Below are 72,089 nucleotides of genomic sequence, written 5' to 3' on the forward strand. Positions count from 1 at the left end.
CTTATAATAAAAAGTTAAACAAAACTTTCAGTCGCGAACGAAAGCACGAGGATTGCGTAAAAATGGCGGATAATAAAAAAGTAAATTCGCTTCCTTAATATCCTGAATAACCGAAAATCCCTTATTGTAATCCTTTCTTATTCTTGTACTTTCAATAAGGCCTGATGTACGTATACATATTTATGTAGATTGGAAGATACAAGCTCTCCTTTACCGGTTTACCTATTCTATCTTTGACTATATCTATAGTCGTATTTGTATCTGCATAAAAAAATTATGTTTTACGAGTGTTTGTGTCGGTTGTCAAAACTTTTACACTTGAACTGATTTATAACTTGGAGAGAGTGGAAAACTTTCACTTCACGAAAGGAAGTGACTATAACGAGAATAGTTTCGGGGGTTGGGTGCCAATCCTCTTACTCTTTGAAGTAATGCTCCCGGGGTTGCATTTTGAGGTTTATTGGAAGTTTGTCTGGTCGAATGCAAATTGAAAGTTGGATTCTATTTGGGGTTTGTCCAGATATCGAGGATTTGATTATTTTTTGCATGTGGATATGTTGATGAGGGGAAGTGTGCGGCGTGGAGGCGTAGGGGCTATAAACGCAAACTGTTTTCAATATAGTTAAATCTCCGCATCGGAGGCATTATTACATGTTCGTAGTATGATAGTATTCGCGGCAAGCTCTTTGTTTAGATTAAAAAGGTTTGTTGAGATCTTCTTTGTAGAATACTTTACATTGAAAATGGGAGCCTATCGTAAAACTGTTTATAATTTTGATTAGGAACCTGATATTCCGGGTTACATTGGAACCTTTATCAAGGGATATAGCCCAAAAAGTTTAAAAGCTTCTTGTTTATGGGGCAAAAATAATCTGCTATTAAAACTAGGCGATAGGGAAAAGTAATTACTAATTATGCATATTTTGATGATTATAACTTTTTCTAGGAAGTACATTTTGAAGTGATCATTGGGCGGAATTTGTGTGCAAAGTGCTGGACAAAACTACCTTTGACAAAGAAGCATTTCAACAGCCAAGTCGTGGTAATAGAAAAATCAAGGATAGCGCTCTGCTGGGCATATATACAAAACATCTTTATACTGTTATCTCGGATTGTATGAAGCTGTGACATACATAAATACGTTGCAGTCGATGGGTATTACTATGTTATAATATGGACTATCAACTTTGATGAATTATCTTGCATTTCAAATTTTCTGAATAAACTCCGGGAATTTTTTTATTAAGGCAGTATATGTTTATTACACCAGCACCAAATAATTCGTGAATGTTTTTTATCTATATTAAGTGATTAAAAAATCAATATTATTCAAGCATTTATATTATTACAATCTTTCTCAATGAATTTTCATAAAAAATTATGACTCCTACAGCCCCTGAGCCTTACGAAGCAGAAGAAGCGCGGATCCGAGTAGTTGTTAATGATTTGCCGGGAGCCAGGTAACTCCTAAAAATTTAGAAGTGAAGAATCCTAGTTGGCAAAAAAGTCATGTGTCTTCATTTCAGTTCAAGGAGGGCGATCTTCAGAATGTCCGGGAATATCAGTGAGACGTAGAGTCATCTAAATCGAAGGAAGATTGACATTCTTTCTAGGTGGCGTATTCATTTCATTGCGACAAGAATTATGAAATAAGTTGGAGTAACAAGAGCATGATAGTGACCTAAGGTTCAAACTAACAACTGATAATCTGGTACACTGATACATTCCTGACAGCACCTGGGGAAGCTACGGATATCTGCGGTCACTATCCGGAGAGATTGCGGAAAATGACGAGCCCCCCATGAATGTACAGGCACAGTGTCCGGCACTTGCGCAAAGGAAGTTGAGGCCCGCACTTTACACCAGGTTCTATATTCAAAAAGTTGTAAGTAGGGAATCGACTAAAATTCCTGTTGGTTATAGGCATGATAAAAGGGCACAACAGTTCTTCTGGTATGCAGTGCAACTTCTTTCAACAGTATTATCATTTCAAGTTATCACAATCTCGGCAGATGCAGGATTTTACCTAATATTATCACTAAATACCAAACATTTAGGCTCGGATTATTCTACCTACTTGAAGGATAGAAGGGCTGTCGCGGTGGTGGTCAGTCTTAGGTTAATGGGAGAATCCGAATCCGAAACATCGAACGCGTATGCAGAATGGTGTTTCTTCATGGTTTATACCAGACTATGTGAGAGTCTCAGAACATTAATGGAAGTCGTGAATCATTTCGGTACAATACCTGTAGCTAACAATATTCTGGGAAGCACAACCATTTTCTCGAGATGTTGAACTTCTTTGATTTCTCGAACCAGTGGTCCATAATTCACCTTCTTCTCCCCGTATTTCTGCTCGATGTTACTATTATGGGGGACATCAATAATTTACACGGAGTGACTCGTCTTGTCAATTACCAGTACGTCAGGCTCGTTGTATGATGTATGGCGATCATTCAGAACTTACCGGTCCCAATATATGCTGTATGTAGAAGAAACCGGACATATTCCCGTGATCAGGCCATGCTTGTATGCAAGATTTTGATGAATCAACTTACAGCATTATGCCCGTTTAATACAGTATTAAGCCCGTCTGTGTACTGCACAGGTGCCATAACAGTGCAGCCAGAAATGTGATGATGCAATATCTTCAACGCCAAGACATTCATTCTGCCCTGGTCGTTGTCCACTCGTTGTTCCATTATGAGTTTTTTATAATGTGCAAAGGCAATTCACGTGTTAACCGTGCATTTTCTTCGGCTTCTCGACTTGATCCCACTCAGAGGATTGAAAAATCGAATATTCAAATTAAGTGGAGTCAGCCCACAATCTGCCTTACAAACGGCTGTATCTAAGGGATTCGTCAGCTCTTTGCTGTAAAATTAAGCGTGTAGTGAGGCGAATTGGCGATGATGTTGTGTCGCCACGTCATGAGGTAGGTTCATCCACTCTATGGCAGAGTTGAGATCGTGCATCGGAATTTGGACATAATATTCTGTATTCGCCGTTCGACGTTTTTCAGATTGGTTTTCGTCCACGTCAATATCTCGAATGTATAAGCCAGAGAAGGGATAGCGAATGCGTTGAGTGCGCTTATTTTATTCTCCTCGAAAATTGCGTTTTACGTCGCAGGAATTCGAACAGTATAGCATCCCTCACATCACTAACTCGAACATGCTCAGAACAACGCTCAGAAGAAATGATAAAAGAAAAAGGAAATTTTTCAATTTTTGAAAAAACGTTTTTGAAGCATTTGTCCGATTATTTGTTTGACTTAAATTTTGTCATAAGTTTTGTTGTTGGTACATTTTATATGGAGACGTTTAATAAAAATATTTTATGTTGTATACTTCCCTTGAAAGGTCTGTTCATTACCTAAAGGATACATACATATAAATTTTGAAAAAAAAACGTGATAAATTAGTACAGAAAAACATGTTCAAAGCATGGATCACATTTTGTCCGATTGTGCGTTTGAATCACTGTATAGCACTGCTGAAGGAATTTGTTCCCGAAATATCATCAAAATCCATGCGAACAAGAATAAAAATCACCAGCACATGAAAAAAAGTCGCCTCATTGTTCAAATTTAATTTATCATTATCATTACAACTAAAGTGTGGGACAACGAATCAATGCCTGACGACTGGCAAAGAGGCATTATCTGTCTGATACATAAAAAGAGGGATATCACGCAGTGCAGCAATTATAGAGGCATCACGTTGCTGAGTACTACCTATAAGTTATTCTCCGCTATCTTGCTAGGCCGGATAGCCCTATACGCCCAGAACATCATTGGCCCAGACTAAAGAGGCTTCATTTTAGGCAAATCAGCAACAGGTCAGATTTTCTTCCTCCACCAACAATGGAAAAACTGTTGGAATATGGACACCAGTTGCACCATCCGTTCATCGACTTTAAAGCCACCTATGATAGCATAGCCAGGGTAAAACTGTACACGGCCATGAGAGAATTCGGTATCCCGACGAAATTGGTAAGACCGGCTAGGTAGATAAAAGGAGCAAGAGTACTCTCGAGACCATTCAACATCAACAACGGTCTAAGACAAGGGGATGCTCTATTATGCATCTTCTTTAACCTGGCCCTGGAGCAAGTGATTTGTGATGCCGATGTTAATACGAGAGCCACCATCCTCTTCGAATCCACTCAACTAGTGACCTACGCTGACGATATTGACAGTATAGGAAGAACAACCCGAGATGTACAGTTTACCTTCATCAATATCGAGCGAGAGTCGATCTTGGACTGCACATTAATGAAGACAAGACGAAGTACATGGTGGCAACGTCAGCGCCAAAAATGAAAGAACGAATACCGTCGAATCACACTGGTCGAACGAAAAAAATGAAGACTACAACTTTAGGGCCACTGAAAATTTCTCCTATCTAAGGTCAAAAATCAAAACCGATAACACCTATGACGGTGAAATCCGCGCACGATTGTTGGCTGCCAACAGAGCATATCTCAGCTTACAAAAACTGTTTCGCTCGAAACGTCTCATCATAGGGTCGAAGCTCTTACTGTACAAGACAATGATCTTGCCAGTCATTATGTATTCCACGGAGATTTGGATTCTTTGCAAAAAAAATGCGAACTCTTGGTCGCGTTCGAGAGAAGAATCCTCCGAACAATTTCTGGTGCCCCACATGAGGATGGACGATGGTGGGCGGGTCACTTAATCCGCAGGGATGAGGGTGATCCAGCCCGGAAAGTTTATAACGTCAATATCTATGGTAGAAAAAGTAGAAGGAGGCAAACTCGGGCTGAGATGAAGCGATGGCGTTGGTCAGAACGCTAGACAGCTTTTAGAAATATCGAATTGGTGGACCTCGGTACAAAACCGGGGTGCCTGGAGTTCTTTATTAAGGCAGGCCTAGACCGGATACCGGTTGTTGCACCTTTGATGATGATGACACATTACAGGCGTACATTTAATTGGACATTTGCTTATGTTTCCGAAGTCGATGAGATTAGCTTTCATTTCCTGGCTGCCTAAGAAACCTACTTCGAGCACTTGATTTATTGGATGGCTACCATAATATATGGTATAGTCATTTTTCTCCATGAAACCGGTAGCTTTCCAGCGTATTATTTGTAACCTAATGACTTCCGGTTAATATTGGAACAGAATATCGACTAACCGCTTTACTCCTATTCTTCCTCTCTGCTCCTCCGCAGCGGTTGGACAAATTAGATATGATCCTGCATACTATTGTCAAGTAACTTATGCTCACATCCGCATTCTTTCTTCCATTTGTTTCTTTAGAGGTTTTGGAGAAGATTCCAACAGTTAGGATGTAGCCGGTACTTCATCCTCCGGTGACCCCACAAAGTGTCCCGCAAATGTATTCTTTATCTTCCACGGATGGAGGCGGGTTGGTGTTGCTTCCAAAGAGCTGTAAAATATCTCTTGCATGGAGTCACCCTTTTCACTGTTGGATTATATTCATAAATCCGCTATCCCAGAGTGGCCGCCGAGTAGGTCGTTGAAAAAAACACATGACGCAGGCTTCTCGGGAAGAAATTGGAGCATATTTCGGCACAAAAAAATATTGTTTTGTGGACAGCTTCGCATCTTGTTACCATACTACCACTTTACTCGATTGGTATGATCTTAATTTCGTTTTTATTGACCTGTTCAGGGAGTGCCAACTTGCCTGGCCCCTAAATGAGAATACCGAAGACGTCGCTGTACTTCATTTCAATTCGAGGTCCATCATTGCGAACAAAGTTCTTTTTCCATTGACTTCAGGCTAGATTTGTACCTATCGAGAAAAAACCTTAAAAGTATTTACGAAAAATTTGATAAATCAAGTAATTGTTATTTACTGTTATAGCATAACAATTTATCATTTATAAAACACCACCATATTTAAAAATTTACCAAAAAATGCTCTGAAAATAATTTTCGTTGTTGTCTAGTTAGAATGCAGCATTGTTAATTCGTTCGAATACATTTATGTGCTTTTCATTAGTTTTTGATTTCAGCTATAATTGGCTACCAATCGGGGTCCCTGCACCTGACCCATGTGTGCGCAATGCCTGCTGCCAAATACAAATACCATTTAATGAAGCACAAATGTCGAACTCATCGATTCAAATGAGCATTTAAGCTTAACTCCCAACAATTTGGTTTCGTAAACGTTCTCCAAAGTACTGCCTCCATATTAATACCCTATTTGGCGAACTACCAGGTCCCGACAACCTCTCCATCCGCAATGGCTTCGAGGTAAGCACTAAATAGTATGGCATCAATGATTTCGTAACGGTTTAGTTTGCAACGGTTTCCGTTCAAATTAAGGAGCAAAGTTTTTGAATAGGCTGCGGTTTTCCGTGAAAATGGCGTCCAATTAGTCGACGAGTGTCAGAGCGATTTAGCTACGCCACGACGACGTGGTCATATTGCGCAGAGCTTTGCATTGTGTTTGTGAAATTTAAATGACTGAAAACCATTAAACCATTTGTTTCGAATGCGTTATTTATATTGTTGATGGGCTTTTCGTAATTAGGGAAATTTGGAAGTTAAATTGCAAGTAAATGTTCGGCGGATTTGAATGGATAGTTGGTTTGTAATGAAAGCAGGGGATTTCGGGTGATTTACGCAAAGGGTTGAAGTTAATGAGCGACTTTCAGATAGTGACGGAGAACTATCTGTTGTTTTCACAACTATCTTGGGGAACGGGAAACAGCTTACTCTGAACAGTTTCTTTGAGTAGACTTGATAACTCGAAGACACCAGTCGTAAATTCTGACTTTTTTCCACAGAATTGAATCGTTTTCCATCAATCAATTCCACACAATTTTCTTTCCTCTTGTACAAACCACCAAACATCATTATCAGCTCTTTAAGTGCAACAAACAATTTCGCATTTTTTCAAGGATCTTAAGTAGGCTCTTGAGTAGCTTTGCTTGGCAAATACCATTCACAAGTGATTTTCCAGTCAAAATGCTGTCAAACTTCCCCCTGCCTCGCAAGTTCTTATCCGCAAGCAACCTGCCCTCCGATCTCGCCTACGCCTTCACATCCTGTCTTGTTTAGCCACTGTTAGGTAAAGGAAACTTACTCACAGCACTCGACCTGAAGTAGTGAGAGCTATTGTTGTCGTTGTCGTCGACATCTTCACGTTGAACCCCATCGTCTCTTCGCTACCGTCACTCTGTCATCGTTTTTCACCTTCAAATCAGTCCACATCCTTGCCGTTTCCTGCTCTTTTCGACTTTCACCTTTGCTCCTGCCTCTGATTTTGTTTGCCTCGCCATTGAGTTATTCAGAACCACATGACTTTCTTCTGCTTCACTCGATGATGTACGATTATTGAGATTTATATCCACAGATTCACCGGGCGTGACACATTTCCTCCAAGTACGTTTATGGCTCGTAATAGATAAAAAAAATATCCTGAAAATAAAAAAGTAAGAAAAGAATCAAATTGAGGGATGCCGAGAAAGTTCATAAGAACAAAGAAAAAAGTAGACAATGAGAGGTAAAAAAGGTAAGGAAAAAGAATGGGACGAAAATTTAAACGGAAAACTTGCAAAAAAAGATAATTTTCTTCTCGGAGGGTGAGTGATACAAAAAGGAGGCGCTGGAATAGAAAATCTGTTTTCTTGTCGTTGTCTGAACCAGCTTAGTTTGGGACTGTTTGGAAAGCAGGTGAAGTGCAGCAGTGTACCTAGGAAAGGAAATACATCATCTACTTAAGAGACTTGCTTCCCTGCTGTCTCCTTGCTGTATTCCAAATTATTAAGCTGGAAGAGTTGCCGTTGAGGGTTTTTATTTAAAAGACTAAAAGGATATATTCACGGGCGAATATTGTGCGACATGAATTCGTCACTAGGAAGAGATAACCTACGACGGTATCGAGGCTTCCCAGAATGCTTACTTCCTCCCACTTCAGCTAGCATTCCAGCGACACACGCTGGACATTCAGGGGCTAAGCAATGTAAGATGGTGGGACTCCTTCGAGCACTCCTCACGCTTTTGGAGTACTGAATTGTTGCATTAAAGTAAGTCTGCCGGAAGTACACGTGAACCCATTGCCGAATGAATTTTTATTGCATCAACTAGGCGCGTCCTTTTGTCTTGGCGATTGGTACCATACAGAATACTAACGGCGAGATTCCGCCCCAGAATGAGGGTCATCTCAATAGTGTAGTGCTGCGCACCAAAGAAGACTTCCGGTGCCGAGGAGAATTACGTTTTCGATGAGCAAACAATGCAGTCCAGTAGAGACTTCCTAAAGATCATATCGTAATAGTTATGGGTGTCGGATTGTCGAAGTAGGTTCTTACAATACCTTGTTCCGACATGTGATGAGAAAACACGGTCTTGGGGACAGTAACGATAATGGTCAAAGGTTTGCAGCTTTTTTGCAGCTTGCGCTGCCTCATCCCCCGGTAATGTACAACTAATTAGATTGACCACGCCGCGATTAGCAGTAGATCCAGGAGTTGTCTTCTGGACGTGCGAAATGAGAGAGTTGTTGATATCAGCCTAGAGTAAAATCATTATTTCTTGGTCGCCTGTCATCGTTTGCATATTGTTATCGTATCGTTATGCAGGGGTGGGGATGTTGGACTCCCGAAGTGCGGCACAGTTCGCTTATGGGGTGCGATAGTAGGGCGACTATCTTGCTGATCGGACGGTGGACATTTTGAAAAGCCGGGCGGCTAATATAAATGAACACTGGGCCCCCATGAGGAGCGTTCTTCACTCCAGTGCAAACAAGGTTACTAACCACGTCTTGAAAAGGCCTCATAAGGTGTAGCTGACTCCCGCGGCATGGATGCAGATTGAGGAACGTACGGAACTGAAAGCCCTTATTGTCGAAGCAAGCCGGGGGGAACATAATGCTCTTGAGCTTTGGTAACGCGGAAAATCTCAGGAAGTGAATCATAGCATGTGCCGTGACAGAAGGCAATTCATCATTGTGTTAATTATTGATGCATAAACTACCGTAAGTATTTAAGATTTCGTAACTATATACTGAACCACGAAAGAGTTTGCTGCGTCCCGTGAAGGACGGCAGATTCCTCATCCACGACGATGAGCAGCTTAAGTGATGGGGGGCACATTTCACCACGGTTCTCAACAGTGTAATATCAAGCGAAGAGGTATAACTCTTATGAATGAAATAGCTAGTCACCGTACCATACGGAAATGGACCGTGAGGCAGTCCCCCCGCGGAACTGTTCATTGCAAAATGAAAGATTGCCTTGGAAGATATTTTCCCTTTTTATTGGCTACCTATCTGAAGAAGGGGACAGTTTGTATATATTACTAAATAGTTTTAGCAAATAAAAAGGAAAAATATCTTCCAAGACAATTTTTCATTTTAAGATTTCGGCTAACAAACTACCTCCTAATTCAAACCATGTTCATTGTAGCTGCGCTATCTCTGCAAAGTTTCTCCTTTCACTAATTCGTAAATCTTGGGGATATTAAATTTTTCTCAGTGAGTGGAGGAAGGCGGGAACGTCAAAATTACGATGTAGAGAATTGGCTTTGGATGTGACAATTGGAGAGATATTTGCGTGCCGAAGGTTTGATCGACGAAGAGCTGGCTAATTTCTGCTGCGGATCCTCCTGCATTGACAATATCAACAACCTGCGGATCATTTTAAAACAGTGTTCCGAGTTCCGTTTCACCCGTTTTTAACGATTTTGAGAAGACTTTCGACAGCGTCAGCAGGAAGTGTCTCTGGGATGCTCTATGCAGGAGACGCATTCCGGAGAAACTAGTAGCTATGTCACATACTGCACCTAGATAAAATCTCGGGGGAATTCGATATCTACAACCGAGTCTGACAATATATTATATTATTTCTTCTTGTTATAAGTGATAGTCTTGACTCTGCCTTGTCCGAAAGCCGCGGATGACTTCAATGAACCATGAAGTCTGTTTTCAAACACTTCGACTACGCTGATGACATTTGTTTTCTCTCACTAAGTCATGAACCTTGGTCAAATGACTGGATTTGGGAAGAGAGAGGTAAGTAGAGTCGAATTGACGACAAACACCACCAGCCAAAGTTCTCAGTTTGACCGGTCAACACACTATCCTTATCTACATTAACGGCCACCGCATCGATGGTGTTGATCAATTTGTCTAACGTGGTGGCGTCGTTTTTGCTGATGGTGACACCTAGCTTGACTTCACCTAACATGTTAACAATGCTTTCATTGTTTTGTCTAAAATTTGGAAATGCGGATACCTCAACACCAACATCAAGCTGAGAATGCCGCCCCCAAAGTTCTATTCGTGCTGTTACATGGGAGTAGGGGAGGTGACCACAACTTTTACTCAAAAGCTCCAAACCTTCGTTAACAACTGTTTCCACCATGTCATCGGTATAGGCTGGCTTGACAAATTCTCCAATAATGACGGAGTTGGCGTACAGACTTGTTACCGACGGATGGGTTTATTAGAAGGCAGAAGTGGCAGTGAATAGGTCATATTTTTAAAAAAGGATAACGGATGCATTGCTGGCTATGCCATGCGGAATGACCGAAGGGTGTGTCGTCTAGAATCATAGGCGGTTGGTATCTATTGGTGTTTTGTTTAGTAAGGTAATCTTCTATATCTAAAGCGCTAAATTTCCGAATATTCACTTCATTGTTTTGGGTTCCGCCCGATTTGCATCGAAATAATGATGGAATCTGGTATGAAAAAGTTCAAATTTGGCCGTTCCTATAAATGCATGGATAATGAAGATTTAAATATTAAGAGACATCGAGTAAGATTATATTAACAATGTAAGATCATACAATATCGAAACAGGTACGTGGCATTTGCGCCATCGTATGTCGCTCTAACAATACCTGTTAGTTTTCCCCTTCTACGTGGATCACTCCGGAGACATTCCCTACTTACTCTGTCGAAAACGTTCTCGAAATCAATGAAGAGTAGATAAAGCGAACATCTAAACTCCGGACAGTGTTTCAAAATGATGCCAAGGGTGTAGATGTGGTCAGCCCTGGTAATTTATTTGTGAAACATAGGGCATCCATAAAGTCTATGATTCTTATTGCAATTTTTCCTGTTTTATTTTAAAGGTAAGACAGCCGGTGGGGTGATCGTTATGGTGGAGCGGCATCCTCTCGATTTCGTAACCCAGGTTTTGAATCCCGGTCGCCTTGGATGTAGGCTTATGATTTACACAGCATCAAGTGTGATGATAATTGGAACCTGAGATTGCATGGATGCTCTATACTACACACAGCAGTGAACAGGAGATATACATTTTAAAGGAAGCGGAGAAGCATAAAGGCAAATGCATATATGCATGACCGACAGAGTGATTCAAATCCATTCGACCAGCTTGACCATTGCATTGTCACAGGGAAGAGGAGCCGGAGCGGTGCTAGAATTCATATAGAACTTAGGTTTTTGGCCTAACTCGACTGTCTTTTTGATGAATTGAAGGTCGTACTCCACTTCTATAGTTAAACTTGAACCCTAAACCATTGACGAAATGGGAATAATAAGACGAATTTAATTTGTTCAGATTTTAAAAGCAAATCTCAATTATTGGAGATTTTTGAAGGTCCTTTATTTAATGAAACCGGGGGTGCTCTTGGAGCAAGACAAATTCCAGGGATTTGAAAAACCAGAGAATAATGCCTCAAACTGACAACAAAACTGCATTTATTATTGATCCAAAAAAATTGTACACCATTGCGAAAATTTCGTATGGCTTGAAATCCGAGTGAGAGGGCGGTTAGTGATCCTATCAGCCACTAGCTATTGGCGTTGACATATATTTGGGAAAGGCTGTTTACGGTTTTCACAATAATGGCGCTCACTAGAATTTTCGTAACTTTACCCAGAGAATAATTTTCAAATCTGCGTTTACTAGTTGACAAAAAGTATTGACCAACGTTAGAAAACCTTCGGCCTAATGAAAGTATGCTTTCTACGTTAAGCTGAATACTCTTTATGATTGCAGGTTTGAGTGCCAAGGTGAATTCTGAAAAATTGCATGATGCCATAATGACAACTATGAGGGGCTTCCGCAACAGTCACTACTCCTCAGTGATATAGATTGAGCTCATAGCCCACAATAAATTCTATTGAGAGTGGATTTATGAAATAACATTGGCCACATTTATATTAACAGTAAATTTTAGACCAGCCCTTTGGATATGGTAACATAAACGACACCAATGTCCCTGGTTACATAATGGATATACAACTTCTCTTCCATATTAAATCGTCTTCGATCCCGGAATCCAGCCCCCCTCTGGATGTGATTCAGTAATGCGAAAAGTACTCATTAGAGAATACAGATGAATATTAGATTTCTACGGAAGGTGATGGCAGCCTCGTTCCAAAAGATAAGTGCCAGAAGACCTGTCAGAGGGCTAAAAGTTCTAACGACTGTGATAAGTAGGGTCGAGGGTGGAAGGCTAAAGTCCCCGTAGCATGGCAAAGCCCGAATGTAGGATCGCAACAGATATAGCAAAACGAAATTTACCAATACAGTGAACAGGGCAGCAAAAGATATTTCAGTGCCTTATACTGCATTGCGAATAGCTTATTAATGGTTGATGTCTCATTGACATTGATACGAATATAGACCCGGAAATGATTCTGGTCATCAATATCTGCTGCTTCCACTTGTTAAAAAATCTGAAGTAAATAACATCTTTCTCACGAAGTTGAAAAGTGGAATAATAGTTAAAATCTCGATGAAGGGCCATAGCACGACTCTGCCGCAAAGGTGAATGAAGTTAATGGCAAAAAGTAAAAGAAAGAAGAAGTAAGATAAAAAATCCAAAATGGTTGGCTCCTGGTCTAAACGGCCTGGATCCTCACGTGTTGTCCATATCTAGGCCCTCCGATTTATGGCTAAGGAATGCGTAGGGCTGAGATACTCAGTTCTGAAAAGTTTGTTCTTGGCGACAATAAATGCCGATAGATCACGTAATTTTATTGTAAAAGTAGAAGTTTTGCAGTATTCCGCTTTATGTCGGCTTTTATGTACATAGAATCTACAATACCCGAAAATTCACTTAGAGCTATTTATGGAAGACATAAATTCCAATATGGCACTGATCCAATATGGATTGTTGCGCCAACGATTATTATTATATATAAATTTTTAATTCTCTAACGAATCTGATAAAACTATCATGGTCAAACTAGAAAATTGCCAAATTGCATGTAAATAGAAAATAAAATTAAACGCCGATAGACTCCCAGCTATATTTTCTCCTTGGAGAAGGAGCCCCAATTTTTTTTCGGTTAAGTTGAAGTATTAAAGCATGACTTTGTATAACAAAGTCTTATTCCATAAATACATTACAGACTGCTTTAGGAAAAACAGGGTTTTAATAAAGTCTACAGATCTTTCAATGATATCCTTCTCAGTTTTGAAAAAAGTTGCAAATCTTCCACTAGTATTTCTTCCAAATATTTTTAAGTAAATATCACACATATTTTTAAGTAAATGTCAAATTAGAAATAACTAGATTTAGAAAAACGATCTCTGTATATATTCATAAGAAGCTGGACTCGATTTAGTCTCCATACTATGCTCATAAGAATAAGGAGCATGAAATATAATAAGGGCTAACAAGCTGATAGCTATATTTATGAAGAGTGGTGCAGTTCTAACTAACTTCCCCTAGCTATATATCATCAATCTGCCTGCGTTATATACTTTATACTTGTCACAAATACCATCTATTTCCAGAAAAGCAGATTCGGTAACACCATCCTTTCAGAATATCAGATCTGCGGAAAGAAAATATTTTGCAAACGAACCGACGACATCACTGACAAAATAGAAAAACAAAACGGAAGTAGACAAGGGGCTGCAAGTTGAGGAAATTAAGATGGTGAAATAAGCGCTACAAGAGAGCAAATTATACTTAGCTGCATCCCTCATCCCCCATCAAGCAAGTGAATCCGCAAAAAAACTACATGGTGCCACATCTGCAGCAGTTCATCTGCTACTTTTCCGTCAAGTAGCAAGCAAACAGTGGAAAAGATGCAATAAAGTAGAGAATATGGCCAAGGATCGAAAAGCCAAGAAAAAAGCAGAAAATTGTTTGACGGCAACAGGTGAAGGATGTGACGTGAAGCATCGTCGATTGTTATCCTTTGAACAGCAGGAGTTCTCCAGGAAATTGTTGTGTGGGTTTGTGGATCTATCGGGGATGAGTTTTTCCTTTGTTTTTCTTTGCATTTCGAGATTGAAAATAAGGATGTCGATAAATTAGGATTAAATCGGGTGATAGTTTTTCAAAGTTGTGCTGTTCAATCTTCTAATTCTCATGTACTTCGGTGTTCCGTGTCAGTCATGGACAAATGACTATCTGTCAAAAAGTTAGGGGAGGACTGAGCTTATTAAGAAGTTATGGAATTCGGGGTAGTACATTAGCCAGGATATGGGGAAACCTTTTTCTTTGTCGGACCTTTGCTTATTTCATTGAGCACAATATATATTATGTAATAGCTACCTATTAGATATACATATGTAGACGGGAATCTACAGAAATGTGATAACAGCGTTCATAGAAGATTATTGATAGTAATTTCATGTTCTTGTTGCAATATGAAACTGGTGTAGAGAAACAAGAATCCGAAACCCAGTAATTTGTATTTAACAGTAATTTGTAATTACCATAGTAGGTGGTTTTATCCATCACTGTAAATGCACGCTGCCAAATGTAGGGCTTTGTGACGGTTTGTCCGTGAATATCGTGGCGGATAAAATCGTTTCGTGTGAGAACGCTCTCATGAAGTAGGGTCGAATTTTCAGAAATTCAGTACCTCATATGTTATGTCATTTAAAAGGCTTTGTATATTTCTTATATAAAAACATTAGAGAGACATTTGTCCCGTTAGTACCTAGTACGTAAGTTTTAGGAATTGAACTGAAACGTCAGTTTTGACCTACTATAACTTTGCCAGTGATAGTGATAGCACTATTTAAGACCCCATTTTGCATATATGGAGACCCCTTACGTTCCACATAGAATGATGTAACCCACCGCATGCTTGGGCGTTTACAGTTCTCACCTTCCCACCAAATTTGTTTTTGAAAAAAGTGCACGTGACAGGCAGATAGACAGATGGAGTAACTCTCTCTCTCAATAATGCCAAGAAGATAGCAAAAGGGTCTTAGAATGATCAACTTGAATCAGAGTACCGCGAATTCAATAGAGAGACCACTGAAGAAACATCGAAGAAAAAGAAGAGCAAAGTGCCTCAAAAATTCTCAAGGAAGCTACCTCAAGAAAGGCCGGTCATCCCAGAGAAAGCTGACAAGAAATTGGAGGAACCAACGTGGACGATAGTTGAAAATAAGGAAAGGCTTGAAAAGAGACCCGACGACCTTATTATTACTAGCAAAAGTGAACTTAGCTATTCGGAAATTTTATGCACAGTAGCAAAGGGATCTTATCTGAAAGATCTAGGGCAGAGTTTAACGGGTATCAGACGAACGAAGAAAGGCGAATGGATGTTTTCCATAAAAAAAAATCCAGGTAACAATGGGCGAAAAGTAGAAGCAAAAGTAAGTAGAAACTCTAGAGGAAATCACCACCAAGGCTACATTATGCGATGCTGTATGGCTGGAATTGGATGTATCTGTTAGCGAAGCAAGTATTATAAGGATGAGAAAAGCTTATGGAGATACTCAAATTGCGACGTTGAACTTGCCGTCCAGAACAGCGAAAAAACTATCTCGGTAAGTAAAAACGAGTCGGCTGAGTTATCACACAGTATTTACTCAGAAATATTTTAAATGACTAGAGTTCGGACACGTACCGTACCAGTTTACATGACAGATCTGACCTTTGTTAAAAGTGCGGAAGGGTAGAACATTTCAATGCCTGAACTGAAAAGTGGGGCAGCCGCGGAACAAACACAAGCGGGCACAAATTTCTTGAGGAGATAAGAGACGAAGAGCTATTGGAAGCGGCCAAGAAAATCAAAACTGGCATACCCGACATAGCTATCAAATTGCCAGGGTATGGGTAGTACCAACAACTTTCGCACAAGTATTTATTTGTAAATTGATACTCATTCCGAAGCCAAATAAGCCACTAAGCGATCCTTCGTCATATATGGCAATTTGCCTCTTAAATACCATCGGCAAACTTTGCAAGCAAGTAATCTGAAATAGATTACTCTTAATTGCGGAAAAGGAAGTCGGGCTATCAGGAGGTAATTCGGACTCCAGAAAGGGAAATCAATGATTGATGTCAAGCCATGTTCACGCGTCGAAAATATGCCAAGGAAGCAATATGGCAGATAAAGTCGTGGTTGGAGAATGGTGGACTATCATTTGCAGAATTACTACCGACCACTAAGCCCAGAAAAGTATATCTTTGTTGATTAAAGTCGGAGACCAAATTATACATTGCAGCCTGCTCTCAAATATCTCGGGGTAATTTTCGATCACAAGCAATAACTGCAACAGCAGCTATAGGGGACTTAAGACATTTCAAGAGTAGTTTCTTCGGTTTTAATCCACGTGCAACCGTGCTAGGTAATATCAACAGTAGAAGAAATAAGAGCGGCTTATCGACTTATTGTGCTTATTGTGAACTTGCTGCGCTTACCGAACGACATCTGACGACGCAGCATGGGACTGGGATGATGCCTATCGATATCTTGACTTCAAGACTTACGAATTCATGAAACTGGTGAACCTAACACGGCTCGATGACAGCCAGCAAGGGATCTGTCACTGGTAGAACGGCATAAACGATGGAGCTAGAGCAAAAAAGGACGCAGGACCAATAGGCTAATACAGAACGGCGAAAGCGGAATATAAATCTCAATGAAAAAGGGATAATAGGGGGCAGGGATTAATTCTGCCCTAAAACCGTATAATTTGCACCCTAGGCCCTGTATTCCTGCATACTTTTATATTATATATTGCATTATATCGTATATCAGTATAACCTGGATCAAGGCCAGTCGACAAGTTGGGATAAGAACAAGTCGACAAGTTGGGATAAGAACAAGCCAATAGAGTTCATCATAGTATCCACTGTTCGCTACTACCTGGTATTTATTGTCCTCGAGCAGTACTCACTCTCCTCAGCATCATGTTTACAATGGCATAAACGAGGCACAGATTGGCCTAAGTTAGTTCTTATGTCCCATTGAGAATAAGCGAGTATTTGGATTTGGAAAATGATGAAGATGACACTGGTTTCTTCCTCCGTGGAAGAAGATTGGCTTATCCTCTGTCATTTGGTAAACCTTATGCAGGTAGTGTTATAAACTATTTAGCTCCTCATTCGATTTGCTTTTCTTGTATGCTCAGTTGCCTGTACTTACCATTGCTGATAATATTCATATGTGTACCCTAGTTCTGAGTCCTAGCGTTCCTCAAGCTACTATTATTCCGAACTTACGATTTATTTACGTTTGAATAACAAAGAAGTTACTTTAAGTCTTGTGATACAAGAATTATCGGGGAGATCTTTTCCTAGGCTCTAACTTTTAAGTCATGTATTCTGATGCTACTAGCCTTTAACTAGGGTGCTTCCAGACTCATTAATATTGTAGGTCTCTATTCTTATCATCAATGCCTTGCTATGGGTTTCGTGGAAACTGGTACATACTCCGAGATGTCGGGTGGATTCATGTCAGTTTCTGGTAGAACCCTTGATTTGTCAAAATAATACTTTCTGGTGTACTTTTCTTTCTTTTGGCGGTTACATTTAAATCACTTATGTTATTTATATCGGGAACTTGATTTAGCCGAGCCAATCTTTGGGTGCCCGGATGGTTCAAGTGGTTAGAGCGCTAGGCTGTTACAGCGGAAAGTCGCGTCAGTTGTGAATGAGTGCTGAGTCAATTGAAGTAATAATACAAACCACATTTGCTCCTAGCGTACGGTTTTGGCATCGAAATGAAGTGTTCTAACACGCTTCAAGACAGGCAAGGCAATTAGATAATCATAGGCGTTTTTGTTTGTAGAATAACACCTAAAGAGGTTTACCAAGCGGCTGTAGAAGACCTAGGTAGACCTAGGTAGACTGATGTCTACGCAGGTGTAATCCTGACAAGAGCATGGACCAAGCATTTCTCTACGCGGTTAATATTTTCACTCACTTGGCCTGTAAAGTCTAATAAGGATAATGGATTCTAAGCCACTCTACTTTGCAGCTTGGCAAACATATTTTACAATTTTCACGCTTCTCTTTATAAAGCACTTTCCTATTTGGTCCTTTGTGAAGCGTACGTAAGCCTGGCCAGAAGGGGGAGGGGAAAGGGTTGATTCTCCTCCGGCCTGAAGATTTCTCAAAGGTCCAGAAAAGAGATTCTAAAACGATTAGGTTTGTTCGATAACACAGAGGGTTCCGCATTTACTTCTGGTCCTGATTTTTTCTGTGCAGTCCTTAGCATGCATGAATCCTTCACGAAAACATAAAGCACTCAAATGCCATTGGTTCGTGGATCACACGGACTAATTTTCTGCCAAAACTTATTTAATGATTTTTCCTTTAGTAAAGATGAAATCGTGGCTATCATCAGAACCTTGGGAGATGTGTACAAGAATCAGAATCAGAAAAAAGTTACTGGAAATTTTCAATACGATATGCAGAACTGAAAGTTTGGATGCAGAAGGCAAACTTCGCGAGCAAAAAGTGTAAACACCAAATACTGAACTCAGGCGGCATGCAGTGTAGTTGCAAGTAGATTACCCAGGCCTGATGACAGGGTGAGAGAAGAAGGTAATTACCCTCGGACCCGCAATAGAGACACAGCAGGAAGTAATTAACTTTAAAGGGTTATTAGAGGAGCCTTCATACTTTTCGCCCCGGGCCCGGATTTCTATTATAATTAGGCTTAGCAGAATATAGAAACGCAGTCTTGTAGGATGGAAGGTACTACCCTCCAAAAGCCAACCACCTTACTGTCTTCAAGGCTCAGCCTTGGTTTTAGAGAGTTAACATTCTGAGGACTCCCGATACGATTATTGAAGAATGTGCTCCAAAGCCAATTTTTACCAAGCCAAAGGGCATTGCCACGAAGGCTGTCCTTACCTGTGAGATGAATAATATTTCGTTAACACGATAGAGTTGCTGAATTCTGCAGATTGCAAGTCTAGAAAATTTTACCCCTTTCATTGAAGTAGGGCATACTTTGAGTGAATTTTTAAGTCCGGGGTATTTGCTACTTTGAATTAATAGTTACGACTCTTTGCATTAAGTCAAATTTATCTCACTGAAATCTAGATGTAAAATGTTTATTGAGACTACATAGCTTGTTCCTCGTACTTATTCAAACAGGATGGGGGCCATCTCAGGTGGAGCAGCATTGCTATGACAATAAATTTCGGTTATAAAATATCTCTAACTCTCCACAGAATGATTTGAATATAGATTGTGCTCTAGTTATCCTTTTGGCTAGAGTGCAAGTATCCTATAACACCAGAAAAAAAGTGCATTTGTTATTTCGTTGTTGAATTTTTTTCCACAAAATCAAGGAATTTCATCCTGCATTTCTCATTCATGAATTTCATGTGATTCCATTCGGTTTTCCAATAAGGCTGAGCGGCCAGGTAACTATGAAAAAGACGAATATCCGTATGAAAATATAACTCCAGCATTATATCGCTGTTTTTATCCATTCCCCCATACGACAGGCGGCAGGACTCTCCTTTTTATTCATCCAATATCCAGAACGAAGTTTTATATCATACTATCTTCCAACCTAGCCAGCCAAACGCCCGACATGCATGTAAATCTAAAGATTTAGTATTCTTGGATCCATCAGAAAAAGGACGAACTGCAACTGTAGATTGTGTAGATCCGAACAAGGATACAGTAATAGAACAAGTGGCATTACAAAGTCGGACATCCTGCAGAAAAGTGGAAGCAACTACGACGACGACTACCTAACGAAATGGAATAGATTGAGGATGCGAAGTTAGGGAAGGGGGATTTAGGACGAAAGAAATTTTGAAGGTAAATCGAATTTGAAGGGAAACGAAGTGCCGGGTATGGTCAGCACTTGGACTAGACAAACTAATCCAATTGATTGTAAAGGGTTTGCTGCTTTAATGGAAGGTGATGTTTTTGGCCACAAAAGATTTTCTCTTTAGTTTAAGCGTAAAATTGTTTACTTTTCGAACCTTGAGGTGTATGTGGTGCTCCCCCTCTATAGTGTGGTCTATAATACCAGGTGACTTAACCAATCAGTTTTTATGATAAAACCAATATGGTATTTCGTCAAAAGTAATTGCACGATGAGACAATATATGGATTACTCGGCCAAAACACCACTCTTCGCAGCTTCCTTTAAAGTATACAGTCCTCATTGGGCATATAGTATTATAGTTACTTTTAGAGTATGAGAATGAAATGTTTAAAGTCTGCTTTCAACCGTCTCGTATCGTTCATAAAAATATGTTGAAATTATTGCCAAGTCTGCTTACAAAGTCGCCTAAAACCCCTTTTTGCTGGACAAAATCTTCTTTAATTGTGACCCATTCAGAGAAGGTATCCTTTTTTCTACGAAGTAATGTCCTGATTCTGCACATTTGTATTCATATTCATTGAAACGCAAGTTCAATTTCACTCTTTGCTAACCTGAAATGGATTTTAAATGCTATCACATCATCCGTCCTATAAGTCCTTACATCAGGATTGTGTTTAGCTTATGGACTCGAAATAAAAAGGACTAAAAGAATGTAGCATAGAGAGGGGACTAGGTCGTTGTGACCGTTTTGTGCACCGTTCGCACGCCCAGGCATTTAACCCGCAAGGGATCACTTTGCTGTGAAATCACAATCGGACGAGCTGGAAGTTCTCCCGACACATATTCAGATAGGAGGAGTATGAGTTCCGACAGATTAATGCCTGCACCTTTGAATGGTTCGCCTTTTTCCTTTCGATGTTCACTTTGATATCCTCATCTACCAGCTCGCGTCTACATGTGAGGGCAACATACAATAGTTCTCGAATGCTTTTGCCATTCCATACATTCATTGCAGACGTGAATTCTGAAAATACTTCCAGGAACTCCGCGACACGTTCACGGCGAGATTCGGGGAAGCAGCGGCCTGAACATATATTAACATGTGCTAATGAGCAATTTTATAAAGTGATAGCGCGTTATCCTTGGGAGTATATGCAAATTTTGTGTATGAACTTACCGACTTAACGGAGGAGCTTAACATTTTATATGCATGCATTCATAGCTAGCGGAACGCGCTCTGTTGGAAGTAAGCAGATGATAAGCTATTTGACTTATTTTCTTTTATTTTCTCCAGCGTGCCGGTTGCAAGGAAGGATGATGATGATGTAAAAGAGGATTATCGAAGCGAAAAATAAACATTTTCTTGAAAGGTAATTTTCAGAAGGTATCAGAAAGGTGAAAGTCATGAAATGTTATATAATGGAAATTGTGAATTTATTATCTGGTGACTGCAACATATTGGCTCGTAGGAGACGTGGAGGGATTTGTAAGTGATCATGTAATTAATAATTAATGGAGTCATTTTGTTCAGGAAAGGATAATTAGATTTATATATAGTGTATTGCATTTGGAGCATATGGACCTTTAGGATAGATTGTAAAGAGAGTCACTGCCTCCAGGAGAATCGAAGTATCATTATCGTAGGTATGCGAAAATTAGATGCGAACGATGGTAGAGACCAGAAAATTAAATACAAATGAATACATGTGGGTTTTACCTCTTCTTCTTACTGAAAGAAACTTGGTAACCAGTGAGCTTTTTCTTCCAGCCTTATTCAAAAAATTTGGGTTCGCTGTGCAATGGTTAAGGTTTTTGCAGAAAGACCAGCCAGACTGATAAAATAGTGGCAGATAAATCTACAGAGAGGCAATTTGCCTGTGAAATGAAAAGCATTGAAAGAGCCTTTTTTGATTATTTGTCTCGTGAGCTAAAGTGTCGCCACTGGACGTGATCGAAAGTATCCTTGCTATTCGTATGGATCCAGGCATGTAGGTCAGTTATGGCGCGTTTCATAACTATGGGATTTAGCACTCTGAAAAACTGACTGATTGCTAATAGATATTTATTAGTTGGTAATCTCAGGAAGGCCGGGGCGAAGGTACGAGGATCGCCATTAGCTTTGTTAGTGCGATGAACGACATCCTACTGCCCATATTAACAAAATCATGCATTAGTCGTAAGGAATAGGAAATTATTGAAGACCTTATCGTTAGGCAGATGCATAAGGGATGGAGTATAAACCTCGTGTTGGCCAACGCATGCTTTCGACCACGTTTAATAGTAGTATAATAGTATGCTGCGTGACGGAGGACCCAGCGAAATGACTTAGGATTACGGGCGCAGCAAAACTCTACACATATACTGGTAGTGATGTACCAGAGGCGGATATGGTGCAGCGCTAGAAGAGCTTCTGGAAATTTTAATCCCTTTACAAACGGGTCTGCAAAGCATCCAAAAGCAAAACGAAGAACAGGGCAAACTACTCATGATTAGAAAAAGTCACTGATACTTGGAGGTAAATAGAAGCCATAAATGCCACATCAGTTATAGAAGCTGAAGCAGAAGCTGAAAAAGGATACTTAGTAGAAGATCTTTTAAGAAATTGTGGGGGCATAGGAGCCGAAGTGAAAGCACCGAGCAGAGAACTGGATCTGCCTCCCATTGAGGTGGAGAAACCCAAGCAACATTTAACATCATAGAATGGTGCTGGTTAAATAACCACGGGCAGATTAGTGGTTTGCAAAGGAGGCGTATGCTGGTAATTTGGAATTCCTCTTGTGAAAAACCAAGAAATTGTATCATTCTTAAATCCAACTTAAAATATACGCCCTTCGGAGTTCCTGATCGGAGATCTCGTAGCTGTCCAATTTCTATAGGCTGGCAATGGGAGAGCTTGAAAGGCAGTCGTGGCATCAGACTAATTACTAGGAGACGACACCCGGATCCTACGGAAACTAACCCTTAGACTGGTAAAGTGTTGTGAGAGGGAGGGAGCCTCAATCACGATACAAATTCCACTGTCACCAGTGAGATTTGAACCGCGATCTTCCGTATGGTAGCCTAGTGCTCTAACCACTCAGCTACCCGGACAGACCCGGAGAATATATTGGGATTCCTATTTAAGACAACTGAGTAATATGTGGCTCATCTTGAAATAGGCGATGATAACAGGAGCGAACTGAATCTGCGGCAGTGTCGGAAGTACTCAATAGATTGGTCACTGGTGCATATAAAAACAGTTGTCCGGTAAACTTTGTCACTTTATCACGAGATGTACCCTGGTAGAAAGGGAATCTAGCCATGGTAAGGTTCAACCGGGTGAAACAAATTGGGGGCTGATCACCCACCACCGTTGAACTACCCTCTGTCTGTTTAAAAATTAAAGATGGGTGATTCTCCTAGAATGAATAGATCAGGGTACACCAGCTTCTTCTAACTCATTTCTTGGGGTCCTGTTCTACGCCGGAAGACATAAGTATGGTTCATGCCACACAAATAATAATTAGAAGAAAAATAGTAGAGGAGGTATGCTCGAAAGCTAGAGTAAAATGGGCACTGCGAACTTTGAATTCACTGAAATCATCTGAGAAAACTCAGGGCTATTTCATAGGGGCCTAAAATCCATTTTAGAATCTCTTCTAAGGGCGGTAAGGCCTACCATAGCCCTGGGATATATGTATATCAAGGGCAGAAGTAGTTTTCATTCCGAAATGGAGGGAAAAGGATCCCGAGATCTTTCAGATCAATCTAGCGTTTGTACCTACAACAGTAGAGAAAGTCTCGAACAACTACATTAGAACTGACGTTCCAACAGAAAATCCTTTACATTCATGACAATATGCTTACCGGGCAGGACGATCAACCGAAACTGCTCTACCTCAGTTGAAGGATTTATCGCGCGCTGCAGTTAGTCGAAACTTTCGATAACAGATCCCATGAGAGAGATGAAATGCTCTAACTTACAAGAGAGTCGAGAACATCCTGGCTTTCTAAACGAAGCAGGGTTTTGCAGCAGAATGCCCTACGGAGGGAACATTTCCACAACCCGCCATTAGCTGCTTATTAGATACGTTTACCTGATGTGCATCAAATAAGTTGTCCTATCTATAGGCGGGATATCTCGACTCAACATCCCAGTCTGTTGAGTGAAGCTACGAAGGAAGGGCTGCGGCTGGCACTGGATTGGAGGGCACCCAGTCGTAAAAACCCCTCTATGTATCGGTTGACAATGGAAATTGCTGATTGGAGAGAGTATCTTACTCTCCACCGTTTGGAACAACACTCAAACGGCAGAGAGGATGCGTGCATCGAAATGACAAAGCGCAGATCATCTAAAGAGGAGGAAACTTGGGGGAGGGGGGTGCGGATCCATGCGAACTTGATTATAAGCTTGCCACTCCAAAAACCGGCGCTTTGCGGAAACCTCGCCCAATGAACCGAATTATATGGGCATCGTTCTTTGCGATTCCCGTTTGAGTTGATGTGAATGGCTTGAAAAGCCCCGAGGGTGGTACACTTTTGAGAACGCACCGACACAGGAACGCACACTCATATTCCCCTATTGGCCAGTTCTACTGCTTGCTGCATTTAAAAATTGGTAGAAGGGAAGAATTTTTCTTTGTAGTAGCGGGACTCACCATGCCAAAGGAGATCCTGCCGTCTGCATGCCGACCACTGTGTATACTTGATACGATCAGATCGGAAAGCTCATCAAGGCAGGAAGATTTTGGAGCAGCGAGATCGACAGGATACTGTCATGGATTGGTAGATGCAATTCTTCAAGGCAAGGTGTAAAGCCATCGGCCTCGACGAGTAGTACTACTCGTAACGCTTGACGTTTAAGTGCATACAATTCTGTAAGAAGAATAGATATGGTAGGCAAACTAGGAAGTTCCCCCTATGCTACAGGTTTCCTTTTGCGGATATTGATGGATTATCTGAGAGATTGCTCTCTGCTGGAAAGGAAGAGACCATTTTGAGGTTAGCACAGGGGTTCATCTTTAAGCTGGGTCTCTGAAACCCTTCCTGTGATAGTCCGCTGAAACCCGACATGCTCTCATCGAAAACCTAGTGAGATCGATTATTTCCGTAGTAGGTTTTCAGATTTACCTGTGCAGATCGGTGACTGCGTGTTCTGCAATGGCGAAGTGAGTGACGTCAACAACATGTTTTTTCTTACGGAAGCTGGGATAAGACTCGTCAGAAACTTTATGCAGATAAGGAAGCTTCCTTGGGCCAACATTATCTGAGAGATACTGAGGATCGCTGATAGATGCAGCCATGTTACACATTACTTTCGGGTTCTTTTTCTCGCGAAAAATATTAAGGGCAAACTAAGCTAATAATCTGATGACAACGAGTTGTCAGCTCAAGAATGCAGCCACTTTCACCCACTCTGTTAAAGAATAATAAAAATCTACAAGCAAACAGGTGTAAATCGAGATTATTTTCAGAAACTTTTCCTGACAGCATGCGCAGATATACAGTAACGGATTTATACTCACAGCTTTTTGAGATCCGGTTTGATTTTCTGAAAACAGACTAGAAATGAACAAATGAATTAAACAAATGTGTAAACTATTTAAAATTTGAAGAAAACAAAATGTTTGAACTATCGATGTTAAAAGCTGTTCACATTTTGAAGTTAATTACAGAATCATCTCGAAGACGAATCTTAAAATTTCACTGTAATTTTCAATGGTGCAGTAAATGTTTCTGCTTACATTGTTGTATCTGACGCTTATCTTTTTATTTTCTCCTGTCTGGGCCTAACATAAGGATATAGTTTCTGAATGCAGGTTGGACTTGTAGTAAGAAAGCAGATTCCAGGGAACTTTCTCCATGTGAGTGCCTTGCCTATAGACGCATCGGGTGCTGGTATACCCCATCACATTTACTTACGAAAATCCTGTGATACACAAATGAATGTGGGATATTTCGTTAGGCGAGGGAGTCGAGTTCAATGGCCCATTAAAGTCTGTGTGCTTGCACAGACATACAAGCTTCTGAGTCTTTGAATTGTAGCATCTGAATTTACTTTTGTTTAGAAAACAGTTCAGGATAAATTTTAAAATGTTAAAACACTTGGATGTGGCGGCACCGAAGTATCCATCGGTACATGCTTACTAACGCTTTTGCTAACTCGTTTATGAAGGTCCATCGAGACCTTGGCGTTTAATCTCTCTAAAATCAATAAATAAAATCCACATTTCTTGATACCAGTACCTTCTTGATACCAATATCTTTCTTGATACCAGTACCTTCCCCATACCTGCAAATGGGGGGTGTATATTTTTTTCACCAAATATAGTCATGTGGAGTATCAAATGAAAAGTCTCGATTAGTACTTTCCGGTCTTGGTTTTGACATTTGACGAAAAGTTGGGGAGTACGGGAGGTCGAAAGTGATCATTTCTTTAACAGATTCGTTCTCAAATCTGAGAAAAATCAAGAGGCCGCCACTATATGGTGTCTAAGCTCCGAAATACCCTCCACACCGATATCTGTTCCAATAAAGTTAATAATAGTATATTAATATAATTTTTAGTAATTCTCTGCTAAAGCCCCCTTAAGTTCATTCTAGAAACACGATTTTGCAGCAATGTAGGCTATATAGACCATGACCTACCAAGTTTAGTGGAAATTGCACTATCGCTAACAAAGTTATAATCGGTCAAAGTTGTCCTTTCTGAGCAAATTCAAGACTTTGAATGTCAATATCACGCGAAAGTGAATATTCTCACACCGTATATGAACATATTACGTGTTAGGTACTAATGGGATAAATGCACACTCAAATGTCATTATAAAAGAAATACACAAAACCTTTGATACCTGAAACGTCCAGCTTCCGATTTGTGGACTTATTAATTTATATTTTTCATCTCTTTTGTTCTCTACAAACATTATTCCCCGAATCAAACCTTGCTTCCTTATACGGAAATAATTATTTTGCACTTACTACAACCGTAGAAGAGATCATAAAAATTGGAACTTGGTGATGTTAACAAACACGGAAATTACCACCCCTTTCTTGGACAACTCATAATGCTAATCAAAAGAGAAAATCGAACTGAATATTGAAAACCGAAAGAAAATCTGAAATCTCCCTGAAAACATCCTATTCTAAGTATCTTCTTGACTATTTTTCCCAAACCTGATTCATTCAGCGATAACAAAACTCATCTGAAGCATTCAATCTACATATGAAGCGCATATCCTTCTCAACATATTATCTCTGAAACAAACACAATGCGTATTGTTTTCACTTTTCTCCTGACTGACAAAAGAAACTACGGTTGACACTATCAGCCAGCGGAAATATCGTATATGAGGAGCGCTTGTCACCTCCATTTTTTTCTGCTATTCAGAGACATCTGTCGGAAGCTTCCTTGAGTTTCCGTTCGAATTTCAGCCTAGTAAACTATCTAGAGACGATTCCATTTGTTCATTTAGTCTCACTCTGTGTTCACCATATCGCACTCAAATGAAATGATATTTGAACATCACTTTCGCAGGGAACAAACATGTCTGCCACTACAAAAACATGCCAATGAATAACAGTAAACGTGAATATAGGAGGCGACATTATATGGTGGTATCCGAGTGACTATGGAGCCAACCACTCAACGAGATGGTAAATTCAATTACAAGTTTAAATGAATTATAGTTGCACGGCCAAAATGAGTTACGTACGTATCCTTTGCCGTGATAGTGTGCTTGATGTTGGCTTGAAGGGTGGTCTATTGAATGCCTGAGTTTCGTCGGGTTCTTTGATGGCCGTTTTGTATGTGCAAACATGACATCCGGTTGGTAACACTTAAATAAGTTGCCAAAGTTAGCTGATAATGCTTGTAGTCACAGTTATTGGTGAATGCTTGTTTGCTCCTCACTTTGTGGCCTTCTGTGTATCCACATGTCAACCTCAGCGTTATTGCATCACCTAATAACGGCGAGGCCCTTTTTGAGTGCAGTACCCGATCTCTGACACACATTTGTATAGGCAAGGACGCAAGAGGTAACCAAATTTCATTACGTGCTATGAACCAGACGTTTCATGGTATTCCTCTATGGTCGATACTAAATACTTATCTATTGTGGCGTTATAGCACCAGGTAGTTAACTTTATTATTTTTGGAAATAAATGCATTAAGTGGAAAGTTTACAGACTTGAATATTTTCCAAAAAGCCATGGAAGACTCTTAAAATTGCTTTTACCGGTTTGTTGCTTGTTTGATTTTTTAAGCTCCCTTTTCGGCGGAACAAATGAGAATTCAATAGTGAAAATTTTTCTGCTTTAAACCACCATTGTTAGAGTTCAATATTACTTGGGATCTAAGTACATTTCCCAAAAAGATACGAACATTTATAACAGTCACTGGAAAAGGGAACATTCAAATTCCGCAGCTTGAACTCCGAGCTGGGAAAGCTCCGCAATTAATTCCATTAATCCCCCCAACTTCGAATCGAATGAGTAAATCGATAAACGAGAACAGAAAAAAAAGAGGTATAAAAAACGGCCAGGACAATAAATAAAAGGACTACGAAGACGAATCTAATTGATTGGAACAGAAACTTAACCACATGAAATGAATTGATAACCGCAAAAAAATAAATCTTTGTAGAGCGCTTTATTTACGATGCGGTGGATGTTTTGTCTATAAAGACGGGCACCAAATCGAATTGGAAAGTGGAATTGATAGAAATTGGTTTAATTATTTTTTTTAGGTACACTTTTCTTTGAATTGTTTTTCAGGAAATTCTTTCTTTAGTCTCCTTGTCAAAGAGTTGTGCCGCAATCATTGAAGCTTATCGCTTAAATCTCATCCAATAGATTGGGCTGGTCGGTAGTATATAGTGCGATTATATTTACAAAGATTTTAGATTTTAGCGGTAGCGAAACTGGAAGGTACAAACTGGGAATCTTCAATGCTTTTATTATTTATTTATTTGTGATTTTTTTTAAAAAAAAGTTAATAAACTATATTCTATTGTGAATTAAGTGATTTAGATTATTATTTGATTTGTACGTCTCCAGCTCACTACTTTATGAAATATAAGACATCCAAATAGTCTCTTTCCCGTATTGTTAGGTTTTACCTTTCTGATTTTCAATGTGATTAACTTTCAGTTCGATTATCAGCTTAAGGGGATCATCCCGTGTGTCGGAGCCGCGGAATCGAAATTTTTTGGCATCACTTGTATCTAGATATCTTGCAGAATATATGGGTAAAGTGACTTTTTGATATTCGGATTCGTTCGGAAATTATAGTGTTAAACACGTGATAAGTCACATGCCAGATTTATGTCGATCACCGCAATAGAGCCCGTATTTATCGGTCCGAATGACGTTCGAATGACTTCGCTAAAATCATAAGAATTCAAGCCAAGACTTTACGTGTGTTTCTTCTAGAAACCTAAGCTTTATGGACTAGATATAGAAGATTAACGGTCAGTTAAGATTTTATGGTTGAGAAACGCATTTTACCTTTTAAATGCGTTTTTCTCGAAACTGAATAATGAAAATCTACTGCAACCAGACACCAAAATATAAATTCTTTGAAATTTTCGCGACAAATTCAGAACATATTTCTACGGTCCGCAAAATAGGATAATTGCGATTCATTCAGTAGTTTTTTTTTAATCACTGAAGAAGCCGTGAAAAAACACCAAAAATTCACAAAAAAAAAGTTTAACAAGGCACCAAAAATTTAGCTTTTAATATTTTTTAATAATCCTAGTTTGCGGACTGTAGTCAAGTCTGTATGTTAAAATGCCGTTTACTTTTTCCCTTTAAGATGACCGTAGCGTTCTCTAGCGTGGCAGCAAAAAACACCTTTTTTTGGAGATGGGCCTATAAATTGCTCGGTATTTCAATAACGAACTATGCGATCGGGCTGGAAAAATTATTATGCACGCTCAATAAATAATAAATAAATAATAAATAAATAAAAAAAATCTATGGTGAAAAATTCGTATTTGTATCTTTATTCAGTTCTTCACAAAAAATTTCTAAAAAAAAAGCAAAAAAAAAACGGCCTTCACACGGGATAACCCCCTTAAGGAGAAGTTTCGAAGCATTATATACCTTCCAATCGTCCAAACACTTACCTTACAAAAGTATCATTCCTATAACTGTAGTTGTAAGTGGCTCGGTGAAGCGTCTAGTTTTCATATTAGTTGGTCAGTAGACCGTGAGAATTTTGCTTTTGTAGTTGTGAATTTATCACATCCGAAACCAATAGTGTTTTCAATTGAGCTCGCAATTAGTCACGAATTTTCTGATGTGCATATTTTAGAATGAGACCAGTTTGCAATACCGATTAATGGCTTCGAAACAAAATGTGTTTTTAGTAAGCCAAAATGAGACGCTTTCAAAGGCCCCCATTTTTATTCCTATGAAAAGTTGTGATTTAGGAAGGGGGTTTTCTCATATTGGTAGTAAATCAATTGTGCTGCTGACTGTGACGCACCATCTACTAGATGGTTTAAATATGGTGAATTTATATTCATTCCCTTGCAAAGTCCTCAATTTTTTATAGAACTTATTGGATAATACTAGAGGGGTTGATTGAATAGCCCATCCGTGGACAAAAACTGGCTAGGGTAGGACACTTAAAATAGGAAACGTAAAACTCGTCGGCGTGTGAAGACTGGTTGACGGTGATGACATCTGGCATCGCAGGACAAAGTCACCCATCAGTTGCTGACACCGCCGCTTCAGTAAATATCTGTACCGCCTGTTAAGAGGACTTCCCACGGGCACGTGTCAATGGGACCCGCACGTTCCTCCCCACATATGCGATACGGCGAGCCAGGTAGGTTGTGTCTGCTCAGTCGAGTTAAACATTTGCCTTGGGTTTCGGAACATAATACGCTAGTTTGCTGCGGTTGAACCGCGGTTTAGACGAGGTAGTTAACTCAGAAGATGCGCAGGGGGCGCTATCTCGAGAAGCCTATGGAACTTTCGGCGGCTCTTTGTTGTTTGGTAGGTGTAGATGCAGTTCAAAGAAGGGAAAAGACTGCTGAAAAAGTAAGATTTTCAATGGAAGCTTGACTGCATTAGAATTTGTGGTAAAAACTCAGCAATAAATATCGACGGATGGCACAAAGTACACGGTATTGACGCATTGGCTGATCACTTGGCCATATAGATTGGTGAAGAGGCATTGATAGTGGCAGCGGGCGTACTGGGCTGAGCAGGAAGGAAGAAGTATACATCGATGATGAGAGAATTGATATAGTGCTAACGGACGTGGTCAGGGATGAACAGCCTAAAGGTGGTGAATAATACCTTAAACGTGCTCTACGAGTTCATCGGGCTCACAAATTTCATTCTAGGAAATGGGAGGAAATGCTTGCCAAAAAAACTAGCCAAACGAAAGATGCCGACGCGTATGTTGCCGAGCGCCAGGACGACCCCTGTTACACTCAAATTCTGCGGGAGATCAAGGTAGATCCCACAGTATTTGGCCTAAGTGATAATGGCCAAAATAAGAAAAAAAAACACAAAGAGGGGAACTTCTCCCGGCGCATACAATCTCCAAAGCCAGTCAGTCCCGTCAGTCCCCCCCACCTAGGAAATCAACGTTTCAAATACCAGGGACTGATATTGTTGGTCAAACAGGAAGAATAAGGATAGGAGAATACAACTTTGAGACCGTTGACAATTTCTCCTATCTAGGGTCGAAAATCACAACCGATAACAGCTACGATGATAAAATCCGCGCACGGTTGTTGTTAGCCAACAGAGCCTATTTCAAAGACTTTTCCGCTCGAAACGTCTCACCATAGGGTCAAAGCTCTTACTGTACAAGACTATGATCTTGCCAGTCCTCATGTATTCCTCAGAGACTTGGGTTTTTAACAATAAAAGTTGCGAACTCTTGGCCGCGTTCGAGAGAAGAATCCTCCGAAGAATTTTTGGCCCCCTACATGAGGATGGACGATTCCGTAGCCTACACAATGACGAAATCTATGAGCGATACGATGACCGTCCGGTTGTGGATAAAATCCGGCTCAATAGGTTACGGTGGGGGAGTCACTTATGGATGAGGATGATCCCACCCGGAAAGTCTATAAGGGCAATATCTATGGTAGAAAAAGAAGACGGGGCAGACCCTGCCTAAGATTGAGTGATGGCGTAGGTCAGGACCTCAGCACAAAACCGGGATGTCTGGAGTTCTTAATTAAGGCAGGCCTAGACCGGATACCGGTTGTTGCGCCGTTGATGATGATGATGATGATATTGTTGTAAAACTTTTCGTAGCTTCACATGGTCCATAATAATATCAGAAGTACCTAGACATTCCATAAAGAGAGGGTAGACTCACTCGTAAGCAGTGGGCCAATGGATTATCTGGCGAGTTAGTGAACACTACACATATGGCGACCGCCAAACTATGCTGTTTAGTGTAATGGAGAGCAGTAAATTTGTAAAGGTCTTGTGAACGAATAGTGCAGCTCAAAGATATTTGACGTATAAATAAATAAATATTCTCTGATATCTTTAAGGCAAGTTCCATGCAAATAGGTAAGTCCCAAAAAAGTCGAGGCAAATTATTAGCAATATTGTCGAAGCTTGTGATGCCCCTATGCAGAGCATAAAAATAGAGTCCACAGACTAAAACCGAAATCCTTGTGGAGTGACGTAATCAGGCCTGAGTGCCTGTGAGAAAAAAATAGATACATGATGTAAATGATGAGAAGAAAATTGCACAAAGAAGGGCGACACACAAATTGCGAAAGGTGTTCTTATGGATACATGACGGCGCGATGCTTCAGGAGGTAGATCGGCAGCCTCGCAATCTCGCTGTTCTGGTTTAGAATTCTAGTCGTCATGGGTGTTTTTGTGTTTTCCCGCTGCTGTGAGTTTATAACTTGCACAGGATTATGTATGATGACAGTGAAACTGAAGCACAATCTGACTATGCGGATGCCCTTGGGGGACTAAGGAGTGAACAGGAAACACCAATCCAACAGACACAATTCCCTATAGAACTGTGCGAAGAAGCAGAAATCAACCCGCGGAGAGGAGCTATAAGCGGCTAAACAGAAAGCATCCGCGCAGATCAAGTGCCTAGTTTTATTATGAAGAGTAGAAAAGGTCCTAAGGCGAAAACATAGATTGATATTTACGATGGCGCATCAAATTCGTGATTTGCCTGCTGAACCAATACCAACAGCTATACAACCAAATTCGATCTCCACGCCGGTCATCGCTGGCGGGAAAGATAAAGGCACGAAGAACGACGAAGCCTCGGGAGGAACTTCGGACTGAACTGATAATTCAACGAAAGATCCAGCAAAGGAAAAAGGACTAAAATTATGCGCATTTGCGTCCCTCATAAGTGGAGAAACATGGTTTTTACGTGGCAGTACATAAAACGAATCTTCGAAACTTGATCCAGGTATGATACCAAAATTATATTTTAACACACAATAATTTGTATAAAACCTCAAATGACAGCGGACTGTGGATTACTCTACTATGTAGTAATTTGCAACGAAGTGACTGTTGGAAGTACCTGCTTTTTGTGGAAAAAGATCGTCGAAAAACCTGAGTCTCCCCAAACTTAACCACTTTCAACAAAATTGATTACATGTTAATACATAGAATGTCAAAGCATATAGTGGAGCCTGATTAGACTCGGATCACTATGTCGCTGGTATTGTCCTTCATCTTGTTAATCAACTGAGAGTGGATTCATAAATCTTCTATAACAAAGAATTTCATAACATCTATAAGAGGATATGAATGCAGCAATAACCGGAGCTAACAGAGGTCCAAAAGTTGAAGCATCGACAAATGATCTCAACAACCATCGGACGAACGGTATCATATTTAGTCCCAGTTGAATGCTGGGCAATGCAGGAATCTAAAGAAAAACGCGAGTAGATGCAGACTTCTACCACAAACTCGGTAACGAGTAGTAGCAATTTCATGGACAGAAAAAAGAAACCGACAAGTGGAGTTTATAACTAGAGAAGTTCAGGGAGCACCTGCAATAGGTGCGCAAGTTTTCCCAACAAAGCAGCAAGATGAAGTCATATAGACCTGTTTTTTATCCCGCCAAGATTAAGAGGAAAATCTGATTTCTGATCGCATGGACACGTTGATGCGATAGGCTGCGTATTTTGAAGAACTGCTTAGCAGTAAGACTATCAACAATTTGAGTTTCCGCCAACTGAAGACATTAAAAAACATTCCCTGCAATTCATCGGTTTAAGAATCATAATTCGGTAGATGCCGATGAAATGAAAACCAAAATGGTTAAATATGAAGGCCACTAGCTATGCTGATCGATTCATAAACTTATGTTTAAGGTCTCATATAAGTGGCTGCCACCTGGGTGATCCACCCGTCGACCAGGGGGCATATAATAAATACCTGATAATTGGCAACGAGGCGTAATCTGCTTCATATATAAGGGGGATCGACATCAAGGCCGACTATTATAGCATGCCTAGGGTAAAATTGTACACGGCCGTGACAGAATTCGATGACCTCACAACACTAATAATACTGATTAGGATGACCCTGATTATTATGCGGGACTAGCTAAAAGCAGCAGAATCGCTCTCTAGACCTTTCACCATTAACAATTATCTTAGACAAGGAGATGCCCTATCATGCCTTATTTTTAAGTTGGCCCTGGAAGAGTGGTCCGTAATTGTAAATGCGAAATGAACCACCCTCTTTCAGTTAACTATTGGTCTATGACGAAAATATCGGCATTATTACCTTCATCCAGATCGAGCTGGTGGCAATCGAAGGGAAATCTAGGACTACTCATTAATAAATGTAAGACGAAACAGCAACAACATCAAATAGCATTGGTCAACTGAGAACGGTAAAGATAGGAGAATATAGGAGAATATTTGAAACCGTTAGTTATCTTCCCTTATCTAGGGGCGATTAATTACAACCGAGAATAGCTGCGACAATGAAATTCGGGCACTATTGTTGGCAACCGACAGAGCATTTTTCAGCCAGACAGCCTATGAGGGCAATATCCATGGAAGAAAAAGAAGACATGGCAGACCGTGCATGCAGAGACGTTAGACAGCTTCTAAGGGTATTTAATTGGTGACTTTTGACGCAAAATTAGGATGTCTGGAATTTCTTATTAAGGCAGCCCTAAATGGCGGATGTTATATTGTTAAGATTTCGCGAAGTTGCAACATTTGTATGTGAATCGATGAATTCCTACATTGTCCCTAGATTCTTTTTCCATTTGTTTTTTTTAGGATCTCCTAAAGTATCCACTACCGAAGAGATTTGTTATATGTAGATTTATTTATACGGAGCGACTTTGTCAATTCAATGTGAGACTGGCATTGTATACTTAGTGCTTAGTGGTGCACACGAAATAGCCAAGTTAGACCCATTACAACCTTCTTAATAAAACAGCAATTCTCTTCAAGTTGTCCAGTAGCTTATATTGTATTTTACATTTCTGTAGGAAAAGGACAAGGTAAAAATCCTCAATCACTTCTCAAGGAGGTAGTAATATTCGCAGTAACAAAGAAAGAAGTGTTAAAGATTGATTAAAGGGTGAGAGATAGTAAAGCTCCGCGCCCGGACGGTATACCAAATAAAGCCCTTAAGCTGGCTGTTAAGCTGAAGGTGGACATATTAGTAGAGCTGTTTGAGGCACGGTTGGTGGATGAAATCTTTCTTAGAACATGGAGGCACCAAAGGTTAGTCTTGTTGCCTAAACCTGGTTAATATCATGATGAATCACTCTCGTATAGACCTACATGCCTACCTACATGGAGAAAATATTGAAAATAATAAACTACAACAGATTGTTACCAGTCGTAGAGAGTCTGGGAGGCATATCAAACAGCCTTTTCGTGTTACGTATAGCCAAAGTAATCATCGACGGCAATAAAATGGTTACTGGTTTCGCTGAAAATGCTATACTAGATGCAGAGGAAGTATGGGGAGATAAACTACAACTTCATGTACTTTGTCACGGAGCCTGGCGGATATTGGAGATACACGTATAGGTTTAACCTGAATTGCTTGTCAAACTGCCGTAGCTGGGATGGTATGGCGAAGGACTAATAGGTAGACAGCGGCCTAACGAGAGGGGAGATAGAAAGGGTGGAATTCCCTCCAGGAGTAGAAATTTCAATGAAAAAAAGGATATTGGGGGCCTGAAAAATTTTCGCGGTAGACCCATATAATGTTCACCCCGGCCCCCATTTTTTTGCATAATTTTCACCCTTGGTCCGATTTTTTTTCTCTACGGCCCTGAGTTCCCACTCTGGTTGACAAAGAACCACATCAGTAGCTGCTATTCGTAATTCCGTTTAAGTATCTTCCATTTCTTCGCTTCTTCCGTTTAAGTATCATAACATACTTCTATTCACTGAGGAGACCACTGAAGGACATAATTTTCGTTATTTTTGTAACTTTTATAATAAGTGCAAAATGTCCCAATTTTGATAGAGATATGTTCTCTGAAAAATTGAAATATGCAAAGAATCGAAAAATTATCTTGTGTCAAAGTACAGCATTTTGGTTAGGCATGTGAAAAAGAAGGCAATTACTAAAAAATAATTAACTTTAGAAGAATGAGGGGCTCAATTTTACTTTCAATTTCTAATAAAAAATAAATTCGATATCACTGATGGGTTTTTATTTAATTTTTTGAAAATAATATTAACGTGGTTAGTTTATTTATATTGACGGAATTTTGCTACATCACTTTGCCTATCCAGCAATTCGAGATAATAGATTTCCATATTTTCATATTTTCAATTTCTATAAATTAGATTCATGCCAAATTTGGCATAAAATATGGTTCGGAATTATTTTCATGAGCTAGATCTACCCTACCCGATGAGTATTTCATCAGTTTGGCAGGTTAGGGTTAGGCAGATTGACGAAATTATGGCAAACTAATCATTTATGGCAATGACTGATGGACTGACGAATTTTAAAATTTTTAAATAAAATACGTCAGTCTGGTTGGACTGACGACAGGCTGAGTTTAGTGCAGTTGTCACTCTTAGGTGGAACATGTTTTCCAAATAATTCGGATATTTAAATACATGCGGCCTTGTTTTTACTAAACACGTCAATTCGGATCAGTCAATTTTTGATTGATTGGCTTATGGCAGTCTGATGAAATATTGACTGTGTAGGGTAGGTCTTACGTAAAGAGAAATCAAACAAGAATTTGGATCTTGGAGTATATGCATATTCCATTAGCGTGACCACTTGAACCTGCCCAAAAGTATCTTTTTCTGAGTTTGCGAATGTAAGAATTGCATCTTGAAATTGTGGGAACATGAATATTCCCTTAAAAGGCTAATACTCGAATTATTATGAAATGTAAATGTGTTATCTGTGGGAGTCAGAAAAATCCGCGTTGATTTCCAAACATACAGGACAAAATAATATGGAATGCGTTGAAGTGATTAATCAACTTTTTGTTACGTCAATCCTTCCACATCCATATCTGTATATATGCATATATACAAAGACCATACAGATAAGGGGGATGTTTTTGCCTTAACTTATTCAGAAATTTTTATTTCAAGCGGCTCCCATGAAGCCGCAATTTCCATTATTCTATTTTATGTAACAGAGATTATACTAAAATATTGAGAAATAAAATGTCACAACATAATAGTTTATTGAGGACTATCCGGCGAATGATATTACTTTCACAAACCTACATGTGTATATCGAAAATGTAACATTATACCCTTTAATTCCAGGAAATACTGTAGCATTGGCACCTAGTTTATAGCTTCACTTATGAATCGAGGTACTCCCTACTTTCTCTCAGTTCCAACAATGTCCTGGCACAAAACTTGCAGCTGCTTCTCACTACGTACTTCCAAAAAGGCGATTTACATTCCGAACTATTCCATAAAGGAATCTCGCGCACAAGTCCACCGTTTTTCCAGTCTGTTCATTTTTTCACCCCGGAAAATGTGATGTAATCACGATCAAAAGTAAACTGAAATCTGAAATCGAAATCATAGCATTTGTAGTCGACACAATCTGACCATGTTACGGGGCTTGGCAGCATCGAAGTTTACTGGAGCATTGGATCTGCTTCCGGAAATTATTTGAACTGCTAACTCCTCATCTCTCCCCCATTATATTATCATAGAATTTGTGCGCGGGAACAATTCTAACCATCAACCATGACATGAGCACGAGACAATGCCTGAAGCCCCCGTCCGCTATGTGAGCAGATATAGCTCGCATTTGGTACACATGCGACAGATACAGAGTATCTAATTGTAGGTGGGAAACGCCAGGTAGAAAAGGCAAAAAAATGTTCGCCAAACAAATGTGAGGTGAGCTCAACATGTCCGTATAACATACATATGTGAATTCATCCAATGATATGAATATACGAGCATATGCGCCTTCAAATATCAGATTTGACCTGCAGCCACAGGATTGTATTTTGGTTTAGGTCACAGCTGATTGGCTAGGTGGGAATGGATGTTGTTCGTTTCGGCTCTAGCGAGATTTTGAATTTGAATTCCGCAATTTGCGGTTCTTTGTACATATGTGAAGCAATCAGTGCAATACAAAGCTGCCCGGCTACGAGTATTCATGAGAAAAGTGAAAATTTGCGCCCAACGTATTCACAGGATTAATGTTTGTTTGAATAACAGAAATTATTCAATTGGCCTCTTATCTGCGAAAGCATAATGTTGCACCATTTCAGGGGTAATGCCCACTATATTGGAACTGGCTGTGCTGAACGAAACTGATTTTGGTATGATCCCTTCTGTGGGGTGAAGGAATGAACGGCTTCCTTTCTACCAAACACAAGATGTACTATAAGCAGGTTAGTTTTATTTACGTTGTTACATAGTTGTAGTCCTTGCAAAAATCAGATTAGCCGTACTTTTTACAGGCTTTCAACCAGATATACTGCATAATTGCATGCATATATTTTAGTATCGTAAGCACCTCCCGAATGAATTTCTTAAATCAATTTAGGGGGTTGTTTTTCAAAATCCTTCTGTTCAAGGTAACATTCACATATGAGTTTCGTGGATCGGCAGATCCCTTGAAATTTAAACCTATTAAGCCAAAATGGGGACTATAGACCTTTTTTCATTAACGGTCAGAGTGATTGAGCCAATTGAATTTGATGGAAGAGAAGTTCTCGTTTTGTGAATGAATAGGATTAATCGCAGATACCCGGAAGAATTCTCATCATCTAATAAGGAAACGGCAGTCATCCATTTGATCTAACCAATGAATTCCCCATCTTACCATACTTTTGAAACTAACGCTGCCTGATGTGGAGTAAGTCGTCCTTAAATTAAGAATAGGAGCAAAGTAGAAGTTGTAATAGGAGTTTTACTATACCATGAACCAACAGGGGATGCTAGTACGGACGGGATGGAAAATTTATTTAATATTTTAAGTAGGACCAGGCGTACCTTCAACCATGAAGATCTCATGGAACGGTAAGGCATTTTCTTTACACAATGCAACGTGAACCAACTTACTGACGTAATCTATACAAGCTCAGTGTTCAACCACTAGGCAATGCAAACTCTTAATATTAATAATAACTCCAACGTAGGCGGCAGTCGTCGGACGGGCTCCCGTAATGGGCAGCACGGCGTCGAAACCGCTAATTGTGGGGCGGTTCGACGTCTAGGCGCCACGATAACCAGGAGCATTGCTTCGCTTGCTGCTACAGTTTCGCCACAATCTGTGGCGACTGCTTTATCAGGTTCAGGTAGGTACCGGATGAAGTGGACTGAGGAAATGAACCTCTTCATTATCCATTCCTACTGTGAACTAACAGCGGGGCGGTTATAATATTTTTCCGCCCCTTGTTGCAACAAAGATTCGTCGTTTCCCGCAATTAGCACACGTGACTCTGCAGCGAGTCGCTTTATTACTCCCAACGACACAATCTCTGTCATCATCGGGGAGCGTGTTCCACTTTCATTGTGGAAACTGGTGACGAAGAGTCCAAGAGACTAAGAGGTTTAGGACGAATTCCAAAGGGCGTGTATAGAATTCTCGGATATGGATCCTTTGCATAGACCAGGTTTTTCCAGGCTCCATGCATTTCCAGCATATAATTCTATCTCAAATCAATGATGAGATTGCATCTCGACTGTGTCGCTGCTGCAACTACAATCACTTGTATATTGTGGTCCAGTTGCGACGGTCCGAAGATTGAAGATGGAAGATTCGTGTGACCACCATGAAAAATTCATCTCGAACGTCGGAGTGATTCTCTAAAGCAGGACACCGCAAGACTGATTCAACTCAGCAGTGGCAAGTAATAAATGAGAGTGAGTAATAAAGTGCAAGGGGTTTACCAGAACTATGCAATCCCCAGTGAAACATCCGTCCGACGTCCTCAGAATGCAACTTACGCGAGGAACCAGCTCTGTTGGGGGATTCCCACCCGCTCTGTTGGGAATTCCCCAACAGAGCGTCCAGTTAGGACAGTTTTCGGTGACGGAAGCAAGAGAATATTAAGATGGACTTTGGGGGCTATCCGCCCAGAATACTGAGTATTTCAGCATCACCACCATACATAGTCGGTTGGAACATAACATAAATCAGGTCATTAGTCAATTTCCACCCTTCCTCATTGCGGAGATTAACTACCTTATCCCTAAAAACGATACGGATTCCGTTGACACAAGACCGATTACTTGCTTACCACCCTCTTCAAATTCATAACGTCCATTATTAGCGGAAGCATTAACCTTCGAGAATAACAACATTCTGTCCGAGGAGCAGAAGGACTGCCGAGTTGGGTCAAGGGGTTGCAAAGAGCAACTCATTATTGACTCGGTAGCTATATTACAAACAACTAGAGGCCAAAGGAACCTCATTAGTTAATATATCGATTATTGCAAGGCTTTTGGCAGAGTCCCGCATGCCTGGCTAATCAGTGTCCTATATCGGTATCGCATTGATCTCAAAATAAACAATGTTTTTGGCGATAGTCCTGAGAGGGTGGCACACCGCCTTCATCTGAGGGTGCTAATGCCTCTTTCAGGGAAATTCGTTGACTCCCCTTTGGTTTTGTAGGGCACTGAGCCTCCTTTTATGGCTACTGAATGATGCTAGAATGCATGGTTTTGCAATAAAATGTGGCCTACGTGCAAAGTCCGAACTGATACACTAGATGCACTTAGACGGCAGCAAGTTGTATGCTGGTACTGACGACCACCTTAGAAGTCAGACATGTAGTAGACATGTTGAGCTGTGATATTCGGATGGAATGTGGATTAGACAAATGTCGCATCAAAGCCATCCGTAAAGGTCATCACGTGCCGCATGCTGGACATTGCATTAGCGACCCCACATACAAACTATGACCGAGAGTCGGGGAAGAATACAATAAGCGCATTGAATATATTCGCTATCCCTTCCCCTTGAGATCCGGAAAACGTTCAGCGGCGGATACGAATTACTATGTCCAAATTTCGAATGCATAATTTAAATTCAACCGTAGAGCGGATGAACCTGCCTCGTGATATCGGAGGTAGGCGCGGGGTTCACGTGGCGGGACAATTGCAATCATTAATTATCGCAATTTGTCCACAACAGTGGAAAAAATCAAGGAAGTCCTAAATTTTAAAGACTTTTCTGATCCAAAGTGCCCATTCAACTTGCTGCATAACATGAGCAAAGTGTTTCAGGTTGGAAAGCCACAATTCGAATTGCAATCCAAATATTCGATCATACACGTAATTAAGTGAATGACATCCGACATATTCTGGCAAGGGAACAATGGAGAATATGCCGAATGTCATCTACGCACGGATATGGAGTAGACCTCCTGTGCCGTCTGGTTAGATAAGCTGATTTCCAGACTCTTGCAGAGTAAGTGGCCCAGCTACTTTATGGCGATTATGTGCAATATGCTGTTAGGTAAATGCTTTGTAATCATGGATGGAAATCTTATTACCAGCGGAGAGTTTCATGCTCTCATGATTTGAAAATATCTCCCCAGAAATGTTTTATATTTATGTTATATGTTATAACACCAGAGGCTCCGAAATTCCCAATTTGAAATGAAAGAATCTAGATTGTAAAATGAATGACAACACTGACAAATTTCAATGCAGGATGTCACTTAGAATGGCTGGCCCAATTGCAGGAAGGTAAGGGGGAGTGGTGTCGGTACCACTAGTCTTCAAAAAGCAATGTCTTCCTTTTTAAGGTAGTTAGTAGAGTGTGGCACTCGAAATTTAGCCATTTTCATTATATATTTTTGAGGAAGAGATAATATACGATTTGTTCTGAAATTTTAATACCATTTTGATGGAACCTTAAAATATACAACAAAATTTGTTTTTACTTAATTTTGCATTAATTAATATATGTTTTTATGGCCAAAGTAGGCTCCTTGAAAAAAAGGTTGGCTTGCTTTCAGCAAACTCAAAGTTGGATTATATTAAGACAAGATCCTAATCATTATCTTGAAGACATGATCCGCAACCATAAGCCTGTTCCTGTCATTTTTGATAAACTATGCTTGAAAAATGAACTAGGTGTTCACTTTACGGCTTTTTTGAAGTATCTCGTTATCACTCTCTTTCCAAAATGAGTGAGAGCCCTCTCTTTGTTGATTGTTATAGATTAATCTTTATCCTTTGAACATACTTCAAGAGCTTTGAGTGGACCGTCAAATCAGTTAACCATAGGCACTGGGATAAAAAGAGTAATATTCCTGATTTCCAATCCGCCAAGCGGCCAAGCCATGCGGTTAAGGGTGTCCTTCTAATATTGAAAACGATAGGTACGCTAGTTGGTTTTCTTGAAAAAAGAGCGCAAAAATTGTCCTACAATTCATCCTAAACGCCGCCGTTGATACTATTACGGCAACATACGCAGTGAAATCTTAGTCACACCCCAGCCTCTTAGTTACCGAGTGTTTTGAGGTTGCGCGCTGGGTACTTCACTCTCGCAAGTCTTCATTTCTCGTAACAGTGAAAAACAATTTTTCAGCCATTCTATACAGAAACTAAGTTGAAGTTGAAACGTTTTCATATAACGGGACCCAACATACATTTCAACACAAAATATTGGGAAAATACTCACCTAGGAACCCTCGCTAGCCATCATCAGTAGAAAGTTCTAGCCGCCTTGGAAATTAATAATTGTTTTGAAGATCTTTAAATGGAGTAGATTAGGCCGTCATCTGGAATAATAAACCAAAATTGGTATTCATTATGAATAATATTCTTTTAGTTTTCTAAAATTTTTATGTTGATATACAATTGGTCGCTAAACAGTTCGAGAAGAAACTGTCAGGAAAGATGGCTTTTATTAACAGAAGACATCAAAAAATTACACTGGGTAGAAAATCGACACTCATCGTTAATGGCTCACCAACACAACGATTTAATGGAGCACATAGGAGTACTAACTAGGCTTATAAGAGAGAGATCCGTCATTTCGAGTCCTAAATTGCACTAAAAGCTTTGAAAAAATATTTAAGGTAAGATCCTGAGGCCACAAAGTGGCATTTTCATTGTCCCTTGGGGAGTGGGGCATAAAAGTCCTTATGTGGCTTTTATTAGATGCTACACAATAAACTATTAACATAATAGTCTTCTTCTTTTTCTTCAGCTTTTGTCCCGTTCACAAGCGGGGACTCTCGATGTGATCAGTTTCGCGGTTTGGTTCCATCAAAAGCATGATCTGGATGTAACCAGAAAGCTTTCGAATCAACATCCAGCGTATCAGGCCACCGTTGTTTCGACCGCCCTTTTGGTCGCTTATCATCCACTTTGATGTTCACACCAACCTTGGCAAGTGAATTCCCGTTAGCGCGTGACCATACCTTTGAAGACGCCTCTCTCCCAATTTTTCCACCGTCAATGCAACTCCATATCAAGCACGGATATCCTCATTCCGGATGTGATCAAAACGTGTCACGCCACTAGTCCAACGTAACATGTTTTTCATTACCGCAAGACGCCGTTCATTGATTTTTATAGTCGGACAACACTCAGAACCATAGAGAGCGACTGGGCGGACGATATTGCGGTAACTTTTTTATTTGAGACGTTCGTTTATACGTCGTTCACAAAGTATAACAGTTGTGGAATGCCACTTCATTCAAGTTGCGGTAATGCGTGAAGCAATTTCATAATGCAGCTTTCCATTGGCTGATAGCGCTGACCCGAGGTATTTAAACCGCTCAGTTCTTGGCAGATTACTGCCAGTGACAGTGATTGTGTTATTTCATGGGGATCGGTCGTAAAAAATTCAGTTTTGTTCAGATTCAATCTGAGACTGTGACGCATGAGGCGATCATTCCATTTTTGGACAAGTTACTCGAGATCATTTTTGCTATTGGACCCTAGGAAAACATCATCTGTATAAAGCTGTGTATAGAGCGTTGGAGGTAGGATGGGTCGTATGATAGTGTCTATAACAAGAACGAAGAGGATGGTGAGAGGACGCTTCCTTAATGAACACCAATAGAAACATGAAACCATTTTGACACACCCGCCACACTTCGAACTTTACTTTTCGGATTAGAGCAATTGAACCCAGCGCACGAGTTCTTCTGGCACCAAGTATTGTCATAGACCATAACAAATGAGTTGTTATGGCACACGGTCAAACGCTTCCTCCAGATCCAGAAATGCAATGTAAAGGGCCCGGTGCTTCTCCATGACTAACCGCTCAGTGTCTATACGTCAGTAGTTCTGCGGTTTTTGAAAATTCCCGCTTGATTCATGGTTATTCGAGCGATTTCGCGAATGCGTTTGTTAAGAAGTTCAAAAATCTGGATGGTATGTGACAATAATCAGTTCGGACGGTAATTTGGACATTCTATTGGACAATCTTTTTTCTTTCCTTACTGGAACTGAGGTACTTTTTTACCAGATCAGATGGTATTCTACCTTCCTTAATAACCTGATTAAGAATTCACTGAGCCACAGTGTTGGATCCCAGGTCTTCGCATTTAAGAGTTCAGATACGATGTCGTCAGGTCCTCTGGTTTTCCCCGATTTAATTTGTTTTATTGTTTCCTCGACTTCAATTGCACTGGCAGGTGGAACTGTTCCAAATGTCGGCAATGATTGTGAAAGTGGAGGATGAAACAAACCCTTCAGTTGAAATCTGCTCGAAACATTCTCACCATCCATCGCGGCCCGACGGTCGGTAGTCAAAGTAACGTTCTTGTTATTAACGTAACAGAACAGAACAGAACAGTTGGATATCCTGTGTGCGTTCGTTTCGGCGTTTGGAAAGTCGATAAAGATCTCTCTCACGATCCCGAGTGTCCAGTTTATCGTAAATGTCATTGTAATGGGCCGCTCGGGTGACAGCGATCGCTTTATTTGCTTTACGGTTGGCATTCTTAAAAATTTTCCAATTGGCGAGCATTTTATTGTGAAGAAACTTGTGGTAGAGGCGTTTCTTTTCAAGGACCTTCATTCGTCATTCAAAAGCCATGTATCGCAGTGGATGTACCACTTACTTGGCTTGGTGTCCTCGAGGGTAGCAAAGGCCGCTTTGTGGATTGTGTCTTTAATTTGGTTCTACGATTGTTCCACATTCGTAATGGTTGGTCATCGGTTTCTACCTTTAGGATATTTCAATAGGTTTGTGAAATCTTCAGATCGGGCCAGGCACCAAATAATCTGAATAGATGTTTTAGAAGATGGTACACTGGACCTAATATTATACATGAAATCTGAGCACTTGAAGCTTCAATTCTCCGTTTTTTCCAACCTAAGTCTGAAACTGAGTCCCTAGTGACGCAATTGGCTTCTATACCAAAAATAAGTGTTTGTAAGTTAGTTGTACTTGGCTAATGTTAAAACATCCTCAACGTTGACTATAGTTCTTCTTCGCGGCGAATAACTGAAATTCAATTTTTCAGCACATGTGAATTTTTCACAGACAGGTCAAGATGGATCTGTGCAATTGACATATTTAAGAGGGCACTTTCGGCCATTTATTAGGATGTGGGGTTAAGTTGTGTCCTCACGGTTAAGGTGATCATTCATTTGAAAAAGCAGTCTAGCTAGCAATGATGAAAAGATGGAGATTTATAAAAAAAGGATTCTCCTCTATGTTGATTTAGATATGAAAATGATTGCATACCCCTTCAAATTCGCAAAAGAAAGTTCCACAGTTCATACGGATTTAGATGTAATGCACTATATAATGCTGTTATGGATCCTTTGTAAAAAATAAAGCTTGAGTCTACCTGATAGTTTCATGATGGGGTCCTCGTCACAATTTCCTTTTTAAGGTTTTGTGTAAACCAAAAACCTTATTAAAATCGATTCACTGCCTGTCTTTCTATATGTCTGTCTGTCTGTCACACACACTTTTATCCAAAATGGCTAAACCGATCGCAACGAAATTTGGTGGACATCTGTGAACCATTAAATCCCACGCATACAGTGAGTGACATAAATTTAGGTGGAGTTTTTGCTCCCCATACATGCAAAGGGGGATTTAAAAAATTTTTCAGGTTTAGGTTAGTATTTTCTGAAACTAATGTTAGTTTTGACATGAATTGTAAAGTGCGCGAGTAAGGAATCAAAATGTACACACTTAAACTGAGGCAGGACACATTTTTGGAAGCTACTCAACGCAAAAATCCGAAAAAAATTAGAGTGGTGCGCCTAGATGGAATCTGAGCCTCAAAATATGTCCCATTTCGATATCTGCTCAAATAAACTTACTAATAATATATTACCGCCTTTTAGAAATTGACTACAACCCCGCCCCTCCCCCCTTCTTAAGTTCATCCTAGGAGCACCAGCATAGAAGACAGCCGTGTCCATACACATGTTAAGTTTTATGGAAATTCGACTATTAGTGTCAAAGTTATAGCTGTTCAAACTTATCAATTTCGTGTCAATTTACTGCACCCTAAGCCATACAAATAAGATGCCGACGTCATCATTAACGATAACAATTGACATTCGAGCGAAATTCCATTCAAGAGAATAATTGACATTCGAGAGAAATTCCATTCATGAAGAATTTACTTGTGTAAACATAAAACTTTATTAAAATCGGTTTGCTGTCCGTCAATCTGTCTGTTTGTCTGTCTGTCCGTCACACACATTTTTCTCGATTGACACCAAATTTGGTAAAAAGGTGGGAACTGTGAACTACCCAACCGAAAAATCTGAAAAAAAATCAAGAATCCGGCGCTGTATGGTGCCTAGGTTCTGAAATACCCGCTATACCGATACCTATTCAAATAAAGTTAATAATAGCACATTACTTTAATTTTTAGTAATTGGCTGCAAAACCCTCCTTAATTTTACAGTAGAATCACGAAATTGCAGCAATGTAGGCTATAGCATAGAGCATGAACCTACCAAATTTGATGAAAATCGCACTATTACTAACAAAGTTATAATAGGTCAAAGCTGTCGCTTCACATAATATATGCATATATTGCATGTATGTAGCAGATACTATGTACTATGGGACAAATGCACACTCAAATCTCTTTATAAAAGAAATACACAAAACCTTTCAGACCTGAAGCGTTTAGCTTCCGGTTTCCCGACTTGTTTGCATCTGTTGTCGGTTAAGCTCTTGGCATTTGCTAATAATATTAAACTCCGAGTGTGAATTGTATGAGGTTGACTGTTATCAATACAGTGCTTTCCATTAAATGATTTATTTCAATCGCTTTCTAAAATAATAGTGGGGAATGAAATTTATAACTATATTCACAAGGAATTGTCATGCACACATCGCTCCTCATATAGGGAAATACAAAACCTTTTATACCTAAAGCATCAAGCTTCTGGTTTGCCGACTTATTGTAAAATTGCTATTGTGGTTAGTATTAAAGTGGTTTCGCTGAAATTTTTGGATATTTCCAAAGTGTAGGGCTTATTTTAGTATAAAAGGTCAGCTGAAATTCCCTTAAACGTCTTTTAACAATTCCAAATTATTAGTTTCTAGCCCCGGACGCCACTTGCTTCAAGAGTACCCTTCTTCGGATTTGATTCAATCCTTTCATCCGCTGTGGAATATCCTCCACATGAGTTACCGATATTTTCAATATTAAATAAATATTAATACGCCACCGTTTATACATGCCTTTGTAATTAACTTTAAATATAGCTTTAGACATGCGGCTCATGACTCCATCTCGTGATATATGACATGACAACTCACACATAGCATTTTTTGACACAGCAAGCAACGTGAGAGACGTTCTTTAAGTTTCTTCAAGTTACGATTAAAAGCCTCCAATGTACCTCCAATGTTCATTTTGTTGGTATAGGTTAAAATTTGCGTATAGCATATTTAGGCCAGGCGCCTGTTGAGAGGCACTCAGGTGAGATGACATCCTTTATCGCAAATGTTTTGTCGAACAAAGAAATAAATGCAACAGAAAATTTTGGCAAGCCTCTGCCTCTGCCCTGGACGAAACCGTCAGCCATTTTTTGGTTTTTTAATTTTGAATGCTTGGGTGCTATGCCCCAAACTAGGGATCCATGGACTATAAAACGTGGGTCCACCATCATGTGGATGTGGACTTAGGATCCCGCATATCCTAAACAACTAAGCAGTATGTGCTGACGATTCCTTTCGTCAGGCCAGAGGCAAACTGGGCAGATGGGCCCTCGTTCATGCCATGCGGAGTAGCGTGATCGAAAGCATTTACAGATGTTCTTGCCTCAAAATATGTAAATTCAAAGCCCCCATATGGGTATGAAATATAATGACCGTAATAACGCTTTAAAGGTTTGAAACCCTGATTAGTCTAAGGCGAAACAACAACTCAATTCCCAAACATACATAGAGCAAAGGTGAGGCTGCGTCTTTCGAATTTGCTTCTGGTGAATAACATCACTTTCGTTGTATCTAAGGAGCGGTTCCGATATATAATAATTGTTGGCGCAACAATCCATGTTGGATCAGGGCCTTGAAGTGTGTTAGAGCACTTCATTCAAGACCGTAACGGTACACTAGGAGGCAATGTGGTCAGCATTGCGCTCGGTTCCGATATATGCAAAGAAAAAGTGCAAAAAAGCAAAGGTAGCCATGTGAGATACCAAGTGGATGGTCCCAATTAGTACTTTTCTGAAGAAGTCTTAACATTGTTTGTAAAGAAGATGAGTCAAGGTACTAACTGCACGTTTAAATTAAAGACCTCTTTCACAGAAACTACCCATTGAAAATCTGCAGAAAAACAATCATAGTCATGTCCGTCTAACATCTGGTTTCTGATATCTGCATAAATAAAATTAATTAGTTCATCCAAGAAATGTGAAATTTTGAAATGATGTAGATTATCCCGAGGAGCATAATATTTAAAAGTTTGTTGGAAATCCTATTATTACATATTAACGAAGTTGTAGTAGGTTAAAGTTTCCCTTTCGCAAAAATTCATTGGACCCGAAGATATTATATGCAGAATACTATAGGGCCTACAAATAAGTTCTGTCGGTTTTTTCTTTAAATTTGAAGCTTTATTGTGAAAAATTGGTTATACATTCATTGTTCAAAGTATTGCCCATCGCTAGCCACAACTTTCTTCCATCTTTCAGACAATTCATAGATACCATCGCGCCAAAAATTGGCCTACTTGGCCGCTATCCACTCATCGAGCCATTTTTTGAGTTCGTCGTAATTGGAGAAGTGCTGGTCAGCCAAGCCATGTTGCATCGACCGGAACAAATGGTAATCAGAAGGAGCAATGTCTGGAGAGTACAGCGGGTGGAGTAGGACTTCCCATTTCAACGTTTCTAGATATGTTTTAACGGGTTGTGCAACATGTGGACGAGCATTGTCATGTTGCAAAATAACTTTATCATGCCTTTGCTGGTATTGCGGCCGTTTTTTCTTGAGTTCGCGGCTCAAACGCATCATTTGACGTCGGTAGAGTTTGCCCGTGACCGTTTCGTTCGGTTTTAGCAGCTCATAGTATACCACACCCAGCTGGTTCCACCATATACACGGCATGATCTTCTCACCATGAATATTCGCTTTGGCCGTCGATGATGAGGCATGGCCGGGGTATCCCCACGTTGCCCGACGCTTGGGATTATCGTAATGGATCCACTTTTCATCGCCAGTAACTATTCGATGCAGAAAACCCTTCCTTTCTTGTCGTTGGAGCAGATGTTCGCACGTGTAAAAACGGCGTTCGACATCTCTTGGCTTCAGTTCATACGCAACCCAACTTCCGACCTCTCAGATCATTCCCGTTGCTTTTAAACGGTTGGAAATGGCTTGCTGAGTGACTCCAAGTGTTTTTCCAAGTTCTTCTTCCGTTTGCGATGAATCTTGGTCGAGCAATGTCTCTAATTCTTCATCTTCAAAAATTGTTGGCCGTCCGGCGCGCTCTTCGTCTTCCAAGTCAAAATTGCCACTTTTAAACCGTCCAAACCACCTCTGACACGTTCGTTCAGATAGAGCATGGTCACCATAAACTTCCACCAAAATGCGATGACTTTCGGTTGCTTTTTTCTTCATATTGAAATAATGAAGTAGAACTCCCGGCAAAAACACATTATTTGGTACAAAATTGGCCATTTTCGTTGATGAAAAAAGTATTGTTGTTTACACTTCAATTAATTAATGTATACTGACGTTTGTGCCTATTGACAGTAGCTTTCCGATGAATGTTTGGAAATGTGGATCAATGGAATAAAAAACAAGCTACGCCATCTATTGTGAAAACCGACAGAACTTATTTGTAGGCCTAATACCATGACATTAAAATCAATAGTCTAGAATACTAAACATAAAAAGAGAATAAATGCAGATGATCCTGCGCTAACATATTTTTATATAAGAAATAAGCAAAGCCTTTCATACCTGAATCGTCTAGCATCCGGCTTTTAACCAGCGTTTATATCTCTTTTTACTGTGGGCATTTCTTTTCGAAAGGTTTAACTTCTTTAAGAAGGTATAAAATGAGGTGGAGAAATGATACTCCATTATGATAAATCGATGCTAATAATTCTCACCATATTTTTCATTCTCCAACAGTTTTTGTTACCAAATATACATACATATGTACACATTGTACATATAATTACATACATATATATGTATGCAACATATCGTAGAAAGGCACCACACTAGCTCTATCTGGTGAATTCCTTTTACGCACGAGAATACTACATACGGGGGCTAGCAGTCGCCATCCATGAAGCTGCAATTCATCATCGCTGGTACCATTTTTAGAGCTTCACCGGCATTTAAGCACAAATCATTGATAACCGATTGTTAAACCCAAATATTCATTGAACTGTATGAAAACGAATTAAACGGAACTTTGCACACGGCCAAAAGAGCAGCAAAGAATACAAAGAGACGGAAAGGTGGAGCCCCTCTGTACCACAAGCTGGCATGGCTAACAACCATATACTTCTTGGGCAGCTTTACTGGCGATAGTAAGAGCTGCCAGTTGTTACTTCCAATGCACTACTCCCCGAAGTGAATTCAGTGGAGAAGATGGAAACTTCCGGATCTACGAAACTGTTCGATGATTTGTATTAGATCCTCTTTTATAAAAGGTACGTATGTCTTGCATCTTAGCAAAGCCTATAAAGCGCAGTAGATACATTACATATCTCCTTATACACCTATAGTATCTGCAGTAGCACATTCGGTAATAATAGGATTACTTTCTATTTTTACAGAAAATCAGAACTTCGACAACACTTTCCCTATATTTTGTCGGAATTCATCGAGAATGTTTACCCTCCGAAACCTGGCTAAGCTCAACGAGCCGTTCTGCTCGATTTCCCTAAAATGGGAATGAATATGTATCTGAACTTACAACAGAACTGTCTATCACTGAGCCGAGAATATAAAGAAAGATAAAAGCGCCTATAAAAAGGCATTCTCCCTTGACTCCGGTTATTTAGTGGGCGCATAGCATGGTACTTCCTCGCTCGTCCCGGACACAGATAGGTCTCATGAGATGGGGCGACTAATGAGCCATCCATTCACGTGACCGATTACAAGAAACTTTCAGAGCTTGGCAGTGGAATCCGCACCCGAACCTGGACTATCCGGTTGACTAGAGATTTACCGAGCGGACACTTCCGGTGCCCGGTGACTTAATGATGAATATGGGCATTTAAGAGAGGCGACCCCGTGGAAGTACACCGGCAAAATGGGACGGGAATACCTGTTCGAGTTGGCTAGCGACTTCCATTCATTTCTATTCAGTAATTTACCTTGGGGTGAATTGGAGGTAATTAACTCTCTTTTTTCTCGCTTCTTCCGCACTTTAATTGCAAGTACGCCTTTTATATTTTGTGTGAGAAGACCAATTGGAAAGGAAAACGAAGCAGTTATGGTTGGAGGACAAGTCTACGAAAATAACTTGGGAAGTATTTGTCGGTACGTGTTATCGGATTTGCTCTGTGAGCCTTTATTCGACTGAACAGTCTAGCATGTTCTTCCAGCGTTTTTTAAACAAACAAATTAGTGAAAGTTGGCAGTTGCTATTCACATTTTGTCAACCGTTGCCTGATATTTCCGGCAGAAGTCATGTGGTGCACAAAACTAATCATTTCAAATGCGAATCAATTTGTCAACAGTGTTTAATCCTGAAATTAATCTCGTTAGAAATTATACTGATGCAATCTATCTCAAACTGACAAGGCTTCTTTTAAATCAGATAAATAACTCTATAACTCAGTACAATTAGGGTCTCCTTATTCAGAAAAAAAATCAGCTCTCAATCATTATTACATAAAGCAATACATAAATGAATCGATAGATGATGATATGTGAACTGCATGTTGGTGATCTTGGTCCTCGCCTACCATTGGAGTCAACCAATTTTCTGGTGATTCCGAAATCGCTTGAAAGTCAAACATTACCACAGATGCTTGGGTTGTCCGCTCGATACTAAGCTGAAATTCAATAGAACAGTTGCACTATTCGCGAGAGAAGGCAGCAAAAACTAGTTGATATCTATAATAGTGACGATGATGCCATATACTGAGAGATTATTATATATATTTACGTCACTTTTGATAGCAACAATTTCCCGATTGTCCGAAATGCGCACGTTTTCCTCCAAAGTAGCACTTTAAGGTGGCCTCGCAGAGATATGGGCACAAAAGACAAGGGGAGAGCATTGTTTTCAGTGGATGCAAATCCCCTATATAAACGGAAACATAATGTCATCAAATATTTGTTTTTGAAAGACCTAACAATACTTCAAATAAAGGAAGAGATGGATTCAACACTGAAAGATTCTTCTCGATCATATTCAACAGTCAAGCAGAGGAAAACTATTTCGATCGCGAGTTCGGCACTCTACAAGGGAAATCCTGAATTGTAGCATAGATTTATCATTGTCGATAAAATTTCCCCATCACAGGTACATCGGGCACCGTCCATACGTCGATCGTTGCAATGACTATCATCAACGACCGGAGATCCAATTGTACTCCAATCCAGCATATTCACCAGATTCAGCTTCTAGGGACTATCTTTTGCCTCCTAACATGAGAGGAGAAAATTTGTGGACAACGAGGAAGTTATCAATGTTGTAAGTGCGTATTTTAAGGACCTTGAACATTCACACTATACAAATACTATTACTGCATGCACCTTTATGAAAAATGTATAAGGTTTCATGGAAAATTTGTTGAAAAATAAAATGAAAAAACCCTGGGGAAAAAATTTCCGCGCTATATACTAAGCCACCGTAACATACGAAATAACTGCTGCTCCGAATAGAAGCAAAATCATCTTTGACATCAAATGGCGATCTCCTTGGAACTTCCACGCGTTCATAAATCCTGGGAATTCAAGAACCGTCCATAGCAGCACTTGAGGAATGCATTTCGAATGTTCCCCGCACGAGGGGCATTCCGAACTAATAACTATTATTAGATCGACATATAATGGCGGAAAATGTAATATGTTGCACGGCATCTGATAATCTTGTCGTCATTAATGACGACCTTCTCCATATAACCGTGTTCGGAGGACGTGAAGGGCTTCAATGGACCATGACATCTTTCCTCAAACGCCTCGACTACACTGTTTACTCTTTCATAGAGTGTCGGACTGACGATCGGCACCAACAAAATCAAGGTTTTTGATCTAACCGATAATAACACGATTCCTAACTGCGTTAGTAGCGAGAGCATTGAAGACGTTGATCAATTTTCATATCTAGAAATAGGCGGCTTCATCGTTCTCTCTGTTCTTATACATATATGGAAGCAATATATGAATGCAACTGACATGGTTAGTATAAAACTAATCAAAGGAAGAACTCTTACACTATTAATTGGGCCCTTATAGAAACTCTAGGAGTGATAATAAAAACTTATATATACTTATATACTGTATATACTAAATAAACTTATATAACTTTTATAACTCTGGGATAAACTTAAGGGGGCTTTACTTAATTTCCCCAAAAATATGGTAATATAGTATTATTAACTTAATTTGAACGGATATCGATGTGGAGAGTATTTTGAGGCCTGGACACCATATAGAGGCAGCTTCATGAATTTTTTCAGATTTTTCAGTTGGGTAGTTTCTGAGAATGGGTCCGGTAAAGAAATCATCAATTCCCACACCTCCCACTCCCCGCCTTTTTAATAAATCACAAAACTAAGACCGGCTTCGAAAAGTACTAATCGATAGCTTTCATTTGATGCCCCACATGTCTATATTCGGTGAAAAAAAATGTACACCCCCCTTTTACATGTATGGGGACCCCCCTAAATCTCAACGTAGAAGGATATCACTCACTACATGTCTGGGCGTTCACAGTTCCCACCTTCTCAGCAAATTTCATGTCAATCGGTATAGCCGTTTCTGAGAAAAATGCGTGTGACAGATAGACAGGCAGATAGACAGACCAACAGATAGAGAGACATTGAACCGATTTTAATAAGGTTTTGTTTGCAAAACAAAATGAGCAGAAAGGAAAGGTGGCACTGTTTCATGGGTGTTCGGATAATGAAATTTCTTTGATGGCTAGTCAAATCAACGACCATGGAAATCGTGATAATGGGTGCTAGGAATGCATAAAGGAGGTCACAAAAGAGAGGATTTAGGTGTTATGAAGTCAATTTTTATCAGCCTTTTCAAGTAAAGCAAGCTCCGAAAATCCGCAAGAAATATTGTTTGGAATATGAGGGATCCTAAGTCTACATCCACCTGACGTTGGACCGAATCAAATGGAGAGCAACTCCTACTCCTACGATTTTTGGTCCACTGTGTACTTAGGATCCCTCATATTACAAACAATAATTCAGCTTTAGCCTACCTTAAGCTCAAACTATTGACCGTTTAAACTTGGATGTAATTCGCGCCCTTGTCGTGTTTTTGCGATTAAATAAAGGAACGTTTTCCACCTGTTGCCACTTTCGATCACGTTGCGCCTAGGGCAGAAGTGAGGCAGTCTCTGACGGGTCGCCTCTCCGTGGACGAAACCGCTTGCCCCTCTTCATAAGATATAGTTTGTCTAATTAGATTTTAAGTTAATTCACGATGTCAGACACTAGGTTTACGAAGAGCACTTCCCGGGAAGTACACCGATAACAGTTCTCAAATAAATATTGACGAAAGCAAGGAGGTTTTGAATAAAACGGCCCCATATAACAACATGGAAAGAACATTAGTATGGAATAGTCTTGTGATGTTGATGTTGAGATAATTGCATTCCTAGATTTTGGGCAGAGCAGGGAAGACGAATCTAGCGCTGTTAATGCATCAAGCGACTTCAAGTTCGACGCTACCGTTGCCAGAAAGCAACGCTTTCTAGGTATATGGATTGATAAAAGCCTGTGATATTCTGCCCATTAATGTAGAAAGGAACAACTCAATGACCAATTAGACAGAAACCCTGGATTTTCGTATCTTCAATCCGGCTGGACTTGCCTCCTTTTCCGAAATCAGAGCCATTTGAAGAAGGTCCATAGCTGGGGGAGATGTTGTGGTCCACGTCCTCTGAACATGGCAGCCTGAAGAACGATATCGACAATAAGAAGACTTCAAATTCCTCTTATATTTTATCTCGTAATCTCATAATTGTAATTTTCATAAAATGTTACGCGCTAACATTTTATGAAAATTACAATTATGATCGAGGCCGCCCAAATGTGCACATTAAAAAGACGAATAAAGATTGAAGAGATAAATAAAGTATAGTCGGAGCTACTCTACTATGCTCTACTTCTCTTGGTGGCGGGTCTTGCTACAAAAAAATGAATACGTCGAATAAAAAGCTTCAGTGAAATGCAAGGGTCTCCACCACAGTCGACGCAGCAGTCCTGTCGTGAAATGACCATGTACTTGTCAATACAAGGTTTACTAAACGTTTGTCTATAAATAAATCGACTATATTCTCGTAAGACGCTGATATTTTATCACCGTCACTGACTACAAAGCTGTTCTCTATAAGACGGAATGGTTTCACTCAGACGATTACCGACAATAACAAATGTCGAAGAATCGGAAAATCTAGCCAAAAAAAAGGATCCACAAAGCGGCCCAGGGAACCTTTAAGATCATCAAGCTCTTCAATCAAGGAATCCATCAAAATGTCCAAATTGTCACAGACCATGAACATTTTTGAATGCATTCTTATAACCATCTTCGCGATATCGTTCGAATCACCGTGAATCGGCCAAGTTTGTCAAAAATTGCGCAACCAGTGCCTCAAGACATGTTGCACAGTTACTCATAGAGAAACACTGTGAGCAGCATCGCCTTCTCTACATTGCATTTGTGGATCTAAAGAAGGCGTTTGGCCTCGTATGCCCTGCAGCGACATATAGGAACTATGCGCTGAATTAAATTGGTCTACCTTAATCTTAAGAGTAAAGTTCGAAGTTTTGGGGGATATATCAAAACCGCTTCGTGCCTCTATCGGTGTTTATAAAAGAGACGCCCTCCCGCCACTTGTCGTTGTTCTGGTCACATAGGACATTCAATATTATTGCTCTATGCGGATGATGTTTTCCTACCGTCTCACAGCAAGGAGAAATGATTGCACCATGCAACAAGGTCTGACACGGAATCTGAATAAAGCAGATGACCGACCCCAATGAAACATCAATGTCACTGTCAATGACAGTGACCTGCTGAGAACTAAATGTTTTAAATATCTCGGACCAATGCTATCAGCGAATGGTGAACTGTATTATGAAATTGCAGCCTAAATAGACTGCTAACATTCTTTATGATCGTTGCTTCAACAAAAGGTGTCGATCGCCCTCTTGCCCTATACAGTTCTTAATGCTGTCTGACTATAAAAGACAAGACGTCATTTGTTAATATTGGCCTGGGAAACGACACAATGCGGGCTGATACACCGATGGGTTGATATGGCATAGTGATCTGGGAGCTCTTGACTTCATCCAAATCAGTTTATTGGCAGAACAAAATGGCACAACCGATCAACATTAGCAGACCCCACTTCTGAACAGGACAAAAGCTGAAGGATAAGAAGATTGATTATATCATTATTTTGAATCCGTACCACCAACTCACGAAGATATATGTATGTACGGTAAAATGCACTAACGTCCAGTTGTCAGTTGCTTCTTTTTCATAAATTCACCAGCAAAACCTTATTATGAATTATGTTCACCAAAAAACCGCCGAAGTTCGTATCCCGATTCACCTACATAGGTAGAGCTTAGTGTATTTTGTGTTTCGGAAAATTGCTCAGGTTGAGGGTGAAGAAGTAGGTCAGAGTTCCAGGACATTTTAACCTAATAGTTCTGCACTGAGTGGATTGAACGGAATGGAATAAAAGCCCACTATAATTTCAGTGGATAACGTGCTAACTTGTTCGAAGCTAAGTTTCCTTTCCGACGACACCGTTCAGATGTCACTTAAAGAATTTATCAACAGCCTCTTAAAACTCACCAAAGTGCGGAGGGCGTGCCAGGAGTTCACTTATGGAATGCCGTCGTTAATTGAATTATTAATGTAATTATTTTGGAGTAAGTTCCATTTCGTGTTCTTGGCTAGTGCCATTGCTTCTTTTTTGGCCTTCTCACAACTTTTTCGTGAGTTACTCCTTCTACTGTAGCGGGTACGAAAAGCTCTCGAGGAAAACAAATAGAAGGAAAATGCCGGAATTTAGCTTTGCAGTATTTCAATGAAGAGTCGGCCCCGCTTGCGAACGGGACATAGGCTAGAGAGAAAAGAGAAGAATATTCGAATCATGAGTGTCTTTATTAACGTTTTGCGCAAAACAAAACCTTATTAAAATTGATTTACTACCTGCCTGTTGGTCTGTCTGTCAGTCACAGTTTTCTTAGAAACGGTTATACCGATTTACACCGAATTTGGTAAGAAGGTAGGAACTGTGAACGAGTAAGCTGGTTTTATACTAGATGTTGGATCCCTGAGGACAATTTAATTGTTGTCGAGATATAGTGGTGATCGTTGTCGGTATAGCTTTCAAAAATTTGCCAGTCTTCCTGAAACCTGGGCATGCAAAGATGCTTCTAGATTTCTAGAAATACTACTATTACAAAAAATGAATTCAACTTGAAACAACTTTACATATTTACGTAGGCGCGAGAATTTTAAAGGGCAATGACAACATATATGAGATCAAGATGTGGATTATGTTTGCTCACGGAACATACAATATTAACCCATGCTTAAATTACAAATTAAAAATGGACACAGGAAAACCAAACTATATTGAAAAGGGAAATCCTGTGCTACGGCAACAAGACTCGGAATCAAACGAGATCGAAGGCAAGCAACGCGTTCAACTGATGAGTCCCCGAGTAAATTTTAGTGAGGAAGGGGCTGAGGAAGAACAAGAACAGGTTGTGGCTTTTATATGACAAACGGAAAGCCACCGCCCATATTAAAATTGAAAAGCATCAGTGGGCAAGCAATGTACATAGAGCAGACAGATTACAGGATATTTCCAAATTGCCCAATCACATTAATAAAGGCCAGTGAGACGACCAGCTGGATAAAATCAAAAGCCATAGGCAGCAGCACCATTTGACTGTCATGCAGTAGATCACAATCATCATTAATCTAGGCAATATTTTAAATAGTCGAATGATTGATATGTCTCGGGTTACTTAATTAGAAAGTCAATTTCAGATTACTTGAAGAAAACCGTGCATCGGCATTAATCAGAATATAATTTAATCCAGTAATATTTCGAACCCAGAACATCATTGGCCCATACCAAGGAGGCTTCACTCCAGGCAAATCAGCAACAGATCAGATTTTCTCTCTGCGGCAGGCGATGGAAAAACTGTTGGAATATGGACAACAGTTGCACCATCTGTTCATCGACTTCAAAGCCGCCTATGATAGCATAGCCAGGATAAAACTGTACACGGCCATGAGAGAATTCGGTATCCCGACGAAATTAATAAGACTGACTAGGCTGACCCTGACCAATGTGCGAGGCCAGATAAAAGCAGCAGGATCACTCTCAAGACCATTCGACATCAACAACGGTTTACGACAAGGGGATGCGCTATCATGCGTCCTTTTTAACCTGGCCCTCGAGAAAGTGATCCGTGATGCTGAGGTGAATGCAAGAGGTACGATCCTCTTCCACCCAACTACTGGCCTATGCTGACGATATCGACATCATGGGAAGAACCACCCGAGACGTACAAACTGCCTTCATCCAGATCGAGCAGGCGGCATTCGGTGCGAGATCTTGGGCTGCACATCAATGAAGGCAAGACAAAATATATGGTGGCAATGTCAGCACCGAAGACGAATCAACCAACAACATCAAACCGCACTGGTCAAACACAAACACGAAGAAGAATAAGGATAGGAGAATACAACTTTGAGACCGTTGACAATTTCTCCTATCTAGGGTCAAAAATCACAACCGATAACAACTACGATGATGAAATCCGCGCACGGTTGTTGTCAGCCAACAGAGCCTATTTCAGCTTACAAAGACTGTTCCGCTCGAAACGTCTCACCATAGGGTCAAAGCTCTTACTGTACAAGACAATGATCTTGCCAGTCCTCATGTATTCCTGGGAGACTTGTGTTCTTAGCAAGAAGAATTGAGAACTCTTGGCCGCTTTCGAGAGAAGAATCCTCCGAAGAATTTTTGGCCCCCTACATGAGGATGGACGATTCCGTAGCCTACATAACGACGAAATCTATGAGCGATACCATGACCGTCCGGTTGTGGATAAAATCCGGCTCAATAGGTTACGGTGGGCGGGTCACTTAATCCGTATGGATGCAGATGATCCCACCCGGAAAGTCTATAAGGGCAATATCTATGGTAGAAAAAGAAGACGAGGCAGACGCTGCCTAAGATGGAGCGATGGCGTGGGCCAGGACGCCAAACAGCTTTTAGGGATATCGAATTGGTGGACGTCGGCGCAAAACCGGCATGTCTGGAGTTCCTTATTAAGGCAGGCCTAGACCGGATACCGGTTGTTGCGCCATTGATGATGATGATGATGATGAATATTTCGACGATACAGCAAGAAGCACAAAAATGTTCTCCTCAAACGTTTTCAAGAAGATTGATTTTTTCGTACAAGCGCTGATACAGCTTTTGCTAGAAATGCAAGGGGATGATGAATCGATCAACCTCCCAGCTGTGAGGGCAGGGCTAGAGATAAATCTGGCGATTTTATGATTGCTCAGGTTCGCACCGAAGTACTTCTTAATTCGCCCGGGACCTTGCTGTGCTCTTAAGTTCTGAAATGTGGTCGGTGGGGGGATTTGAGTCGAACATAAAACATTTAAATTTTTATAAAATATCGTGTGAAGGACTAAAATCTCAAGGACTCTATCCAGTCTCCTAATAAGAAAGTAGGTAAGTTTTTGATAAATAGCGCCCAATGTGGGGTCAAATATTATATGATGAAGATAGCCGATTGGTCCCTTGGTCACTTTGATATTGCTCGTCAATATTCCTATAGAAATCTATTATGATGGATTTAGCCAAATTATCCGAAAAAGTCGAACAGTGCACGTGAAACACATAAAAGAGCTAGAATTCCATTTTTTTATGAAAAGGTTTACAGTAGCTTTGCATACGAGTTTGAATGGATTAACTAGGTTAAGAGGCATTATCCTTTGTGCCAGGTAAATTTTATACTTACCGAAAAGTAATGTAATAATTTCGCCACAAGGTCCCTTTTACAAATGCTACGAACATTGCATCAACATGAGCCATTCAACTCCCTATCTTCCTTCGGATGCTAAGTCATGCAAGAACGTGGTGACGATGGAAAATTGAGCATTAGCAGAAATTCATCCCATTCATATTCATCAGCTAAAAGGACATATAAAATACATACGAGCCGCTGGAATATTCGTACAACCCTGCCTCGTATCTCCGTGCATATCATATACGAGTATATGATCTTATATGTATGTCTTACCACTTTTTGCAGTCTTTTAAATTTTTGCATGCAAGACTATAGCCATGTATGTATGCGAGCTCTCCGCTAGCTTGAATTCGAAAGGATACGAGCCACTATGGTGTCCTTTTATCCCGTCATATTGAGCACATTCAGAGCGAATGTTCTTCCATTCGTCGAAATCAAACCCCGAATGCGCGCAAAATGAATACAATCAGACGACCAAGAGCACCAGGAAGATGGATCTGCGAGCTTCTGAGCGCCCAAAGACTACAGCAAGGGGTGTGGGGATTAAAGGTCTCGTAGTTAAGGAGAACAGGGGGAAACATACACATGCACATAGTTGAATATTTTTTCGAAATTGAATACACTACAGAGATTTTTAGGGGATTGTATGAAGTGAGAAAAATTTTACATTGCTCCTTGCTTGCGTCGTTGCTTCGTGCATGGACATTTATGAATGTATGATCCAAAAAAAAAGTGAAAAAATAGAAAGAAAATGTGATTTGCATAGATCCACAGATTTGAAAAGGCATTGCAAATAAAAGACCTAATGGAGTTTTCTTTTACTTCGTTACAGACGCTTTTGTTATATCTTACGATAGTGGAATGAAAGTGCGGAGGGCTGTTAAAATGGTGAGAAATGGTTATGAGTTAAGAAAGAAGATAGTTAGGATTCGACTTACGTTATACAATTTTTAACTGTCACCCTAACAGTAAACTAATGGGTTTGTTAAACCTCAAACTTGAAATCCAAAGAATTATTCATCTATGTACTAATATAAGGTATAAACAATCTGTAATCTCTCCGGTGGGCCAGATTATTGCAGGCATATCGGTTACTCTTAATGCACTACATTTGGATAATGACTTACTCTACTCTTATGTTCCTCATGCTTTTAATAGTAGAAATATGAATATTTAAGTGTAATTCTATCCGCGGGACTGCCATGTAAGTATTTTAATTAATAACCTATTGAGAGGAATGCAATGATTAAATAATCACAACTAAAGCTATGCAATCAGAACGTTAAAAAAATACTCACTTAAAATAAGCTACCATTCTCAGAAGGAAGGAAAGCCTTAAAATAATAAAGTTCTTCATTCCCTCCCTTGAAAATCTCCCTAGAGTCATGACAAAGCAGCAGATACTGATGCAGATACAACAAAGCCAAGATCCGCTTTCACGTTTCCGTAATCAGGCAGGTTTTGAGACGTTGTGACGCCTAAATAGATAGAAAGGTACTTTTAATGACTCCCCAATATTCTCAAGCTGCGATGGTGATCGCGGGAGTGATCCCCGTTGCCCTCCTTGCCAAGGAGCGCATAACTATCTATCGCCGTAAGGACGAAAACTTAAGAGAGGTGGTTGCCCGTGAAAAACGTCAAGGCACCCTTACCGAGTGGCAACTTTCTTGGCAAAATGAGACAAGGGGCAGATGGACTGCGCGGCCCATCGAAAAATTAGCCCCGTGGTTGAATAGAACGAACGGTGAGATTGATTACTTCCTTATCCAACTTCTAAGTGGTCATGGAGGTTTTCAGTCTTATCTACATAGGATCGGGATGCCGTGATCTCCTCCTTGTGTGTTGTGCAATGGAGTGGTGGACGACGCTGAATACACTTTTTTCTCTTGCGGCAGATGGGACGGCTTTCGTCAGCAGCTTTATGCAGACACAGGGGAGCTCTCTCCAGACAATATTGTCAGAGAAATGCTGAAGAGCGCTGGTAGCTGGAATCGTATTGCGCATTATGTTCAGGCTCTTCTTATTGCGAAAAAGATTGAACTCGACCGGCGGAGGGATCGGACGGTAAGGGGTTCTCTGAACTAACAACTCCCTTCCTTCCCTGCCCTCCTTTAGTGAAAGGAATTCCCTGACTTGAATGCTCCCAAAGCCAGGAGAGCGGGAGGGCTAGCCCGAAGTAATGTGTCAAACGGTTCCAGGCTAGTTCTTTGATGACCGGGAGGTGTTTAGTTGGTAGTCCGCCAGCGTGCTGTTGCGGGAGTCCAAAACTCTGTGCGTAAGCGCATTCACCTACTTTACTCCCAAAAAGCAGCTTGTTCAAGGATTGTGTCCCCACTGCAACAGCCGGGTCGTTGCGACAGCTTATGTTGATTTTAAGGAACTAAGGCTCTGTTCTCTACGAACAGATTCAGTAGCGACATATCAAAAGTAACAAAAATTAGATGATGATCCTTTTCGAGGCCGACGGCACGACTGCATCGGTAACGTACATTCAGAAGACAACTCTTAAATCTAATGCTAATCACTAGTTGCAATTCTGTCAAAGCTAAGTCGATTTAATGGCATGTCCTGCGTTCGAACATTATACCGCCTATGGCGAGGCAAAGCAATTTGCAAAAATCTACAAACTTCTTAGTAGATAATTCAAAGATAATTAAACTGATATAACTTGCATGCAGTTTAAGATCCCAAGGAATTCTTGCAAATGTGATGATATTGAGGGTTCTTATCTAAAGTTTAGTGCTAAGTTCCTCAAGCAAAAGTTTACGAAATGCTATTGCCCTTCCCTTTGTGAAGGTAATGTTCCCTTGTTAGGTCTTACTGCACTTTTCAGTTTCGATTTAGGCGTTAAATTATCCGAGAAAAATGAAGGGCTTCTCGCATTGCCTGCCATCTTCGTTGGATTATCTAATTGGCGACAATGAAAATGCCTACAAATTAACAAGGTCAAAACAAAAATAGCCCCCCCCCCCCTTTGTGCAAATTTGAACACTTGAGGGATATGAAAAAGAAAATCTTCATCTTCACTGTTCTCAATTGTGTTCTTAATTTTCAGAAACCGAATAGTGCGGAACTTATGTTCTGCTTCGGTGTTTTAGATGGTCTATTACCTGCACCTAACCATTCAGTAGACGTTTGGGAAATGCCCTGTGGTCTATACAGCCTACATGACTTGTCCGCTGAAGCTTTCGAATCTCAATATGATAGGCGATGCCTGGTTCGATGTATAATAAGTACAGCACACTATACCTCATTGGAAGGATCGAAGCATCGATTTTTTTGCTCTCCAGCCTGATTCATCGTTCACGTCTAGCTGCCATAACGTAGGACCGGTCAAAACAAAGTTTTACATATTGCTAATTTGTATTTCTTGTGAAAATTTTTTTAGAATTGGTAGTAGAGGGAACTATTTTCTGTTGGCAAACTGATCCGTCTATTTTGTTACTATCCTTGTCACACTTCTGCCGAAATACTAACAATGTGGACTTGCCTGACTTCTTTAAAATTGTAATTGTTAAGTCTTCCTTCTAATTTGTGTCATGAATTCGGCTACCACTTCCTTTATTTTTAGGCCAATTTCAATTACTGCTTCGTCGAGTTTCTCCAGGCCGTCTTTCATGTTCAATCAATCGTGTCAAAATATTTATATTACCTGCATAGGCGACTATTTGGAATAATTTGTTGAGTAGTTACCATTTCTTTGATCATATAATCCATGGAGATCTTGAATAATGTTGGGTTCAGGCCATCTCGCCGCCGAAGTCTTTGTCGAAATATCTTTGTTAAGTAGTTGTTATCTCTACTTCACTCTGACTTAGTTTCGCAGAATCCTAAAGTTTAGACTTCATTTGATGATTGATACTGTTCAAGTTGGGGAAAGTTTTGTGGACATAAACATTTCATTTCTAGGACTCCAGGCAAATCAGCAACAGGTCAGCTTTTCTTCTACGACAAGCAATGGCGAATCTATTGGAATATAATAATCAGCTAATCAGGGTAAAACTTTATATGGCCGTCAAAGAATCCGGTATCCCAAGCAAATTGATAAGAGCAAACTGATGACCCTGAGCAATGTGCGAGATAAACGAGGCAAAATCACTCTCGAGATCATTCAACATCCACAAGGTCTAAGACCTGGCCCTGGAAAAAGCCCAATTCCACCCAACTACCGGCATGCGCTGACGATATCGACATCTTGCAAAAAACGACCAGAGGTCTACAGACTGCATTCATCCAGATCGAGTACGAGGCGCGAGATGGTAGGTTATACATTAATGAAGGCCAGACGAAATACATGGTGGCAACGTCAGTATCAAAAACGGGAGAAACTGAAAAAAATAGCACTGGTATATTGAGAGAGGTAAAGATAAGAGAATACAACTTTGAGACCATTTATAATTTTTCTCATTTAGGGTTGAAATTCACTACCGATGATAGTTACGACGATGAAGTCCACGCACGATTGTTCTGCTCGAAATGTCTCACCATAGGGTCAGCTCTTACTGTACAAGGTAACGGTTAAGAGTGTAAGGGCAATATCTGTGGTAGAGAGCCTGCCTCAGATGAGGCGATGGCTTAGGCCGGGATGCAAGCCGGGATGCAGGCGATGGCTTAGGCCGGGATGCAAGGCTTAGGCCGGGATGCAGTATACCTTAATATCGAATTGGTAGACCTTAACGGAAAACCAGGATATCTAGAGATCCTTATTAAAGCAGGCTCAGACCAAGTACCGGCTGTTGTGTCGTTAATGAAAATGACTTCTTGGGTATCTGCTTCAATGAGAATATCTGGTCAATCGTTGACTTTCGACATTGAAATCACCCTGTTACTCGCCAAAGTGAATGAAATCCTCCCTGAAATTTGCCTAAAATAATTTTTTAGAAATGTTCGAGCCGCTCTTTAAATTATTTTTAACAGCGCTTTGTAGCATGTACATAACGATGATTTTCTTGTACAATTCCTGTGGTTGAGTTTATCAGCTTTATTATAAATAGGACAAACAGCCCTTTTGCGCCAATTTTCTAGCAAAGGTCCATCAAAATAAACAGTGTTTCAGAGCTCATGTAGCCTCATCACCATCTCCATACTCCTTGCTCTTTGTAGTTTAGCAGGTATGCCACTCACACCAAGCACTTTGTCGATTCTGAACATTTTAAGTGAAACCTGTGCTTCTTATGCTGTATTTTTCATTAATTAGTTTTAAGGCTGCGATGTTGAGGGGGTATCCCGTGTGAAGGCGTTTGTTCGCTTTTTTAAAAAATTTTTGTGAAAAACTGGATGTTACAAATACGAATTTTTCATCATATATTTATTGATATCTTGAGCATATGTAGTAACTTTTACAGCCCGATAGCATAGTTTATTATTGACATACAGAGCAACTTATACACCCATATAAAAAAGTGTTTTTCTGCTACCATGCTAGGGGGCGCTGTGATCATCTTAAAGGAAAACTTCAAACGGCATCTTAACGTGCGGACTTAACCACATCTACTAGGTTCGTCCTGTACTTTTCAACTTGTTTTATGATTACCCCAAAGGTATCAGTTTTGCATATTCCAGATCTGAAACTCGTAGTCCTTTTTCTGTTATCATCATCATCGCATTTTCAATCCGATTCGAGGCTCAGTTTCGGGTGCCAAGACAACATTATATTGTGAGGAGATTAGCCTGGTGTACAGCCTCTAACCTGGAGGAGCAGTCGCCTGCCAAATATGAAAACCCCCTTGAGATACATAGTATTCTTTAATTTCTAATAGAAAATGTTAATGGATACGTATACATTTAAACATGAAATTGGCAAAGAAAAGAGATCAATAATTAGTCTGCTTGTAAAACTTTTCACACAGTTCTGAAGGCTATATGCATATATATGTCTGTTATATACAGGAAAGCAGAACAAAACGTCTTTAAATCAGTAATTAGCGCTGTGCTAGGCGACTGAAAAATGAATGCCTGCCAGAACTGAATGATGACGGCTAGTATCAAAATCCAAAGAAGCGCTGTCTGATTTTATCCCAATATTGCGTATCGTTACTAGGTTTCGAAACTGGAAGGCCCAGAAAATTGTCGGTGCTGTCATCAGGAAGCCAAAGCCTAAAGGGGAAGGAACGGATGAGTTGTAGTGTTGTAATGACTATTTCCACAAGAAATCTCGTTTTATGCAATTCTGTCCTAACTAGCTATGATGTCCACCGTAGAAGCAAGGGCCCCTTTTCGCGTTCGGAGAAGCGACTATTAATTCAACTCGTTCCCATTAAATTTTGATCTGACTTTATATATTGACTTTAAACCTGCTTTTATTGCGCCACTGCTTCTTCTCAGATATCCTTAATCTCTCGTAACTTTCTGCCAGATATTAGATGAGTTTAAAACATTACTTGGAAATTCATATGATCATCCCCTTCCCAACCTTATGTAAGTACTTACATATGTACGTTCTCAATAAATGCTTAAATCCCAATGATTGTATTGAGTTCATTCAACGAACTGCATTTTATGCGTAATAAAGCGTGAAATTTATAAAGGCATTTTCGAAATTATACACAGCTAAATACATATCTACATACGTTTTCCACAAACGTTCAGTTTTAATACTACTACAGACAAGGAAAATATATACAACCCCATCAATCCAATAAATCGCTGATTCTATCGAGCAGTTAATCGGTTTATAGGTCGCACCCTCAAACAACCAAGGATAAACTGTAAATTTTTATCTTCAAAGGCGATCGTTATCAACACTCTGCCCCATAAAATTTAAATTCTCCCTCATAACTTCGCCATTGGCCATTGGAATCCTCCATGGTGTTCATGTCCTGTTCAAATGTTACCGTTTGTGCCTTGGTGAATGTCCATTGGTATTTTTGCACGTGCAAGAGGGCGCACACATATAAATAGGCATTCAGAAGGATATACATATATATGCATATATAGTTAAATGTACGCACATATGTTTTAACTGTTAGAAGCATTTGTACTGATGTGTAAGCTTGCCATCCTTGGACTAAAAAGTCATCGGCCCTCTCCGTAGTATCCTATGTAATGTGTTTTGGTGTATTGAAATTTCAATATGTTCGCTTACTAACATTTTACCGGGAGTGATTAGTTCAGCTTCTATTCAGTAGGGTTTGATTCTAAAAATAGGGAAATTGAATCCTGAGCAACGTTTGGCGTAGGTATATACTTATGTATATATCGCCGTGATGTTAATCCACAACTTCACAGCATTTTCTGCATAGTGAACAACCAAAGTTGCCTTGTAAGCTTAAGCATTTGTAAGACTCCAGAGCTGAACACTACTTCTTGCAGTTGCAGGCTCGACGATCTAGTTTCAAGCAGATCTGCCAGTTATCTGGTGGAGGGGGGGGGGGGATCTTTGATAGTTACACTCCTCAATGTCATTATACCAAACTTCAAGTGTCTACCCAGGGCTAAGAGAGAAAATGCGGGCCGATTCTTTTGAAACAGAGGAAGGAAAAAATGAAAACTAAAAATAAGACTGAGTACTTCATCTAAATACTACTAATACTACTACAAACGCTTAACTTTTCTGAAAACATAACAACCAACTTCTTTCTTGAAACTCCATTGTATTTATTGAGTTGCACGTGCTTCTAAAGCCAGTAAGTCTAGAGCTAGTGAGCAGTGGCTAACACGGACCCCTTCGAATATTTATAGTTTATCTGCATCATGATCTTTATCAATTTTTGACGATGAATACAGTGCCACCTCAAGTCTATTTCCTTTGATGCATCATCTTCACATCCTCAATTGATGGCCTAATTAAGACTATTCGTTGTATATCTCTATGCAGCTGTATTTTCCCTTTTTCATTTCTCTCAACACCAAATCATAGCAGACATTGCAAACGTGAAATTTAATAGTTTCTATATCCATCCCTCCTTTGTAGAGTGAAGTGAATCTACACAGACTACACAAGTATTCAAGGTGACCCCGTTTCATTTTCACTATCATCACACCCAACGCTATGCCTAAGCCTAAAGTAGTGGCACAGAACAACGATAAACACAAAGATCTAAGACGAACGATTTCAACCTGGTGCGAAAAACCAAAAAAACTAGCGCCCAGACCTCTCAACTGTCGTACCGTCAAATTTTGTGCCAAAGGGGCAACCGTTTTCAAAAAATAGATAGGCTGATTACGTACGGCGGGTACATTACTCCCGCGAAAACCTATAATCAGGTATCAGATGACGGAGACTCCATAGGTAGAGTGCTCCCAGGCTTATGTTGTACACACAGTAGCAAAAGCTAAGAAGCTAAGGGGCCGATTCCTTCAATATCAACGCAGTCGGTGAATTTTGCAGAAGCCTCTTTAGAATAGTATTAGGTTGGCATATGAAATGGCCGTTTTGGCAATCAAGTGAAGTTAGTTGCGATTTTGGTGTATCAAAACACCACCAGTTGGCCACCAGTTGGAGTCATTTCAGTTTTGACCATAGTTGGGATAACAGGGAATAGAAAGGAAAAAAAGGATTTAAAATTGCCAAGAAAGTATACTTTTTCTGTATGAGTTCAAACTCGGCCAAAAAGCGGCGGAGGCGACCAGCGCATTTGGAGCTGATACGGTAACCGAACGAACCCCACGGCGGTGGTTCGAAAAATTCTGGTCAGGCGACGTAAACCTTCAAAGTGAGCCACGTGGACATCCAGGACCATCGATTGACAATGACAAGCTGCGTTTGAGGGACATTGCAGAGAAACTGGGTGTACACTATTCAACAGTTTCCCGGCACTTGCAACAACTTGGAAAGGTGAAAAAGCTCGACAAATGGGTTCCGCATGCCCTTACGGAGCAAAACATGGCGCTTCGAATGAAAATTTGCAGTTCTCTACTGACCCGCAACCGAAATGATCCCTTTTTGCACAGAATAGTGACATGTGATAAAAGGTGGATATTATACGACAATCGTCCCCAATCAGCACAATGGCTAGATGCTGATGAGCCACCGAAGCATATGCCGAAATCGCATCCAAAGAAGGTATTGGTGACTGTTTGGTGGTCTACAGCTGGAGTTATCCACTATTAATTTTTGGTACCTGGAGGAATGATAAATGCACAGAAATACTGTGCCCAACTCGAGGAAATGCACCAAAAATTGAGTATTCAACGGCCGAGATTGGTCAACAGAGATGGTGTGATACTTCTTCACGACAATGCACGACCTCATGTTTCCAGAACAACGGTTCAAAAGTTGAACGAATTGCAGTATGAGACTCTGCCTCATCCATCATATTCACCGGACCTTTCGCCAACCGACTACCACTTTTTTAAGCATTTGAGTAATTTTTTATCGGAAAAACATTGCCTTCGCCGAATTTATCAACACCCGAAAGTTGAACTTCTACGAAACTGGCATAAATGCTCTTGAATCTCGCTGGGAGAAGTGTTTTGAATCGATTGACACCTATTTTGATTAAATAAATAAATTTTTGTAAGCTTTACAGTCGTTTCAAATTTTAGCACAAAAACGGCCATTTCATTTGCAACAACCTCATAGAATGGAGAAAAACATAAAACGAAATAAAAAAGAAAGGTCAAATATGGGCCAATCATGCTTCACTGTAAGAGGGAGGAAAATTATTAAGTTGCATGAGGCCATTAAGAACATAGAGCCCATTAAACTTTTGATTAGTAGGGTACAGGGCTAGAAAACATCGTAAACCGTATCATTTCAAAACCTTAAAAGGTAAAAAGATCGCTCACCGAAGAAAGTGCATCAGTTGAAGAGAGAACCAAAGTTGTGAAAGATCAAACTCACCTAAAGGTTATTATAAAAGAAAAACTCTAGAGCAAAGAAAGATTACGGATTCCTAAAAAGGAAGACTAGATGCTAAAGTTGAGAAACTCTAGTGGAGAAGTAAATAGAGCAGCAGGCTAAGGTAATTTTGAAAAAGCAAGATCACCATGCAATGTAAGGGCATCGATGTCGAAAGAAAATCTTCAGTGAGACTCTCGAGAAACAATACAAAATGAGAAGATAAAAGGCTTTTTATTTAGAGGGCGTTTCTAACAGAGCTTTCTAGTTGAGTAACTGGTTGAAGAAACGAATACCCGTTTAGAGATCATTTGAACTTGGGGTGAAAATTATTTGGAGAAACCGGACGCGGAGTGGAAATTATCTGGATCTGGGGTGAAAATAATGCAGGCTGACCTGTTATCCCCTTTTCCCATTGAAATTTTTATTTTAGATCCTCGAGAAATCTTCGGACTAGTAGCGCTAGAGCTTTTCAAGTCCCTTGCAGACCATAATAGTTAGCAAAGATAGCAATGGATTCTACGATTCAACTCCAAATTAGTTGTTGCCGGTGTGGTTCATCACCATTTTTTTATAAGCGTCACTAGGTGCAAGAGGATAACTCGCAGTTTTGACTTATGTAACGCTGAAATCCGAAATGTGCTCGCTATCCCATCACAGGTATAAGCATTCAGGATATTGACATGGAGGAACACCGATCGGTAAAACATCCAATGGTAAATAGGAACCGTGATGCCCGGACTCATTCGATGATTACCTACCTTGTCGTGGTGAGAGAGTTCAGTAAGAAAGATCTACTAATGAACTAAGGGTAAAACTCGAAACTAAATAGTGATCCAAACCTCAATCACAAGTGTAACCACCGTGCTGAACACTGAATGGTCACAGAGGGTAAAATGTGGTCACGAACAGTGAACTCTGAGCACCAGGTGACTACCAATTTCAGCAGGCCTTCTCTTTGCAAATGGGAGTTCTACTGAGGTATACCCTCTTTCGCCACAAAAACAAAATCTATCCTAATAAAACTCTCAACGAAAAATAAAAACAAAAATCAAATTTCATTCATGACAATTCCACAATAACTGGGACAGCACCTCGAGTTCATTGACGGAGAACGTCTCTAGGTTCTCTATTAATTTAGTTGGGGCTAAACGAACCATCCGAAGCAGGCTTCTTCAGCATTCTTAACCTCGAACCTCAGTCGACATCACCTACTGAGACCAAAGTCTTACTCACAGATAAATATTTGTCTCCATT

The sequence above is a fragment of the Hermetia illucens genome, chromosome 5 (genome assembly GCF_905115235.1).
Source record: "Hermetia illucens chromosome 5, iHerIll2.2.curated.20191125, whole genome shotgun sequence".
In the NCBI taxonomy this organism is placed as follows: domain Eukaryota; kingdom Metazoa; phylum Arthropoda; class Insecta; order Diptera; family Stratiomyidae; genus Hermetia; species Hermetia illucens.